The sequence below is a fragment of the Pan troglodytes genome, chromosome 19 (genome assembly GCF_028858775.2).
Source record: "Pan troglodytes isolate AG18354 chromosome 19, NHGRI_mPanTro3-v2.0_pri, whole genome shotgun sequence".
Classification (NCBI taxonomy): Eukaryota; Metazoa; Chordata; class Mammalia; order Primates; family Hominidae; genus Pan; species Pan troglodytes.
Window position 1 is genome coordinate 18,910,449 of NC_072417.2, and position 72,089 is coordinate 18,982,537.

At 44.6% G+C, this 72,089-nt stretch overlaps 1 protein-coding gene across 2 annotated transcripts; it reads right to left on the reverse strand.

Moving 5' to 3' along the window:
- Positions 1–2,986: 2,986 nt before the first annotated feature.
- B4GALNT2 (beta-1,4-N-acetyl-galactosaminyltransferase 2) lies at positions 2,987–38,789 on the reverse strand. 2 transcript variants are annotated; one of them, XM_054670290.1, is made up of 11 exons: positions 38,776–38,789; positions 30,137–30,337; positions 29,412–29,549; positions 19,858–19,964; positions 16,149–16,186; positions 13,536–13,716; positions 12,107–12,193; positions 8,451–8,638; positions 6,471–6,611; positions 3,815–4,034; positions 2,987–3,192 (listed from the first exon to the last, which is right to left on the reverse strand). In XM_054670290.1, exons 1-11 carry the CDS (start codon positions 38,787–38,789, stop codon positions 2,987–2,989), a joined length of 1,521 nt encoding a protein of 506 aa, XP_054526265.1. The 2 variants fall into 2 exon arrangements, with proteins under 2 accessions (XP_054526265.1, XP_054526266.1); XM_054670291.1 differs by lacking the exon at positions 38,776–38,789 and adding an exon at positions 38,363–38,712.
- Positions 38,790–72,089: the final 33,300 nt, after the last annotated feature.

A 72,089-nucleotide genomic window follows, 5' to 3' on the forward strand; every position in this document is an offset into this window, starting at 1 on the left:
AACCCACTCAATTTAACATAGTTGGAGTTGGTAAAGCCCCTGAAGTATATCAAAGTAATTATATTTTGCATTGTGAAGGGCCCGATGGACAACCTGGGACTATTCAACCAATTATAACTTCTGTACCTATACATTTATGGGAAAGAGATAGGGGAGAAGCAGGGACTACGGGACACCCCATATGCAATTGATTCTAGCATTATTGACTTTAAATTTTTTGAGCCTGCTTAAAGGCCAGCAGCTGAACAGCATCTACAGAAACCAGCTGCAAAGACAGAAGCAGAACAACTGGTTTGGTGGAGAGATCCAATAACAAAAAGTTGGGATATAGGTAAAATAATAACTTGGGGTAGAGGTTATGCTTGTGTTTCTCCAGGACCGAATCAATAGCCAATTTGGGTGCCATCAAGATACCTGAAACCTTACCACGAGCCAGATGCTGAGGAAGAGATTCCAGGAGGATCCCGAAGATCCCCCGATTGCAGCCATGTCAAGACTGATGCTGAGGAGGACCCCAACTATCATGATCAACAGCTGTCGAACACAGCCACCTACCTGGGGACAGATCAAGAAGCTGTCACAGATGGTGGAAGAAAACCTGAGGAAAGTGGGACAACCAGTCACAATGAGTAATTTAATGATAGATATGATAGTGGTGATCACCATTGCCATGAGTATTCCTTCAACAAGGAACAACACAGAGAACAGTTATACTTATTGGGCATATTTATCAATCTTGGCTGGCAATAATGCCTGGATGTAATCACTGTGTGACACAGTTACACATGCTTTCTGCTCTTAATGTTTACCATAATAAATCTGCTCCTATAATTGAGGCAAAGCAAAGGCAGCTCAAAACCTATCTGTAAATAGAATTGGACCTGGCCAGAAATAATGAATGTACTTGTTTGGGAAGATTGCATTGCAGAACAGGTAGAGGTGCTGTGCAACGATTCCTATGGAATCATTATTGATTGGTCCCCTAAGGGGATGTTTAGCTTAAATTACACCTCTCAGTCTGTGTGCCACAGCCACACTATGTTCAGCTGGTCTAAACAAAACAGTCAGATGGTAGAAATGGTAAGAAATACAGCAAGAGTTCCCATTATCTGGAAACATGGCGGTATAGTGGCACCTCAACCTCAAATGATATGGTCCACTGTAGAAGCTAAACATAAGGATTTGTGGAAACTATTAATGTCTGTTAATAAGATCAAAATTTGGGAAAGAATAAAAAAGCATCTAGAAGGACACTCTACAAACTTGTCTTTGTATATTGCAAAATTAAAAGAACAAATATTTAAAGCATCCCAGGCACACTTGACCTTAATGCCAGGAACTGGAGTGCTTGAAGGAGCTGCAGACAGATTAGCAGATATTAACCCATTAAAGTGGATAAAGACACTTGGAAGCTCTGTGATTTCAATGATGATTGTGCTTTTAATCTGTGTTGTTTGTCTTTGTATAGTCTGCAGGTGCGGATCCTGACTCCTGTGAGAATTAGCTCACCGTGACAAAGCTGCCTTTGCTTTTATCACTTTGGAAAACAAAAAGGGGAACGTGTTGGGAACAGGCCCCCAAATCTGGCCATAAACTGGCACCAAAACTGGCCATAAACAAAATCTCTGCAGTACTGTGACATGTTCATGATGGCCATGATGCCCACACTGAAGGTTGTGGGTTTACCAGAATAAGGGCAAGGAACACCTGGCCCACCCAGGGTGGAAAACCGCTTAAAGCATTCCTAAGCCACAAATAATAGTATGAGCTATCTGTGCTTTAAGGACATGTTCCTGCTGCAGATAACTAGCCAGAGCCCATCCCTTTGTTTCGGCCCATCCCTTTGTTTCCTGTAAGGAATACTTTTAGTTTATCTATAATCTATAGAAACAATGCTTATCACTGGCTTGCTGTCAATAAATATGTGGGTCAAACTCCATTCAGGGCTCTCAGCTCTGAAGCCTGTGAGTCCCCTGATTTCCCACTCCACACTCTATATTTCTATGTGTGTGTCTTTAATTCCTCTAGCACCACTGGGTTAGGGTCTCCACGACCAAGCTGGTCTTGGCAATCTGCCAACCCCTAGGCAACAGAAAGAGGCTTATCCAACAACAGAGTGATGGAACCACTCTGTAAATGACATGAGTTTTGAGTGACCAGCAACTGGCCTCAGGTCCCTGGAGTTTAGTGGCTTGTCACCACACTCACACTGTCTGTTCACCATCATGCCTTGGCATGGGCTCTGAGTTCAATCCCTGGCATTCTGGAAAAGGTCTGGAGTGAGTCTGATGCCAGGGCAGCCTTTGTTCTGGTGGACAGTGGGATGGCCCCAGGGCCCTCCTACCCTCTCTGATGCCTGAATGTCTGCTTTCAGGCTCCTAACAAGTTCACTCCACGGAGTCTTCCTCCACCACCTGGGACCTGGTGACCCCTTCCCTTCTCTGATCCTCTGACCCCGGCTGCCTAATTCTGTGATTGGACTGAACTGAACCAGGCTGCAAACCTCCTCAAGGCAAGGACCCTGGAATGTTCACATTTTTTGAGTCTACAAGATAGAACCTAATAAAAATGTAGGGATGACAGTGATGCTGGATCCGATGCTTCTGACTGTGACAGAATTTCCACCAAACAACTATCAAGGACCAGGCAGCTGTTCTTTTGACTGAGGACACCAACCAATGTCGTCTTTGTGTGATATCAGATGAGATGATGTGAGATACTGCCCATGCAAATGCTTCAAAAAAGGCAGGGCATTGTACAAATCATCATTGCTATTAATACAGTCTCCATTGCCCTGGTCAGTGACTGGTTCATTTCCAATGACCCTTCACCTTTGATTGGTACTTCCAGTAACTGAGCCATTTCCCTTTTCCCTACCCACCAGCTGGTTTGGTACAATGTTCACCTATCAGGAGTCCAGTTTTTGGTGGCCTGCTATAGATACCATAACCAGCCAGCCTAGTGTTTCTCCTATGCCCTCACACCTTTATGCGGCACATTGGAGATGGTTCTTGAAGTAGTGGAGGGCCAGCTTGAACTGGACCTGGGTGAGGGTGTTGGACCGGTATGTATTGTAGGTCTTCTCTAGGGCAGCCAGCTCTGAGTCCACCACTGGAGACCGGGACTGGTGACCTATAATCACTTCTGTGCATGACCCCACGAGTAGGGTCCCTAGCCCATCAATGAAGAATTCTGCAAAGAGAGGGAGAGCAGAAGGAAGTGGGAGCTGCGGTCAGAAAAGTGGGCACTATTCTTGGTCTGGTGGGGGAGAGTCCCAGGGAGAGGACACAGTTCATACACTGGGGAGGTTCAGCCCCATGTGAAGCCACACCCTTAACTCTAGGAGCCTGTCCCTGCTGATGAGTTGGAAGGAAATAAATAAGCGCATTTCTCAGGCAGAGATATGGGCACAGAGGCAGAGTGGCACAGATTGGCTTTCAAACTGGACAGAACTGCGGACTCCAGGGCTGATGGAGTAAGAGGGAAAGAGAGAGCAGTTAATAGGAAAGGATTTCTGGAAAAATAGAATATGAAGCAGCATGGGAAAGGAGGAAGAAGACAGAGCTGTAGGGAAAGGAAGAGGAAGGAAAAGAAGGGCAGCCTACAGGAGACACAGAAGTCAAAGAGACGTGAGGAGGGAGGTAAGAGAGATCAAGAGCTCCCTAGTCTGGGGAGAAAGGGGAAAGGGAAAAGGGATGTACTGCTACTGGGCAAGCGACTATGATCAGCCAGCCGGGTACAGCCCTTGGAAAGAACAAACTTCTGCAGCTAATTCCCAGCCCAGCTCCCTCCCTCACTCTTTCAGCCTTCCCACCTGAGTGAGCCACTCGTTGCAGGCGGGGATCAAAGCCAACTCTTTGGAGTCGCTCCGTGTGGGCCAGGAAGAAGTTGACCACGCCACTGGTCACCACGCAGCTGGGGAAGCCATCCAGGGGTTGGAAAAATCCCATCCTCTTGTGAAGGCAGGCCCCATTCTCACTCTGTTCCAGCAACAACTTAAACTGGAACACATTTCCCAGCACACTGCCGCCTACCTAGCCAGCAGGCAGAGAAATCCATGTTAGAGTGCAGATCAATATTCATCCTGCCTCTTCCAGGAAGACTTGCTGGACTGCACCTCTGTTATAACAAGAATGGTTATTTCTCTATCTATCCTTCAAATTATCCCTCAGTTACTCCCTTGTTGCTGTTGTGGCCATGGCTTTCACTACACCACTGTTGGGTCCCTGGGCTCTTTTATTTCCTGTCTACCCCAGAAAATCTCCTTGGCATGAGTAACCCTTACCCAAGACCAAAGAAGGTTATCTTTCCAGAAGAAGATAACTCACTCCCTTCCACTGGGAGAGGAGTACTGCAGTACAGGTAAGAGGCAGCCTGTGTGCACTGGTCCATTTGTGGAGTTTCCACTTGCTAGATTTCTTGCAGGGAGCTGTTTGTCTCGAGCTGTCTTCCTAGTATTTTCTGCTCCTGGCTTACCTCTTGGAGCTGCCTATCCATGCACTCATGGAAGAGATGTGCATTTTCATGTTTGAGCCTGAGCACAACAGATGAGCAAGTACATCTATTTCTGAAAGAATCATAATCCTCTAAGGGTGATGTGGTAAAGTCTGCTCATTGTCCCCCATCACCCGTTCTTTCCTTCTTCCTTTTAATAAATGACCCTTCTGAGTTTCACGACATAGTCAACTAGTCAGCTAAAGACTGCATTTCTGGGAGCTAAACAATGGGTACATGCAGGCATACGGTGTGGAATAATAGACACTGGAGAATACAAAAGGTAGGAGGTTAAGAGTGGTCGAGGGTTAGGCTGGGCGTGGTGGCTCACACCAGTAATCCCAGCACTTTGGGAGGCTGAGGTGGGTGGATCACCTGAGGTCAGGAGTTCGAGAGCAGCCTGCCCAATATGGTGAGACCCTGTCTCTACTAAAAATACAAAAATCAGCCGGGCATGGTGGCATGTGCCTATGGTCCCAGTTACTCAGGAGGCTGAGGCAAGAGAATCCCTTGAACCTGGGAGACGGAGGCTGCAGTGAGCCGGGATTGCGCCACTGCACTCCAGCCTAAGTGACAGAGCGAGACTCTGTCTCAAAAAAAAAAAAAAAAAAAAAAAAAAAAGAGTAGGTGAGGGTTGAAAAATTACCTGTGGGGTACAATGTTCGTTATGCGGGTAATGGGTACACTAAAAGCCCAGACTTCACCACTACGTAATACATGTGTATAAGCTATCTGCACTTGGGCCCCCTCAATCTATAAAAATAAAAAACAAAAGCCCATTTATTATTTAAAGAAAAAAAAGATTGCATTTCCCCACCTCCCTTGCAGCAAGGTTTCACTGTGTGACAAAGTTTTGGCTGAAGGGGTATGATTTAGAACCGATGCGAGAAACGTTTACATCACATCCTTAAAAGAAACCTGCTCTCCCTTCACTTCCTCTTCCCCTCTTCCTCCTGGCCATGCAGCCAGGGACCAAAGGATTGAGGAGCAACAAGAAAAAGAAGCTGATCCAGGATAATCCTGGAGCCAACTCAGCTGCCAGTGTGGTTGTTACATGAGCTGGAACATCTTCTCTCTTAAGTTATTGTGATCTGGTCTCTGTAAGAGTTGCCAAGAGATGTCTTTGCTGATCTAGGTGTTTTGGGGATTGTCCACTTGCAGTAGAGTTAACTGTGATCACGACACCACTTACCTTCTCATCCATGCCCCTTTTTCTTTTCTACAGTGAATTTACTTTTGATGTTTTTATTCTTTTCTTTTTTTGAGACAGGTGTCACTCTGTCGTCCAGGCTGGAGTGCAGTGACATAATCTCAGCTCACTGCATCCTTGACCTCCTGGGCTCAGGTGATCCTCCCACCTCAGCCTCCTGAGTAGCTTGGACTACAGATGCACACCACCATCCCTGGCTAATTTTTTGTATTTCTTTATACAGATGAGGTTTTGCCATGTTGCCCAGGCTGGTCTTGAACTCCTGGGCTCAAGCGATCCTCCTGCTTCAGCCTCCCAAAGTGCTGGGACTACAGGTGTAAGCCATCACACCTAGGCTGTTTTTATTATTCTCTTCTTATTCTTTTTTAGAATGTCATTAGTGCCGTGTGTGCTTTTAAAGCTTTGTACCATTTATACTGTTTTTAATGTTGTGTGATAGAACCAGAATGCTCCTGTCTTTAATCTCATACTAGTCAACGGAAGGAGTTAGAAATGCTGCATAAACACACAATTTTAAAAGAAAACAATTGCAAATGAGGGAGGAGGTGTAATTTACTCAAAGAAAAGTCAGTATGGAGGCGTGAGCTGGTGCAGCACTCTCCACCTGGGTTGCACTGGCCTATTCACCTCCTGCACCAGCCCCTCTCCCTCCCCTCCCTCCCCTCCCTCCCCCTCCTCTTCTCTTATATATTTCTTCCTGCTCTCTTCTCCCCTTTTCTCCATCTCTACAGATTGTGGCTGGGTGAAACTGGCAACTGTCCCTTACCACGTCCAGTTCTGTTTTCTCCAGGACATCCACCAGCACCTCAATCTTGGTCTTCTCGTTGAAGAGAAAATCATCGTCCACCCAGAGAACGTATTTGGTGGTGACCTGAGATATGGCCAGGTTCCTACCAGCAAACCAACCCTGTAGATGAAATGAGGTTAAAGGAGTGGTTGCCCATATTACATATTAGAATCACCTGGGGAGCTTTCTAAATTCCCAACAGCCAGGCTGCATGCACTCCAGACAAATTCCGTCAGAATTGGTGCGAGCGAATCCAGTGTGCAGCCAAGGCTGTGAACCACAGGGTTGAAGGAAGTCTATGTCTCAGAGAAAGTGTGGAAGGGACAGTGACTATGTGGATCAAAGACTGAGACAAAGAAAGGCTAGAAAGTCATTCCTTGGCTCTGTGGCCTATATAAATGGGCTGAAGTCCCTTTTCACCTGACCGTTTCTATGGCTCTCCTTTTGTCTCCTGTAAGATGTCAAGTTTGAAGGACATCTGGTATGTATAATATTCGTTTCCTCCTTTGTCCTTGGAGGAAGGAAGGGGGAGAGAGAGGGAGGAAGAAAATGAGAGAGGGAAAGAGTAGCAAGGAGAGAGAGAGGTGGGGGGAAAGAGAGAGGAAGGGTGGGAAGAAGAGAGGGAGAGAGAAAGAGAGAGTGGGGAGGAAAAGAGAAAGGTGAGGGGAGAGAAGGAGGGTGGGAAGAAGAGAGGGAGAGAGAGAGAGTAGGGAGGGAGAGAGACAGTGGGGGGAAAGAGGGAGGGTGGGAAGAAGAGAGGGAGAGAAAGAGAGAGTGGGGAGGGAGAGAGAGAGGTGGGAGGAGAGAGAGAGGTGGGGGGAGAGAGGGAGGGTGGGAAGAAGAGAGAAAGAGAGAGTGGGGAGGAAGAAAGGTAGGGGAGAGAGGGAAGGTGGGAAGAAGAGAGGGAGAAGGAGAGAGAAAGAGAGAGTGGGGAGGGAGAGAGAGTCAAGGAGAAAGAGGGAGAGAGAGAAAGAGGAGAGAGAGACCAAGACCCTAGCTCTGGTAGAATCATGGAGATGACAGATTTCTCTACATGTCAGGAATCTTTGAGATGTCAGAGACCTCAAGTCGCTTATAAGGACCCCAATCGATTTCCACATCTGAAATGAGGAAAGATGGGAGCGGTGTACAGTGGCTCACGCCTGTAATCCCAGCACTTTGGGAAGCCTAGGTGAAAGGATCTCTTGAGCCCAGGAGTTCGAGACCAACCTGGCCAACACAGTGAGACCCCATCTCTACAAAAAATTTTTAAAAATTAGCCTGGCATTATGGTGCATGCCTATAGTCCCAGCTACTAGGGAGGCAGAGTTGAGAGAATCACTTGAGCCTTTAAGGTTGAGGCTGCCATGATCACTGTCATTGCACCACTGCACTCCAGCCTAGGTGACAGAGCAAGACTCCATCTCAAAAAAGATGAAAAATAAAAAAAATAGAAATGAGAGGCTGGGTGTGATGGTTCACATCTGTAAACTTTGGGAGGCCAAGACAGGCGGATCACCTAAGGACAAGAGTTTGAGACCAAACTGCCCAACACGGTGAACCCTGCCTCTACTAAAAATACAAAAAATAGCCGGGTGTGGTGGTGCATGCTGGTAATCCCACCTACTCGGGAGGCTAAGGCAGGAGAATCACTTGAACCCAGGAGGTGGAGGTTGCAGTGAGCTGAGATCATGCCACTGCACTCCAGCCTGAGCGACAGAGCAAGACTCCATCTCAAAAAAAAAAAAAAAAAAATGAGGAAAGGTGGAATAACCACCTCATGAATGCAGAGAAGTGAGGGTGACCAATTTCTCTGTGAATCAGCAATGGGACTCAGAGGACAGCCCTCACCCACTCCCACTCCTGGACTCTGCTTTCTTGGGAAGACCCTTGAGGAAGCGGCCCCATCCAGGGTAGAACCTGACCCTGGGGCCCTCTTGTCCTGGAATGCAGGTGCCACCCAATCTGAGAGGGACATACCTTCCCAAAGGGCATAGTGTAATACTCCACATGGTTGTCTTTAATTTCCAGGGGCTTCTTGCTGTCATCAGCCACTATCACGGTCAAGTCTGGGTAATACTCTCGAATACTCCGGAGCATGATCATGAGCTTGTGGGGGCGGAGGAAAGTCTTGGTAGCAATGGTAACCAGGTTTCTGAGCTTCCTCTCTGGGCAGAAAACAGTGGGTGTCAGAGCTCTGTCCTGTAGGAAGCTTCACTGTCTTTTCCTGCTTTGATCTGATGGCTTCTTTCTGCCATAACCTGTCAGTGTCTGTGGGTCTCATGCCTCTTGTACCCAGGAGGTGCTTAATAAGAGTTTGTTAGTTGCATTAGAAAATAAAGACATTTACAACATACCCAATTTGTTGCATTTCCTGGTTCTGTTGGCTCCACTATGTCATTTCCCAACTGTCTGTCTGAATGCTTCATTTTACACCTCCTGCCTGTTAGCACTTTGCTTATTATGTCCTGCTTTCTTCCTTTTTTTTTTTTTTTTTTTTTTTTTTGAGACGGAGTTTTGCCTCTGTTGCCCAGGCTGGAGTGCAATGGTGCAATCTCAGTTCACTGCAACCTCCGCCTCCCAGGTTCAAGTGATGCTCCTGCCTCAGCCTCCCAAGTAGCTGGGATTATAGGCATGCACCATCACACCCAGCTAATCTTTGTATTTTTAGTAGAGATGGGGTTTCACTATGTTGGCCAAGCTGGTCTCAAACTCCTGACCTCAGGTGATCCACCTGCCTCGGCCTCCTAAAGTGCTGGGATTATGGGCATGAGCCACTGCTTCTGGCCTTCATCTTAATATTAGGAGTTGAAATGCACAGAGCTTTGCCCATCTAAGGGTTCAATATGGAGGGTCATGAAGCCCAGGAAGACGAGAAAATATCTACAAATCTTGAGACTTGCTTCTACCATCATCTGCAACTCCTAGAGAAAAGCTTACCTGATCTCTATCCTCAGGAAGACACGGTTAGAAATGTCTCCAAATACTTGGAGATCACAAGGCCTGGACAGAATTGTCCATCTTAAGGCATGTGACGTATAAGAGACTGGAGAGGGGACAGCTTTCTTATGGAAAAGACCCCGTGATGCCACAACTGGAGCTGCAGATGTGTTTGGGATTCAGCCACTAAACGGAGAACTGGCATCTGACTGTGCAGTTGCCATGTCTGCATGGCATGGGGCCAGCTGGAGTTAATGCATGCTGGAAGCCACAACCCTACCTGTTTGTGGGTGAGTGCACAGAGCCACTTTCCCAGAATGACAAAAATCAGAAGTCGTTTGGATAGAAGTTGTTCCAGAACCCTCCCCCTGTGCCACCCTCTTGCCCTTTTTTTTTTTTTTTTTTTTTTTTTTGAGACAGTTTCTGGCTCTGTCACCCAGACTGGAGTGCAATGGCATGATCTCAGCTCACTGCAACCTCCACCTCCCAGGTTCAAGCGATTCTCCTGCCTCAGCCTCCCAAGTAGCAGGGACTACAGACATGCACCACCATGCCTGATTTTGGATTTTTTGGATTTTTTGGATTTTTAGTAGAGATGGGTTTTCACCATGTTGGCCAGGCTGATCTTGAACTCCTGACCTCAAGTGATCTGCTCACCTCGGCCTCCCAAAGTGCTGGGATTACAGGTGTGAGCCACTGCGCCCAGCCCATTCTGTTTTTTGTCATTGCAAACAGCACTGCAATCGAACAAATGTCATTTCACACAGATATAAATATCTGTAGGATAATTTCTAGAAGTGGAATTGCTGGCCTGAAGGATATACACATTTAAAATGTTGATAGGAACTGCCAAATTGCCTCCCGAGAGGTGCCAATTTACATTCCTAACCACAGTTGATATGCTGTTTTTCCAGCCCTGTCCAAAACCTTTTGATGTGAAAGTAGTTTTCATATGCACTTTTCTCAGTGTGAGAGTGGGCATATATTTTAATGGCTAAAAGTGTTACTGAATTTAATTTTTTCTGAACTGTGCATTTTTCCATTATTGGGTGTTCTTTTCTTATTGAGTCATAGATGCTCTTAAGTAAAATTAGACCTTTGTCTTTAATGTGAATCGAAGATTTTTTTCCCAATTTGTCCTTTGTTATTTGACTTTACTTATTAAAATTTGCTAATTTTATTAGCCAGGCATGGTGGCGGGTGCCTGTAGTCCCAGCTACTTGGGAGGCTGACGCAGGAGAATGGTGTGAGCCCGGGAGGTGGAGCTTGCAGTGAGCAGAGATCGTGCCACTGCACTCCAGCCTGGGCAACAGAGCAAGACTCCGTCTCAAAAAGAAAAAAATTTGCTAATTTTAATATATAAAATTTTATATATTTTATATTTTTAATTTTTTCTTTATGGTCTCTGAGTTTTGTGTCATGCCTTATACCCTAAGAATGTTTTTTGAAACTACAAGTTTTTTTGTTTTTTTGTTTTTGAGACGGAGTCTTGCCCTGTTGCTCAGGCTGGAGTGCAGTGGCAGGATCTCGGCTCACTGCAACCTCTGCCTTCAGGGTTCAAATGATACTCCTGCCTCAGCCTCCCCAGTAGCTGGGATTACAGGTGCATGCCACCATACCCAGCTAATTAAAAATTAACTACAGGTTTTTTTTTCTAGTACTTTAAAATGTATTTAGATATCTGATCAATTTGAATTTATCTTGGTATGAACTGTGGCATAGATTCAAGTTTTACTTCTAATTTAAAAGTTATTTTTCATTGTTAATTTTTTTTGAGACAGGGTCTTGCTCTGTTGCACAGGCTGGAGTATAGTGGTGATCATGGCTCACTGCAGCTTTGACCTCCCGGGCTCAAGCGATCCTCCCATCTCCGCCTCCTGAGTAGCTGAGATTAGAGGTGTGAGCTGGATTACAGGTGCAGGCCATCACACTTGGATCCAACTTTTTGTCTTTCATATAGCTACACCATTATCTCACGTGATTTTTTGAAAAGCCAATTTTTAATTTGTTCATTTGTCCTCCTTTAATTTGACAAGCTGTCTCTCTCTTTTTTTTTTTTTTTCAAGACAGAGTCTTGCTCTGTTGCCCAGGCTGGAGTGCAGTGGCGCAATCTCGGCTCACTGAAACCTCCACCTCCTGGGTTCAAGTGATTCTCCTGCCTCAGCCTCCAGAGTAGCAGGGATTACAGGTGCCTGCCACCACGCCCAGCTAATTTGTGTATTTTTAGTAGAGATGGGGTTTCACCATATTGGCTAGGCTAGTCTTGAACTCCTAACCTCAGGTGATCCGCCCACCTAGGCCTCCCAAAGTGTTGAGATTACAGGCATGAGTCACTGCGCCCGGCCAGACAAGATGTCTTTATCACACAGTGAAATTCCAACATGTATTGGGTTTATATCAGGATTTCCAATTTGATTCAATACCATTCTTTTTATTATTATTACTTACTAAAATGTTATAATTTTTTAGCTTTTTTCCCCAAAATTAGCACACAACCACATAATAAGTTAAATATAATTAAGCAATTTTAGGGGGTTGTGTCTTAGAGTTTTTTTCCTCCACACGAAGCTTGTCAGGGAGCATATCAGAGCTGTCATTTTGATCAATTCTCCTCCGTCTCAGAGGTGATTCCTTCTGAATTTCACCAATAGCTTCACAGGGTTGCCACCACGGAGCCCCAAGGACAAGGGCCTTACCTGGTCCAGGGTCGTATAGCTTGGGTATGACAGGATGGCGGATGGTCACTGGAAACTTGGCCACTGAGGACCTGGACTCCAGACTCACTGGAGGGAGAAATAAGATAATGGCACAGGGAGTGTCATGTCTGGATTAAACTCCATGCCACCCCGGGAAGCCACCATGACAGGCGAGTACAGGTTTGGTGGAGAGAGTCCTGGCTGGGATGAGATCAAGGACCCCATAGAGTCTCTGGCATTCAGGCTTCCGCCTTGCTGTGTCCCTGGGGCAACGTGCTGAATGACTCCTAAGTTCACATTTCTTCCCCTGTGAGAATGTGTTAGGGTGGAGTGGGCTTGAAACCAGAGGGTCTGGGCTAAGTTTGACTTTACCATTTACTATCTGATTTTTTTATCTGTCTGCAAAACCAGGATAAAAATACCCACCCTATTTTACCTCACAGGGTAATCTTATGAAGAGGAATGTTTGAAAATCTGAAGGTAGGGAGAACTATCTCTTTAGCTAGTGGCCATGAATAGCATCTGTAACCGTGTTACATTTTTTTCTGTTGATGTCCTGGGAATGCATCCTGTGTATCTGGTCAAAAGAGAAAAGGGTGCTTTTAACTCATCCAGAAGGAAACTCAGGCTGCCCTGAGAGTGGCAGGGATTGTTCTCCCTAGAATTTCTTGGTGGGAGGGAAGGAGGGGAGAGACAAAGCCCTTGGAAAGGGGAGTTCTCCCAGTTCTTTCCTATTAGTGCCCAAGACAAGATGCTGAGGCACAGGCTGGCTCCCTCCTCTACTGCAGTGGAAATCTTCAGCTTTGAGAGCTGCAGAGGACTGGGAAAAGAACTGAATGGTTCTCACCAGGTGCAAAGCGCACAGCATGATTTGTTCTCTCCTCGAGTGGCTCTATGGGGTCAATGGCAATGTGGGGATAGTACTGGGTACAGTAATTATGAAATTATGTGTCTGGGATTAGAAAGAGGAAAGAGGGAAGGAATCCTAAAAGCAGGCAGGCAGGCCAGACGCTGTAGCTCACGCCTGTAATCCCAGCACTTTGGGAGGCTGAGGCAGGTGGATCACGAGGTCAGGAGTTCAAGACCAGCCTGGCCAAGATGGTGAAACCCTGTCTCTATTCAAAATACAAAAATTAGCCGGGCATGGTGGCAGGTGCCTGTAATCCCAGCTACTTGGGAGGTTGAGGCAGGAGAATAACTTGAACCTGGGAGGCGGAGGTTGCAGTGAGCAGAGATCACAGAACTGCACTCCAGCCTGGGTGACAGAGTGAGACTCCGTCTCAAAAAACAAAACAAAACAAAACAAAACAAACAAACACACACAAAACACAAAAAACAGGAAGGCTTCCTGAAGGAGGAAGACTTTGAAAGGGCCCAGAGGTATCTTCTGGATCCCTAAGCTTTTTGCACTCCAAGGACAGGCTCTCACCTATGTCTACCTTCTGGTGCTGGTACCCCGTGCTGGTGTATGTCACGTGCTGAAGAATGAACTTCAACAGCTTCCGGTCACTGGTAGAAATGATCAGCTGCTTCTGGCCTCTGCCCTGCACCACACAGTCTGGGACATCAGCAAGGGTGTTCAGTGTCCCCAGAGAAGCTGTCAGGGTGACCTAGGGTGGGTGAGGTAGAATGATGCTCAATGCAGGGACTGGAAAATATCTCCCTGGAAAGGTACATACATACCCAGGCCAGGAGCCAGGGCAGAGCACATAAGGGTGAGGGGAGAAGCACCAGGGTGCCCTTGACAGTGTAGGGCTGGCTCTGCAGGGAGTCACTGTGCTAGCGCCCCCGCCCCCAACCCCCCAAGTCCTGGGGCCCCAAGGATGAAAGGACCCATTTCTGGAAACATTCCCATCTCTCAGCTCGCAGGGTTCCGTTCTTCTTGGCTTCTTATTCCACCCACAGCCTTTTTTGACCTCTCTTTGACAACTCCTCCTCTTCCTCTCTCTCTATATCTCCAAATGGAGTTTTTCAGACCTTGATCTGGATTCCTTTTTTTTTTTTTTTTGAGATGGAGTCTTGCTCTGTCACCCAGGCTGGAGTGCAGTGCATGATCTCAGCTCACTGCAACCTCCACCTCCCAGGTTAAAGCAATTATCCTGCCTCAGCCTCCTGAGTAGCTGGGATTACAGGCATGAGCCACCACACCTGGCTAATTTGTTTTTGTATGTTTAGTAGAGATGGGCTTTCACCGTGTTTGCCAGGCTGGTCTCAAACTCCAATCCTAGACTCTTTTCCCTTCTTACTCCACACCTTCCTGCTAGATTTCATCTGTTTCCATGGCTTAAAACCCGTTCTTTTGCAGATGGGGTCACATTGTAGTAAGTCTCAGCTTACCTTTCTGAGATCCAACTGCTGGGACCTTTCACAAGCAACTCAAACTTGTTGTCTTCAAAATGGAACTACTGATTTTCCTCTAAAAACCTGTTTCCTCCCACCCTCACCTCCATTCCCTCTGCCTTGTGGATGGCACCTCCATCCACTCAGTTGTTCCAGGCCCCAAGGGAAGTCCTCCTTGCTCTACCCTTTTCTGCACACAGACAGCCCATCTGGCGGCAAGTCCTCTCAGCTCTGCCTCCAAAATGCAGCTAGAACTGGCTTACTCCTCTCCACCCCATTGCTACCCCCACAGCCACTCTCTTCTCTTGCCTTCTGTGAGTCATCGCAGTTATCTATTAAAGGAAATTGAATAGTGTCACTCCCGACACTGTTGATACTAGTCAGTCAACAGACACTTTCTAAAAACCGAGTTACAGGCACTGGGAAAACAGCAGTAAATGCCTTCATGAAGCTTGTATTCCAGTGTGGAAGAGAGATGATAAGCATGGAACTACGCGCAGCAGGGAATTCAGGTCCAGAGCAGGACTACGAAGAAGACAATATAGCCAGGCACCATGGCTCACGCCTGTAATCCCACTGCTTTGGGAGACCGAGGTGGGAGGATCATTTGAGCGCAGGAGTTCAAAACCAGCCTGGGCAACATGGCGAGACCACAACTCTACTAAAAATAAAAAATAAGTGACCAGGGGCCAGACACGGTGGCTCATGCCTGTAATCTCAGCACTTTGGGAGGTCAAGATGGATCACTTAAGGTCAGGAGTTCGAGACCAGCCTGGCCAACATGGTGAAACCCTGTCTCTACTAAAAATACAAAAAATTAGCTGGGTGTAGTGGTGCATGCCTGTAGTCCCAGCTACTTGGGAGGCTGAGGCAGGAGACTCGATTGAACTCGGGAGGTGGAGGTTGCAGTGAGCAGAGATCGCACCACTGCACTCCAGGCTAGGTGACAGAGTGAGACTCCATCTCAAAAAAAAAAAAATTAACCAGGTTTGTTGGTGCGTGCCTGCAGTCCCAGCTACTCACAGGCTGATGCGGGAGGATTGCTTGAGCCCAGGAGGTCAAGCCTGCAGTGAGCCATGATTGCGCCACTGCACTCCAGACTGGGTGACAGAGTGAGACCCTGTCTCAAAAAAAGAAGACAACATAGAGAAACAAGAACTCCATGGTGACAGGTGGTGGAGGCCTTGCCGATCTGCTCACTCATCACCCATTCCAACCTCTGACCAACATGTAAAGGTGGGAAAACTAAAACCACACTTCCCAGATTCCTCTTGGTTAGGGTTCTGGGCACAATTTGCATCCCACTGATCAGATATAGCACCATAAGATCTTGATGTGGAGCTGCGTAAAGTGGGGAAAGGAAGGCAGGGCACAAGCACCGTCTGTCCTACCAGCCCTAACCCTGACAGAGGCCACGCAGTGCCAGAGCCCATGGCTGTAGTGGCCGCTTCCTCTTGCACCAGAAGCAGCAGCAGCCAGTGGGTCCCATTCCTCAGTGTGGTCTGGGAAGTCCTCTCTGGAACTCCAGCCACTCCCAAGGCTAGAAGTTACGTTTTCTACACACCCTTCCATCCCCTCCCTCCTTGGGCTCATGTCTGACCTTGAACCTGGACAGGGACTCCGTCAAAGGCTGAGAGCAGCCACAGTTGAGGGAATGAGGACAGGACACCAAGTGCAAAGAGGGGCTGGGAGAAGGACTCACCTCATAGACGGGAGCATCGGGTCCTTCAAACTGGAGGCCTGGAGGACACAGGGAAAAGGAAAGAAAACTGCTCATGAGAGACACTGCAGCTCCCCGCTGCTCTCGCCAACCTCGTGGACTCCTGCACATCCTTGAGAGCTCCTTCAAGTGTCACCTCCCACCCAGAGTGTTTGCTGACACGTGCGCCTCTCCCCAGGGCTCTGTTAAGTGGTGTTTCGTGGTCTTTCTCAAACCCCAACGGTTCTAAAACCTCTGATGCCCGTCCTCAGTTTTGGAGGCTGTGAATTAATTCAGTTCCTTCAGGGAATCTCTGTTACTGAAGGGGAGGAAGCAATGGATGAATAATGAATCATCTTGTATAAGGCACCTGGAGTAGCCAAACCCATAGAGACAGAAAGCAGAACGGTGGTTGCCAGGGGCCAGGGAGAGGGACAGTGGGGAATTCAGTTGGATGGGTACAGAGTTTCCGTTGGGAATGAAGGAAAAGTTCTGGTGGTGACTGATGGTTGCACAACAACATGAATATACTTCATGTCACTGAAGTATACACTTTAAAATGGTTCAAATTGTTAATTTTGGCCGGGCGCGGTGGCTCAAGCCTGTAATCTCAATGCTTTGGGAGGCCGAGGCGGGCGGATCACGAGGTCAGGAGATCGAGATCATCCTGGCTAACACGGTGAAACCTCGTCTCTACTAAAAATACAAAAAAATATTGGCCGGGCATGGTGGCGGGCGCCTGTAGTCCCGGCTACTCAGGAGGCTGAGCAGGAGAATGGCGTGAACCCGGGAGGCGGAGCTTGCAGTGAGCCGAGATCTCTACACTGCACTCCAGCCTGGGCGACAGAGCAAGACTCCGTCGCAAAACAAAAAACAAAAACAAAAACAAAAAAAGTTGTTGATTTTATGTTTATATATTATAAATAATAATATATATGTTTTTATATAATATTAATATAATATATATGTTTCTATATTTTATATATATACTTTTTTTTTTTGAGATGGAGTCTCACTCTGTCGCTCAGGCTGGAGTGCAGTGGCGCAATCTCAACTCTCTGTAACCTCTACCTCCCAAGTTCAAGTGATTCTCCTGCCTCAGCCTCCCCAGTAGCTGGGACTACAGGTGTGAGCCACCACATTCGACAAATTTTCGATTTTTAGTGGAGATGGGGTTTCACCATGTTGGTCAGGCTGGTTTCAAACTCCTGACCTCAAATGATCCATCAGCCTCAGCCTCCCAAAGTGCTGGGATTACAGGTGTGAGCCACTGCACCAGTCCTTTTTTTTTTTTTTTTTTGAGACTGAGTCTCACTCTGTCATCCAGGCTGGAGTGCAGTGGTGTGATCTCAGCTCACTGCAAACTCCGCCTCCCAGGATCAAGCAATTCTCCTCCCGAGTACTGGGACCACAGGCATGTACCACCATGCCTGGCTAATTTTTGTATTTTTAGTAGAGGCAAGGTTTCACCATGTTGGCCAGGCTGGTTTCAAACTCCTGACCTCAAGTGATCCATCCACCTCAGCCTCCAAAGTGGTGGGATTACAGGCATGAGCCACTGCACCCAGCCCATTATATATATTTTATCACAATAAGAAATGAATCATCCAAAATGAAAAACAGTTTTTAAGATGGCTATTCAAGAACACTAGTGCTTGACCCCAAATGCATTTACTTTAGAATCTATCTCTGTTCTCATAGTAGGACTAATTCAAATTCGAATTCAAGTACATCCTCTCTATGTGGCCTTTGATAACTTACTAAACTCTCATCTCTGCTTCCCTGTCCCCTTTGTCCCCTGTCTGGGACCTTGCCCTTCCTTCTGTGTGCGACATGCCATCTGTTGATGTCCTGCATCCCCCTCTGTCTCAGGCAGTCATTCTCATCTCACCTGTTTGAGGTGTGGTTTGTGAAATTCAGGTATCTGTCATGTTCCTCAGTGCTGGACCTGGAGAGAGCTCGGCTGGGTCCATGAGATATGTCAGATCCCCAGGTGTCACCACACCGAGACCTTACTTGGAGGTCTTTTCTGGGGCTTGCAGGTTTCGGGGGGCTGTTTGCCTCCAGATGCCAAGAGCCCACAAGCAGAAGAAGACTTCACTGGACAGACCCACAGAATCCAACATCTCTGCACTGGGAGGGGACATCTGTGCCTGCAGGCTCATCCTTCTGGTCCCTCTGATAATATTCCACTTTATTCTGATGAGGAATGTGATGCTGAACTAGAGGGGTGTGTAAAAATCCATCGTGGAGGGCAGTTTTAACCAACATAAATATTCTTTTCACAATGCACTGCCGGCCAGGCTCAGTGGTTCATGCCTGTAATCTTAGCACTTTGGGAGGCCAACGCAGGTGGATCACCTGAGGTCAGGAGTTCGAGACCAGTTTGGCCAACATGGTGAAACCCCATCTCTACTAAAAATACAAAAATTAGCCAGGTGTGGTGGTAGGCACTTGTAATCCCAACTACTTGGGAGGCTGAGGCAGGAGAATGGCTTGAACCCAGGAGAAGGAGGTTGCAGTGAGCCAAGATCATGCCATTGCACCCTAACCTGGGTGACAGAGCAAGACTCCGTCCCAAAAAAAAAAAAAAAAAAAAAAAAGCACTCTTTACAGAGTGGCTTATGTTTTGCCTGTTCCCATGATGCTGGAGGACATTGAAAAGCCAATTATGTCCTAAGATTCTTTGAGGCACACAGATTTCTGTCCTCTCCTGTGTTATCTTGGAGCCCCAGGAGGTCACGGCTACTAAAGGAGATTCCCAGTTGTGGATACAATAAGGCTAACGTGAAATGAAATCACATCAAGCCAGGCGCGGTGGCTCATGCCTGTAATCCCAGCACTTTGGGAGGCCGAGGTGAGGAGATCACTTGAGGTCAGGAATTCGAGACTAGCCTGGCCAACATGGTGAAAACCCGTCTCTACTAAAAATACAAAAAATTAGCCAGGCATGGTGGCAGACGCCTGTGATCTCAGCTACTTGGGAGGCTGAGGCAGGAGGATCATTTGAACCCGGGAGGTGGAGGTTGCAGTGACCCGAGATCATGCTACTGCACTCTAGCCTGAGAGATGGAGCAAGACTCCGTCTCAGTAAAAAAAAAAAAAAAAAAATCACATCAAGCTTCTTGCCTTGTGCTGAGTACACAGCAGGTACCAATGAATGCCTGCTCCATACTTTTATTTATTTATTTTTTATTTATTTTTGAGACAGGATCTCACTTTGTCACCCAGGCTGAAGTGCAGCGGCACAATCTCTGCTCACTGCAGCCTCGGCCTCCCAGGTTCAAGCAACCCTTCTGCTTCAACCCCACAAGTAGTTGGGACTACAGGTGCCCACTGCCACATCCAGCTAATTTTTCTATTTTTTGTAGAGACAGGGTCTTGCCATATTGCCCAGGCTGGTCTCAAACTCCTGAGCTCAAGCAGTCCACCCACCTCAGCCTCCCAAAGTGCTGGGATTTTAGGCAGGCGTGAGCACAGCACCCGGCCCCTTTTATGTTGTTGTTTTTTTAAGAGACAGCGGGGTCTCACTCTGTCACCCAGGCTGGAGTGTATTGGCAAGATGATAGCTCACTGCAGTCTTGAACTCCTGCTTTGGACTCCCAAAGTGCTGGAATTACAGGCATGAGCCACTGCACCCCACCTCTCCCTCCTTTTGCCTTAGAAGAGTGAGAATGTTGTCTGGGGTCTCTCGGTATGTGGATGTACTTACCTGGGATTGGAACCGTGTGCAGGGGCATCACCTCCACTCCGTGGACTGGGTACCCAAAGGGGAGGTTGGGCTGGACCAGCAGGGGCAGTGGGCGGGGCAGCCCTTCTCTGCAGGAAGGAGAACAGAAACGTCAGCAGCTGCTCTGATGCTGGTCCCTGGTTCGTTCTCAAAGTGGTGCCTGTGCACAGAGCCTTGCCCTGACAATGTGGAGAAATCAAAATTGGGTTGTCCCTGTCTCCCTCCATTCTCGTCACCCAGGCTGGAGTGCAATAGTGCGATCTCGGCTCACTGCAAGCTCCGCCTCCCGGGCTCAAGCGATTCTCCTGCCTCAGCCTACCTAGTAGCTGGGATTATAGGAGTGCGCCACCACGCCCGGCTAATTTTGTTGTATTTTTAGTAGAGACAGGGTTTCACCATGTTAGCTAGGCTGGTCTTGAACTCCTGACCTCAAGTGATCCACCTGCCTTGGCCTCCCAAAGTGCTGGGATTACAGGCGTGAGCCACCGCACCTGGCCGCATTTTTGTTTTTGAGACAGGGTTTCACTTTGTCACCCAGGCTGGAGTACAGTGGCACAATCACGGCTCGCAGCAGTCTTGACCTCCCTGGCTCAGGCAGTCCTCCCATCTCAGCCTTTTCATAGCTGGGACTACAGGTACATGCCACCAAGCCCAGCTAATTTTTAAAATTTTTTTGTAGAGATAGGGTCTCACTATGTTGCCCAGGCTGGTCTCCAACCGCTGGGCTCAAGCAATCCTCCTGCCTCAGCTGTCAGAGAAGCCAGGACTATAGGAGAGAGCCACCATGCCTGGCTAACAAAGCATATTTTTTTTAAAAAAACCATGACCAGCATAGAAGAAGAAAATTATCAGACGGTAGGGGCCCACCCAGCTGCAGCAGCTAAACACCAAAGTCACATCTGAACTTCGTGGGAACCAGGATAAAAGCGATTGACAATCATCACATGGTCCTTAATATCCAAAGGAAGAAGTACACCAGTTCCTGAAGGGAGGTGGAACTTCTCCTACCGCTGAAATAATAAATAAACTAAATCACAAGAAAGTGTATACGGGAGTAATTGTTGTCACAACATTTTTAGAGGAAACAGAATAACTATTTTTATGGTTTTTTTGGTTGTTGATAACGATTTTTTTTGTGTGTGTGTGTGTGTGACAGAGTCTCGCTAGGTTGCCAGGCTGGAGTTCAGTGGTGCGATCTCAGCTCGCTGCAACCTCTGCCTCCTGGGTTCAAGTGATTCTCCTGCCTCAGCCTCCTTAGTAGCTGGGACTACAAGCACACACCACCACGCCCGGCTAATTTTTGTATTTTTAGTAGAGACGGGGTTTCACCATGTTGGCCAGGATGGTCTTGATCTCTTGATCTCATGATCCGCATGCCTTGGCCTCCCAAAGTGCTGGGATTACAAACGTCAGCCACCACACCCGGCCGATAACGATCTTTAGTCAAAAGCAAGCACATAGCACCATCCAGCAAGATTAGTTTTTTGAGGAACTACGGTACAATGGTTGAAATGTTAGCCTTCGGGGCCCAGTTTAACCAGGAGATCATTTAATTACCTTGAAAAAAAGATTAGACCATCATAGTGAATACTTACAGGAATATGAAAAAGGCGAAATTTTTAAATGGTAAAGAACATAAACAGGTAATTAACAGAAGAGGAAATACAAATGGCAATGAACACATGGAACATACTCAGCTTCAATCAGGGAAATGTGAATTTAAAAAAACATGGAATACCTTTTTCATTAAAGTTTGAAAATTTGATGATAGCAAACGTTAGTTAGGTGTATGTAAGGTGCGACACTTACCCACTCTTCATGAAAGTGTGAGTTCACACAAGCCCTCTTGAGGGAAATTTGGCAATATCTATCAAAAATAAAAAAGGCATACCCTGGGATCTAACAAGTAAGATGCTAGGTGAAAGGAGAAATGCTTGCATGTGTAAGCAATAAGACAAGCATAAGAATGTTCATTTCAGCATTGTTTGAAATGAACATCCTTATACGTGTATTTTTCTTTTTTCTGAGACGAAGTCTCACTCACCCTGTCACCCAGGCAAGATGCAGTGGTGCGATCTCGGCTCACTGCAAACTCCACCTCCCGGGTTCAAGCGATTTTCCTGCCTCAGCCTCCTGACTAGCTGGGATTACAGGCATACACCACCATGTCCAGCTAATTTTTGTATTTTTTTGTAGAGATGGGGTTTCACCATGTTGGCCAGGCTGGTATCGAACTCCTGGCCTCAAGTGATCCGCCCACCTCAGCCTCCCAAAATGTTGGGATTACAGGTGTGAGCCACCGCGCCTGGCCCTTATACATGTCTTAATGAAAAAGGAAATAATGTAAATATAATGTAATATTATTGTAAATAATGTAAATGTAAAAATGAAAGTTTTTCAACAATCTAAATACCTTTCAATAGGGAAGTGGCTTAGTAAAATGCAGCATATTCATATTCATAGCTATATTGCAATTAAGAGGGATGAACTAGATATACACATAGCTCTTAAAAACATTTCATACTCCTTTCCAGTTCTGGCCCCGGACCCTGCAGCCACCGAGATGTCGATGCCTAAGAAGAACGGGAATGCATTTATCAACTCCTTTTTTTTTTTTTTTTTTTTTTTTTTTTTGAGACAAGGTCTCGCTCTGTCGCCAGACTGGAATTCAGTGGCACGATCTCGGCTTATTGCAACCTCCACCGCCCAGGTTCAGGTGATTCTCCTGCCTCAGCCTCCCAAGTAGCTGGGACTACAGGCACGTGCCACCACGCCCAGCTAATTTTTGTATTTTTAATAGAGACGGGGTTTCTCCATGTTGGCCAGGATGGTCTTGATCTCTTGACCTCATGATCCGCCTGCCTCGGCCTCCCAAAGTGCCGGGATTACAGGTGTGAGCTACCGCACCCGGCCCTATGAACTCCTTTTAAAGGAGGGAGTCACGGTGGCCAAGAAGGATGTCCACATGCCTAAGCACCTGGAGCTGGCAGACAAGAAGGTGCCCGACCTTCATGTCATGAAGGTTATGCAGTCTCTCAAGTCCGGAGGCTTTGTGCAGGAACGGTTTGCCTGGAGACATTTCTACGCGTACCTTACCAACAAGGGTATCCAGTATCTCCATGATGACCTCCATCTGCCCCCAGAGATTGTGCTTGCCACCTTATGCCACAGCTGTCCAGAGACTGGCAGGTCTCTGCCTGAAGGTCTGCAGGGTGAGCCACCTGCAAGACCCACAAGTGGGGAAGCCCACAGCCTGCTGCCAACAAGAAAGCCGAGGCTGAGGCTGCGTCAACAACCAAATTCCAGTAAGAGGCAGATTTGGTCGTGGATGTGGTCAGCCACCTCAGTAAAATTGGAGAGGACTTTGTTTTGTTTTTATTTTTTTTTTTGAGACAGGATCTCACTCTGTCGCCCAGGCTGGAGTGCAGCGGCACGATCTTAGCTCACTGCCACTGCCACCTCCCAGGTTCAAGTGATTGTCCTGCCTCAGCCTCCTGGGTAGCTGGGATTACAGGCGCCCACCATCACGCTCGACTAATTTTTGTATTTTTAGTAGAGACAGGGTTTCACCATGTTGGCCAGGCTGGGCTTCTGACCTCAGGTGATCCACCTGCCTCAGCCTCCCAAAGTGCTAGGATTACTGGCATGAGCCACCACACCCAGCCAGAGGAGTATTTTGCATTGAATAAACTTATAATCTGAAATATATATATATATAATTGAATAAAAAAACAAATTTCAGAGTGATTTGTTTTTATGGTACCAAGTACACTAAAATACACAAAAAACCAACAGTGTATGTTTATATGGATATATATACACACACACACATATATATATAACATACATGTATATAACAGTATTTAAAAATAGTGTGGAATAATACATACCAAATTCATAATGGCAGACTCCTTAGCTAGGTTTACAAGGGAACCTATCATTTAAGAAAGGGACGAGAATAGCAGTGGTAGTGGTCAGGGGAGTGGGTTAAAATGGACTTTTTCTGGCCAGGCATGGTGGCTCATGCCTGTATTCCCAGCACTTTGGGAGGCTGAGACAGCTGGATTGCTTGAGCTCAGGAGTTTGAGACAAGCCTGGGAAACATGGCAAAACCCCATATCTACAAAAAAACACAAAAATTAGCCAGGCATGGTAGCATGCACCTGTAGTCCCAGCTATTTGGGAGGCTGAGGTGGGAGGATCCCTTGAGCCCAGAAGGTGGAGGTTGCAGTGGGTTGAGATTGCACCACTGCACTCCAGCCTGGGCAGCACAGCCAGACCTTGTCTCAAAAAAAAAAAAAAAAAAAAAAGAAAGAAAAGAAAAGAATAAAGAAAAAGAAAACAAGAAAAGAAGAGGAAAAAAATGAACTTTTTCTTAGAGGAGCATTACACATGCTGCTTTTTAATGGAAGTATAATGTAGCACTAACACACAGGATCAGATTGACCAATCAGCCTCAACTGAGTCAGAGATCTCATCCAGTATCAAGCTCTACTTGTAATTTCAAGGATACAGACAAGAGGCACAAACATCCTCTTAATTAGTCATCCTATATGGATTCCCGGGTCATTCCTTCCACATCAGTCATGCATTCTCCGGAGGATAACAGATGTGGTCTCTAAATGCAATTTTGCCAGATTACCTCATCCAACATGTAACGAAGAATGTAAATTATGAAACATCTCCTGTATATACTTCAGAGATTTATATAGCTTATGTGACATTGGCCAGGAAGCAAATGATTCTGGGTTATTTATCATATGTAATTTCATTAGCTGAAGACATCCTGCAAGAGCAGTGCCAACCTTCAGGGAATCCCTAATCTAAGGAAGGAGAGAGAGCCCAGCCTTAGAAGTACCAGTCTAAGGGAGGAGACATAGCCCTTGTAAGCATGAACCTTCCAGTCTGATGGAGGACTGTTTAGCTCTCATAGAGGCCTTGGACTGATGGGAAAACTACAGTCTCACCTTAAGGAGCCCTCAATCAGACAGGAATGTTTAGACACATGGCTTAGCTAGAATTTGAGGATCCCTATGGAGCAGTCAGCAATGGAAATTAAGAAAAGACAGTGTTGGGCCAGGCATGGTGGCTCACGCCTGTAATCCCAGCACTTTGGGAGGCCAAGGTGGGTGGATCACTTGAGGCTAGGGGTTCAAAACCAGCCTCGGCAACACGGGGAAACCCCGTCTCCATAAAAAATACAAAAATTAACAGGGAGTGGTGGCATGCACCTTTAATCCCAACTACTCGGGTGGCTAAGCCAGAAGAATTGCTTGAGCCTGGGAGGTGGAGGTTGCAGTTAGCTGAGATCGTGCCATTGCGCTCCAGCCTGGGCAACAAGAACAAAACTCCATCTTGAAAAAAAAGAAGAAGAAGAAGTGCGGCAATGGATTCATGCTCATGGAATTCACTGGTCTTACCATGTTCCCCATCATCCTGAAGCAGCTGGATTGATAGAACGGTGGAATGGCCTTTTGAAGTCACAATTATAATGCCAACTAGGTGACAATACTTTGCAGGGCTGAGGCAAAGTTCTCCAGAAGGCCATGTATGCTCTGAATCAGTGTCCAATATATGGTACTGATTCTCCCATGGCCAGGATTCATGGGTCCAGGAATCAAAGAGGGGAAGTAGCACTACTCACCATCACCCCTAGTGATCCACTAGCAAAATTTTTGCTTCCTGTTCCCACAACATTATGTTCTGCTGGCCTAGAGGTCTTAGTTCCAGAGGGAGGAACGCTGCCACCAGTATACACAACAACGATTCCATTAAAGTGGAAGTTAATATTGCCACCTGGACACTTTGGACTCCTCCTACCTTTATGTCAACAGGCTAAGAAGGAAGTTACTGTGTTAGCTGGGGTGATTGACCCGGGCTATCAAGATAAAATCAGTCTACTACTCCACAATGGAGGTAAGGAAGAGTGCACATGGAATACAGGAGATCCATTAGGGTGTCTCTTAGTATTACCATGCCCTGTGATTAAGGTCAATGGGAAACTACAATAGCCCAATCCAGGCAGGACTACAAATGACCCAGACCCTTCAGGAATGAAGGTTTGGGTCACTCCACCAGGAAAAAAAACATTACCTGCTGAGGTGCTTGCTGAAGGCAAGGGGAATACAGAATGGGTAGTAAAAGAAGATAATCAATACCAGCTACGACCATGTGACCAGCTGCAGAAATGAGGACTGTAATTGTCATGAGTATTTCCTCTTTCTTTTGTTAAAAACATGTTTGTGCATATACACACTTGTACTAAGAAAATATCTTCATTTTATTTCCTTTTCCTTTATCATGTGACGTAAGATTTATTGACTTCATATCAGCATCTAAGTATTGTTAACTTTATGTAATAGTATTTGGGTTGGGGATTGGTGTGTTTCTGGTCGTACAAAAGATAGTTGTATTATGTTAGGCATAATTATAACCTTATTATTGTCTTTATTTGAAGATTATGTATGATCTCAGGAGATGTGTATGGGTTCAAGTTGACAAGGGGTGGACTTGTGCTGGTTAATACTAAATGTCAATTCGATTGGATTGAAGGATGCAATATTGATCCAGGGTGTGTCTGTGAGGGTGTTGCCAAAGGAGACTGATATTTGAGTCAGTGGGCTGGGGAAGGCAGACCCACCCTTAATTGGGTGGGCACCATCTAATCAGACGCCATCGAATATAAAGCAGACAGAAAAACGTGAAGCGGTGAGACGAGCCTAGCCTCTCAGCCTACATCTTTCTCTCGTGCTGGGTGCTTCCTGCCCTCGAACATTGGACTCCAACTTCTTCAGTTTTGGAACTTGGACTGGCTCTCTTTGCTCCTCAGCTTGCAGACAGCCTGTTGTGGGACCTTGTGATCATGTAAGTTAATACTTAATAAATTCTCTCTCTCACTTTCTCTCTCTCTCCCCCCTGTTAGTTCTGTCCCTCTAAGAAAACCCTGACTAATACATGGGGTTTCACCATGTTGGCTAGGCTGGTCTCAAACTCCTGACCTCAGGTGATCTGCCTGTCTTGGCCTCCCAAAGTGCTGGTATTACAGGCGTGAGCCACCATGCCCAACTGGAGCTAGGTGTTATTAGCATCCCCATTTTACAGAGATTAAGCAGCTTGCCCAAGATCACCTAGCTGGCAGATAGAGGATGCAGGACCTGAATGCAGCCAGTCATCTTCCCGCGGCAGCACTGTTAACTACCAAGACCAGTTGCTCCTCACATAGCTAGGTGCACCAGGGTTGAAATCCATGCCAGCATCACCTGTGTATTCCACTGGCTGTCCAGCTTTCAACACCTCCTGATGGAGACGGTGCCTCCATCTGTCTTCTGGGGAGCCTTCCACTTGCATGTAATTTGGAGGGTAGTGGCTACTATGGTTTGAATGTGTTCCCCAAATTTCATGTGTTAGAAACTTAATTCCCAAATTCATATGTTGTTTGGAGGTAGGGGCCTTTAGGAAGTAATTAGGATAAGGTCATCAGGTAGGGACCCCATGATGGGACTGGTGGTTTTTGTTGTTGTTGTTGTTGTTTTGAGATGGAGTCTCACTCTGTCACCCAGACTGGAGTGAGTGCAGCGGTCCGATCTCAGCTCACTGCAACCTCCACCTCCCAGGTTCAAGTGAGTCTCCTGCCTCAGCCTCCTGAGTAGCTGGGACTACAGGCACTCACCACCACAGCCTGGCTAATTTTTATATTTTTAGTAGAGATGGAGTTTCGCCATGTTGCCCAGGCTGGTCTCAAACTCCTGACCTCAGGTGGTTCACCTGTCTTGGCCTCCCAAAGTGCTGAAATTACAGGCGTGAGCCACCATGCCCAACCAAGGGACTGGTAGTTTTATAAGAAGAAGAGGAAGAGAGACCTCAGCTGATGCATGTGCTCTTGCCCTGTCAATATGTGGTACCCTCCACCATGTTATGATGTAGCAAGAAGCCTTCACCAGATGCCAGCACCATGCTGTTAGACTTCTCAGCCTCCAGAATCGTAAGCTAAATAAACTTACCTTTTCTTTATAAATTACCCAGTCTGCAGTATTCTGCTATAGTAACAGAAAATGGACTAAGACAGTGGCTAGCTTCAAAAGTCAAATCTGGAGGGGTCTGATGCACCCTTTCCCTTCCTTTTGATTCATGAGTTAGGCTCAGTTAATTGAGCACTAAGGCAGTAACCTGGGGACAGTTCATTGCAGAAGCAACAACAATATGGGGACCAGATGGCCCTGGAGCCTGACCAGTTTTTCAGTGCTCCGTTAGTTCTTACCTGATTTCCTAGCCTGGACATCCTACCACCTATGGATTTGGTAAGGCCCCAGCATCCTTCTAACAAATTCCCTTTTGATACAAGCCAGGCAGAATCAAGTTCAGCCCTTTTCTTGTTTTTTTTTTGTTGTTGTTTTTTGTTTTTTTGTTTTTTTGTTTTTGTTGTTGTTGTTGTTTGTTTGTTTGTTTTTTCTCTTTTCTTTTTTTTGAGATGGAGTCTTGCTCTGTTGCTCAGGCTGGAGGGCAGTGGCACAATCTCAGCTCACTACAACCTCCACCTCCTGGGTTTAAGTGATTCTCCTGCCTCAGCCTCCCAAGTAGCTGGGATTACAAGCGTGCGCCACCATGCCTAGCTAATTTTTGTATTTTTAGTAGAGATTGGGTTTCACCATGTTGGCCAGGCTGGTCTCGAACTCCTGACCTCAAGTGATCCGCCCACCTCAGTCTCCCAAAGTGTTGGGATTACAGGCGTGAGCCACCGCGCCCAGCCAAATTCTGCCTTTTTCAACCAACAATCCTGGTTGATACACCTGAGTGTTGACACCCCTTGTAATTTAAAACAAAGGGATACACTCCTTGCATATAGCACAGGGTAGTATGCTCTCAACATATAAATGAATAAAATAGGGCACCTTGGTGATGACTACAAAATCACCTGCTATGATGGCCTGGGTGCATGGAGGATGTACCACCAGATGTTTCAAACTATCTCCATTCCTTTTGTTTTTTTTGTTTTTGTTTTTGTTTTTGCTTTTGTTGGAGACACAGTTTCAATCTGTTGCCCAAGCTGGAGTGTAGTGGTGTGATCCTGGCTCATTGCAGCTTCAACTTCCTGGGCTCAAGTGATCCTCTCGCTTCAGCCTCCTGAGTAGCTGGGACTACAGGCATGTACCATCATGCCTGGCTAATTTTAAAAATTTTTTGTAGAGATGGGGGTCTCACTATATTGCCCAAGCTGGTCTCAAACTCCTGGGCTCAAGCTATCCTCCCATCTTGACCTCCCAAAGTGCTAGAACGACAGACATGTGTCACCAATCCCAGCTTTTTGTTGTTGTTGTTGTTGTTATGAAATGTTTTGTACATACAAAGTTTTGTAAATCTTCATTTAAGGATGATTTCCTCGATTCCTTCTTTTTGTTTCATTCCTAATAGTTCCTCCCAGGGACCCTTGCAAGCGAGAGAATTCCTTCCTGCTTTTTCTCTTAAGATTCACACCCTCAGGACATAGGGAGAGCTTTTGTTGCATCTCAGAACCCAAGGGCCTTCATGACCTGCATTACCTCCTCTGAAAGTGTTCAAATTCAGCCTGTCTCCTCGCTTTCACCGCTGGGAGGTCGCTCTGGCCATAGGCATCCTGAAAGTTGTAACCTCCCTGCTCTTTGTTGGCTTCACATTTGCACTGATTTTTCGGGAACAGCCTGAAACAAGCAAGAGGACTGTAAACATGGATTGGGTGGGTAGGCTGGTGGGTGAGAGGAAACCGGAGTCCTAATCCAGTGTGTAGTTTACCCTGAAAATCTTCTTTCCTACACCCAACTGTTCTGAGATGATGAGACCCTGGAGTCCCCTGCACTGGCCCCTCACAGAGACAAGGGGACAAAGGGAGGGAAGCAGGGACAGAGGAAGGCTGAAGACTTTTCCTCTCTTGAATTGTCCCCAGCACCTAACTTCTTTAAATCTGAGAGCCACATGACTGTCAGTTGTATCTCACCCCACCATAAAAGGAGGGCAGAGAGACAGAGAAGCAGCATCTTTTCTGCAGTTTTGATTAAAAAAAACTACATGCTCTCCAAAGTTTTAAGGGATTTTGCTGGATGCTATAGAGAACATAGACTGGATCGTACAGACCAAGCCCTATCCTGGCTTGCAGTCACTTGTGCATTCAGCGCAGGCTTAGGAAAGCAAGGGAACCATCTGTACAATGGGCACAGTAGGGCATGGTACTTGAGGAGGAGCAAGGAAGATGTGTGCATTAAGGTGAAAGAAAGAACACGCAGTCTCTCACCAGATTCCATCGTAGGAAAAGAGGTTCCTGAGACGTTCCTCAGGCAGAAGCTTCAGCTTCTGGACACCTGGGGCAGGACTTGGGAGTTCTGGCTTGGGGCTGCTGAACACTGCTTGAAGGAACATGCTTCCGAACATAAATCCAACAATGCCAAGTACCAGGATTATGACCAATATCTTGAGGAGCCACAGAAATCTCGAGCTGTTGGGACACAAAAGAACAGATTACGTTAAAATCTTTTTTCTTGATTTTGTAATGTATATGAGACTGATAATTTCAGGAAAAATGTAAGCTAAGCACATAGCTTATATTGGTCACTAAAATCGATTTCTGATAAACAGAGGAGGAAAGAATCAATTTGCAACAAAGGGACTTAGAAAAATTACAAATAAAAGGATGGCAAAAAAATCCAGAAAAAAAAAAAGGTTAGAGGCTGGGCACGGTGGCTCACACCTGTAATCCCAGCATTTTGGGAGGCCGAGGCAGGCGGATCACGAGGTCAAGAAATCAAGACCATCCTGGCCAACATGATGAAACCCAGCCTCTACTAAAAATACAAAAATTAGCTGGGCATGGTGGCGTGTGCCTGTAGTGCCAGCTACTTGGGAGGTGAGACAGGAGAATCGCTTGAACCCGGGAGGCAGAGGTTGCAGTGAGCCAAGATCACGCCACTGCACTCCAGCCTGGCGACAGAGCGAGACTCCTCAAAAAAAAAAAAAAAAAAAAGGTTAGTAATGTTAATGTCAGCATAGCTAAATTCAAGGCAATAAAAAAGAGTATTAAATAGGACAGAAAGACCACTTATAGTGATCAAATGCATGATACCAAAACAGATAGCCGTGAACTTTTATCCACTAATAATAGCATTAAAATATACAAAGTAAAAAATGGCAGGATATGAAAGAAGGATTAGAAATACAAAGATAGTTAGAGATGCTGACATGTCTCACTTGATCAAGTCTCAAAAATATTTTAAAGCAGCAGAACAACAAAATGATATAATTTGTATTCTGTTAAAGAGCTCTTAAAACATAAAAATTGGCCACATATGCCAGGTGTGGTGGCTCATGCCTGTAATCCCAGCACTTCGGGAGGCCAAGGCGGGTGGATCACGAGGTCAGGAGATCGAGACCATCCTGGCTAACATGGTGAAACCCCATCTCTACTAAAAATACAAAAAATTAGTCGGGTGTTGTGGCGGACGCCTGTAGTCCCAGCTACTCAGGAGGCTGAGGCAGGAGAATGGTGTGAACCTGGGAGGCGGAGGTCGCAGTGAGCTGAGATCACGCCACTGCACTCCAGTCTGGGCAACAGAGAGAGATTCTGTCTCAAAAAAAAAAAAAAGAAACAAAATCCTGTTTTGCTTTTATTCACGCGGTTATTATATTGAATTTATAAATTAATATAGGGCAAAGTTACATCTCTACAAAATTGAGCTATTCTATTCAAGAATAAAAAGAAGGTATCTCAATCTATTCATATATATTTCCCTAATACAGTGGTAATTTGAGACTCTGTCTCAAAAAAAAAAAGTTGGCCACATATTAGGACACAAAGAAAACTGTAATAAAGTAGAAATCGTTCAGATCATACATTCTGACAATGCAATTCAAATGTAACCTGGCCGGGCATAGTGGCTCATGCCCATAATCTGAGCACTTTGGGAGACCTAGGCAGGAGGATCACTTGAAGCCAGGAGTTCAGGACCGTCCTGGGCAACAAAACAAGACCCTGTATCTACAAAAAATTGAAAAATAGCCAAGCACCATGGCATGTGCCTATAGTCCTAACTACTCAGGAGGCTAAGGCAGGAGAATCCCTTGAGCCCAGGAGTTCAAGGCTGTAGTGAGCTATGATCGCACTACTGCATTACAGCCTGGGCAACTGAGACCCCATCTCTAAAAACATAATAGGCTGGGCATGGTGTCTCACGCCTGTAATCCCAGCACTTTGGGGGGCCGAGGCAGGCGGATCGCTTGAGCTCAGGAGTTTGAGACCAGCAACATGGTGAATGTCTCTACTGAAAAAAAAAATAGCTGGGCGTGATGGCCCAGGCCTGTGGTCCCAGCTACTTGGGAGGCTGAGGTGGGACGATCACTTGAGCCCGGAAGGCGAAGGATATAGTGAGTCAAAACTGCACCACTGCACTCCAGCCTCGGTGTCAGAGGGAGACTCTGTCTCCAAAAAAAAAAAAAAACAAAAACGCCCACTGCTATTATCTAACATTGTCATGGAAGTGCTAATCAATGCAGTAAGATTAGCTTATGGAATAAAAACATAAATAACGAAAAGGGAAATAAAAAGTATTATTTACAGATGAAATGATTACATATTCAGAAAACTAAAATGTATGAGGTGAGAAGCTATTAGTAAGATTTTAATAGGGTACCTGGTGACAAAATATAGTAAAAAAATTAATAATAATAATTGTCTAATGACCACTTAGTATGTTCTAGACCCCCTGCCAAGAGCTTTGTGTGCATTATCTCACTTAATCCTCACAACAGCATAACAAGAGAAGTTTTATTTTTTGTTTTTCTTTTGTTATTGTTTGTTTTGTTTTGTTTGAGACAGAGTCTCGCTTTGTCACCCAGGCTGGAGTGCAGTGGCACAATCTCAGCTCACTGCAACCTCCACCTCCTGGGTTCAAATGATTCTCCTGCCTCAGCCTCCTGAATAGCTGGGATTACAGGCGCCCACCACCACACCCGGCTATTTTTTGTATTTTTAGTGGAGACGGGGTTTCACCATGTTGGCCAGGCTGGTCTCAAACTCCTGACCTCAGGTGATCTGCCTGCCTCGGCCTCCCAAACTGATGGGATTACACGCATGAGCCACCAAGGCTGGCCGAGAGAAGTTTGATTACTCCACGCAATGATCAGATGAGATAGCTGAAGCTAAATAGGAAAAGTAACCTGCTTTCTCGGTTATGACAGATGCAGAATTCAAAAGCAGACCACACTTTTAACCACTACCCTACAAAGGTTTCTATAAGCCAACAAGTCAGAAAACATAATGAAAGCAGAAATCTGCTTCAAATTAACAACATAACACAAAATGACCCAGGCAGGCAGATACTTAAGAAGAAACATGTGGGACTTATGTGGCAGACTCTTAGGTGGCCCATATGATCTTGATCTCTTGGGCGCTTAGCAAAAGATTCTTGGTTTTTAGCATTTAAGATGTGCCTATGGTTGGTACCAACTGACATTTCCTGAAATCATGCAGTCTTGAGTTATAAATCTTTAAGTCTATTGCCATGCTAGAATCTTATTAATGTATAGGAAATTTAGAGAGATTAAGTGCCTAAATGGCCTGCCCAATACTTGTATATTTTTAGTATCACACAGAACTAAAATCCCCGGAACTAGGAACACTCTAGACCTTACATGGTTTATTCCTCCTGTCATTTCAAACATTGAAAATGGGGCCTATCTGATTATTTGCCTGCTCACTTTATGTTTATATCTACTGCATTTGTACCAATATACATCAGGTTTGTGCAACCACTGATTTTTGTTGGATTTTAATCAGGTCTCACAGTGATCATTTAACATCTTCCTCTAAGTCTCATCTTGTGCTGTTATGGATTTTCATTTTGAAAATCTACACTGTATGGAAGCACATGTCTTTAATATCTCCAGACATTACATTTCATCGAATGCTTAAATTTTAGTGGGTAACTTAACAGGGGCCTCCCTGTTAAGTTCTGAAAAAGAATGGGAGGGAACAATTAAATATTTTTGGTAAAATGTGTTTTTTGTCTTGTGCAGAATATGTAGAACATACATTTTAATTTAGTAAATACATTTTAAAAGGAAACGATGCTCTGTTATCACACTGCCTTGGTCTGTTTTGTATGGTTTTGTGCTGCTATAACAGAATACCTGAGACTGGGTAATTTACAGGGAACAGAAGTTTATGTTCTGGAGGCTGGCAAATCCAAGATCCAGGGGCCACATCTGGGGACCTTCTTGCTGCATCATCCCATGGTGGAAGGTGGAAAAACAAGTGAGTGCATGTGAGAGACACAGCAAGAGGGGGCTGAATTTGTCCTTTTATGAGGAATCCACTCCTACTATAACGAACCCACTCCCATGACAATGGCATTAATCCACTCATGAGCGCAGAGCCCTTCCGGCCTCATCACCTCTTATAAGGCCCCATTTCTTAACATTGTCTAATTGGGGATGAAGTTTCCAACGCATGAACTCTGAGGGGCACATTCAAACCATATTATATAACTAAAGCAATTTTTAATCATAAAATTTCTGAACAGCTTGTAATTTTTAAAATACCTATTGGAAGTTGTTTACAGTTATTTTGTTTAAGTGTGAATTTTTTCCTTTTCTTGTCAATCTCTCTTTGGGGAAAAAAAAAGTGGGTTTCTGGTAATGAACTGAGCAGACATCTGATATATTACATGCCTTTTAAGCTGTGTAACTTAATATTTGTATACTCGATAATTTGTTTTACTATGTAATTGATAAAATTGTGATGTGTATTGATATTAGTTTAATGTGTAAGAATGTATGCTTGTAGTTCTCTGGGAGAAACAATTTGCCAAGTGTTCACCAGCTTATAAAACTCTAATGTGAGGCTGGGCCCGGTGGTTCACGCCTGTAATCCCAGCACTTTGGGAGGCCGAGGCAGGCAGATCACCTGAGGTCAGAAGTTCGAGACCAGCCTGGCCAACATGGTGAAACCCCGTCTCCACTAAAAATACAAAAATTAGCTGAGTGTAGTGGCAGGCACCTGTAATCCCAGCTACTTGGAAGGCTGAGGTATAAGAATCACTTGAACCCAGGAGGTGGAGGTTGCAGTGGGCTGAGATCGCACCACTGTGCTCCAGCCTGGGTGACAAGAGGGAAACTCCATCTCAAAAATAAATAAATAAATAAATAAATAAATAAATAAACTCTAATGTGAGAGCTTAAACATCTAAGTAAATAAAGCCACCTTTTAAAAAATCAAATTACTGAATATACATAAAATATAAAATCTGCACCCTTAAAAAATTAAAACTTTATTGGATTGTATGCCTGAAATGACACACATCAAGTTCTTAATTGTGATCTGCACTATTAAATGAACGTGTTTCTATAGTCTCTCTTTTTTCTTTCTTTTTTAGTAATGATCAAGAATTAATTTTGTCACTGAACAAATAAAGAATTAAGCAAATTACCACTGTATTAGGGAAATATATATATGAATAGATTGAGATACCTTCTTTTTATTCTTGACAGAATAGCTCAATTTTGTAGAGATGTAACTTTGCTCTATAGTAATTTATAAATTTAATATAATAACCACATGAATAAAAGCAAAACAGGATTTTCTTTTCTTTTCTTTTTTTTTTTTTTGATCCAGAGTCTCGCTCTGTCGCCCAGGCTGGAGTGCAGTGGCGTGATCTCAGCTCACTGCGAGCTCCACCTCCCAGGTTCACGCCATTCTCCTGCCTCAGCCTCCCAAGTAGCTGGGACTACAGGCACGCACCTCCATACCTGGCTAATTTTTATTTTATTTTATTTTATTTTATTTTTGTATTTTTAGTAGAGACGGAGTTTCGCCATGTTAGCCAGGATGGTCTAGATCTCCTGACCTCGTGATCCGCCCGCCTCGGCCTCCCAAAATGCTGGGATTACAGGCGTGAGCCACCATGCCCGGCCAGGATTTTCCTTTTTTAGAGCCAGGCTCTCACTATGTTGCCCTGGCTGGTCCCAAACTCCTGGGCTCAAGTAATCCTCCTGCCTCAGCTTTCTGAGTAGCTGGGACTATAGGCACACACCACAGAGGCTAACAGAACAGATTTTTTATCGGTCAAAATGACTCTAAAATTTATTAGAAGTAACACATGAGAATAGCAAGGAAGATATTAAAAATAAGAAGGATGGGCCGGGCGCGGTGGCTCATGCCTGTAATCCCAGCACTTTGGGAGGCCGAGGCGGGCAGATCATGAGATCAGGAGATCAAGACCATCCTAGCTAACGTGGTGAAACTCCATCTTAGGCGGGCATGGTGGCACGCACCTGCAGAGGCAGGAGAATCGCTTGAACCTGGGAGGCGGAGGTTGCAAAGTGAAACTCCGTCAAAAAAAAAAAAAAAAAGAAGGATAGCTATATTACTACTAAAGAGCAAAGTTACGATAAGGCCACAGTTATTAAAAGCATGTTACCAATTCAGGAATAAGCAAATAAGTGAATGGAACAAACCGAAGCTCAGAAATACTCTGTGTGTGTGTGTGTGTAATTTGAGTTTGCACTATCTTTGTCACATATTTCTGTAACATCTTAACTTCTAAATTTTCTAAAATGGTACCCAGAAAAATAAATACATTTAAACTATTCGAGTTATAGAAACTGTCTTAATCCATTTTGCGCTGCCATTACAAAATACCACAGGTATACCACGGAGTAATTTATACAGAAAAATTTATTTGGCTCACGGTCCTGAACACTAGGAAGTCCAAGGGCATGGTTACACAGTTTCAGCTAGATAGCAGAAATGCCTTTCAGTGTTTTGTAACATTGTAGGATGAACATAGTTACAATAATATATAGTATCAGGCTGGGCACTGTGGCTCATGTCTGTACTCCCAGCACTTTGGGAGGCCGAGGCGGGTGGATCATTTGAGGTCAGGAGTTCAGGACTAGCTTGGCCAACATGATGAGACCCTGTCTCTACTAAAAATACAAAAGAAATTAGCAGGGCGTGGTGGCGTGCGCCTGTAATTTCGGCTACTCTGGAGGCTGAGGCAGGGGAATTGCTTGAACCATGGAGGTGGAGGTTGCAGTGAGCCGAGATTGCGCCACTGCACTCCAGCCTGGGCCACAGAGCTAGACTTTGTCTAAAAAAATAAAATAAAATAACAAAAATTAGTTGGGCATGGTGGCGCGCGTGCGCACGCCTGTAATCCCAGCTACTCGGGAGGCTGAGGTGGAAGAATCACTTGAGCTCGGGAGGGAAAGATTGCAGTGAGCCGAGATCGCATCACTGCACTCCAGCCTGGGTGTTGGAGCAAGACTGCATCTCAAAATAATGATAATAATATAGTTTCAAATAGCTAGGAGGAAGATATTGAATGTTTGCTCCCAACACGAAGAAATGATAAACGTTTGAGAAGACGTATATGCTAATTATCCTGATCTTATCACTATGCTATGTGTTTATCACTACATGTATCAAAATATCACTATGTACCTCATGAATATGTACGATTATTATTTGTCAATTAAAAAGAAACTGCAGACCTTTTATGCATGATTCCACAGGTGGAGGAAAAGTCAAATTTGCCGAGGATTTGCCAGCTTTAAATTTATCCGCATCAGTATCAGGCCTCCCAGCTTCCTCCTTTTCAGTCACCCATGAAGGAATGTGGAGTCGGGGAAGTTGGGGAAGGGGAACGCTGCAATGAAAGCCTTAGCCAAGGACGTGGATGGATGCAAAGCTGCCTTCCTTTCCCCCATTCCGCCAATCCTCTATTCAACGTGTGTTGCTGCTTTTTGTTTGTTTGTTTTGTTTGTTTGTTTGTTTTTGAGACAGAGTCTCCCTCTGTCGCCCAGGCTGGAGTGCAATGGAGCAATCTGGGCTCACTGCAACCTCTGCTTCCAGGTTCAAGTCATTCTCCTGCTTCGGCCTCCCAAGTAGCTGGGATTACAGGCACTTGCCACCACACCTGGCTAATTTTTGTATTTTTAGTAGAGACGGGGTTTCACCATGTTGGCCAGGCTGGTCTTGAACTCCTGACCTCAAGTGATCCGCCCACCTCGGCCTCCCAAAGTGCTGGGATTACAGGTGAGAGCCACTGCGCCCGGCCAAACGTGTTCTTTTTCATGCTTACAAGATGTCATGTCACAAACATGTTATTGCATTTTTGTGAGATGACTTCTTTGTCAAGTTTAGCGATTGTTTTAGAGTTTTGGAAAATACAAACAAAATAAACTTTGCGGATAAAAGAATACCAAATGTATGTCTGATCCTTCTTCGTAGCTTATAAAAATTAATTTAGCCTTTCAAATGTACTTTACCCCGTTAATTATTATATCACTCCGTAGAGGCTCTTTAGCACGCGGGGCCACACAACCGCAGCTCACTCTGCCCTGCGGTGGGCGCCTGGATTTGAAAACCGACTTTTCCCTGACTCCGCGCGGACTGTGGAGGAGACCAAGCCGCCAGGCTCCCCGACTGTCCACAGCCCGCAGTCCCCGCGCCCGGGCACCCACATACCCCTGACGGCGGCTCCTCCCGTGGGCAGCAAACGGGCCCCAGGCTGGATCAGCGCCTCTGAGTTCCAAGCAGAGAGCCCCGAAGCCCGCACTCCCGAGCCGATTCCCACACTCGGGCGTCCCCGAGACACATTCCCGGCCGCGAGAGGCCACCTCCACGTGGAATTTTCCCACGGAAAAGCCAGCGCTCCCCATTCCTGGGGGTGCAGAGTTCGTTCCGCACGCGCCGTCACCTCGCCTCTGCAGCCACCTATGCGGGGAACTGGTTGGACTTAAGACTCCAACCGCCCGCTCCCTGGCTCCGGCGTCTGCGTCCCCAGCACCTGCCGGCTCTGCAGACGCCAGAAAGGACCCGCGGCGCTCCCGGCTCCCGAAGTTTCACCTCTCGCTCTGCTCTGCCCCGGGGACACTCACCCGCCCGAAGTCATCCCGAATCCCGCCGCCCTCAGACTGCCGGATGTCGCGGAGCCTAGCAGCCAGGCCGCCGACTGCCCCGCCCTGGCACCGACCCGGGCAAATTCTCGGCGAGTAGGGCAGGTGCAGGACGCTTGGGACGGCCCCCGCCCTTCCCTCCTGACCGCCCCCACACCAGCGCCCCCACCTCTACCCTGGACCTTTCTCCTCCGCTGCAGGTGATCGGGCTTCTCTCTCCCGCTTAAAGAAAAACACAATCCCCGCGTCCACCCCTAGTCTATCACCGCGGTCCCTACCGTTCCTTCCTCGCTATGCTGTGTCCCCGTGCCCTCCAACCTCGCGGCCTTGACCCACCTGCAGCTCATGCTGGGGGTCCCTAAATTCGGCCTTGGTCCCACCTCCACCCTCCAATTCACCACGCACTCCACACCTACTGTCCTGGCAAAAGATCCCAGGAACTGGAAAGCTGGGGTGTGGCTGAATCCTTCTAATGGGCAGGGACCCGTGCGACCACATAACGCCTGTGTGCCTGGAAGAAAGAGTCTGTTGAACTTCAGATGAAATTAGATTTGCAGGACCTTTTTCATAAGCCAGGCTCAGTGTTTCCCATGGCTCCTCTCACGCATGATTATATTGTATTCTAATGACCCAGCTGTCACAAATACAAGAATTTATTTTTTGAAACTGTCACCCAGCCTGGAGTGCAATAGTGTAATCATAGCTCATAGCCTCGACCTCCAGCGCTCAAATGATTCTCCCACCTCAGCCACCCGAGTAGCTAGGACTATAGGCACCCACCACCGCACCTGGCTAATTAAAAAATAATAATAATAATTTGTAGAGAGGAGGTCTCACTCTGTTGCCCAGGCTGGCCTTGAACTCCTAAGCTCAAGCAATCGTCCTGTCTCGGCCTCCCAAAGTGCTAGGATTACAGGTATGAGCCACCACGACTGGCAAGAATCTTTAAATACGGCGTGCAAAATGCATGCAAAATGGGGCCGGGTGCGGTGTCTCACGTGTGTAATCCCAGCACTTTGGGAAACTGAGGCAAGTGGATCACTTGAGGCCAGGAGTTTGAGACCAGCCTGGGCAACATAGTGAAACCCCATCTCTACTAAAAATACAAAAATTAGCCTGGGGTGATTGCACACACCTGTAATCCCAGCTACTTGGGAGGCTAAGGCACGAGAACATGAGAATCTCTTGAACCCAGGTGGCAGAGGTTGCAGTGAGCCGGGATCATGGCACTGCACTCCAGTCTGGGTGACAGAGAGTGACTCCATCTCAAAAAAAGAAAAAAAAAGAAAAATGGCCAGTGCTTTTTTTTTTTTTTTTTTTTTTTCGGAGTCTGGGAAAGTGAGTCTTGGAAAAGAGTAGAAGGAAATGCCAGTGTGATCTACAACTTTGATGCAGGTGAGTCCCAAGTTCAGGTCTGAGCTCCTTGGCAGCCAGCAGAGAAAGGGAGTCTCTCAGAAGGGAGTTTTAATGTAACAAATGCAGATAACTATTTTCTAGCTCCAGACTGGAAAAGAGATCCTCTTTGACAAGACCAATCAGAAAAGTGTTGTACTGACTACGTGCATGTAGGGGGGTAAAAAAAGACATTTGTATAACACCTCCTTGCTTACAAAGAGCTTCCATATTCATTCCCATCCTTCATTCAGCTCTTGTAATAACACTGTCAGGCACTTCTCAGATGTGAAGACTGAGCCTATGAGATCTTTCATGACTCATTCAAGCTTATGTGGCCAGTAATGGGGCTAGGATTTTCACCTAGGAGTTGTGTCTCTAAAGCCAGTGCTGGCTCCCTCAAACCCCCTGTATCACCAGCTGTTCTGTGAAAGGGCTGTATACACAAAGAGACCCCCAAATGCTGAAGAAGATGAGAAACCAAAGGAGGAGGCAGACAAATCCAGTTTGTTGGTATTGGGTGATTTATTAACGGAACTTAGAAGTGTGGTCCTGGACACCACAAGGCAGGTAGATCTCTATACTACAACCCCTCAACCCAGAGCATATATCTTGGGCAAAAAGCATATGTACCCTAGAAGGAATACATAGGGGCTACAGGCAGAAACTATGGTTTCTGCAACAATAAGAAGGAAACTTACAATGAATAAGTGTTCATACATAAAGAGTAATACATCAACTAGACATTTTTTTCTTTGAACATGGAGTCTCACTCTATTGCCCAAGCTGGAGTGCAGTGGTGTGATCTTGGCTCACTGCAACCTCTGCCTCCCGGGTTCAAGCAATTCTCCTGCCCCTGCCTCCTGAGTAGCTGGGATTATAGGCATGCACCACCACACCTGGCTAATTTTGTATTTTTAGTAGAGAAGAGGGTTTCACCATGTTGGTCAGGCTGGTCTTGAACTCCTGACCTCAGGTGATCCACCCACCTCAGCCTCCCAAAGTGCTGGGATTACAGGCATTAGCCACTGGGCCTGGCCCAACTAGACATTTTAGAGGCACTCCTGGGACTTGGGGTTAACCAGGAAGATTCGCATTCGAAATAAAGTGGCTCTTTTCCCCACACCAGCTCTATTTAAGTAGGAAAGCTCTTTTCCATCAGATCTGTGGTTTGGAAGCAGGGAAGAGGATAGTTCAGGCATAACTCTTGCTTCATATTAGTGTTGTGATTGGTGATTGTGGTTCCAAGGTGAACCCTCTATGGTTGTAGATCCTCTCTCCCTGCTCTAGGGATGACTGCAGGAAGGCAGAGTGGATTAAAGGAGAATATTTACTCTTTTTCAGCTTGATCAGGGTTTCTGCCTGGCAGAGCTAGCTGTGGTCCCTGACTGTCTAGACCACAGCCAAGCAGCTGCCCTGCTGCTACCCTGAGTGACAGACAGGAGCATCACCATCTTGGACAAGCACCACCATTTTAAAGTTCACCTTGATCAAAAACCACCTAAATCCGAAGGGCATCAGCCTAATGGCTAAGGTTAGCATGACCATAAACCACAAATGACATCTCCGACCAGAAACATTCCAACCATAAGATAAATCCCTCCCCAACCAGAGACATGCCAGCCCTGAGATAACCTCTCCTCTGACCAGAGACATTCCAACCCTGCAATAAACTTCCCCCCACACACAGAAATATTCCAAGCTTGTGATAAGCTGTCTCACCCTAAAACCAATAAATACTCCTAGTCTGTAAGACAGAATGCTTCTGACCAAAAATTGGCCAGAAGCCCCTCTCAGGTTTATTCTCCAAAATAAACCTTTGACTGTTGAGCCACTTTTTGTGTTTCTTTCCTCTTTCTTTAACTCTTACATTTGGTGCTGAAAGCCAGGATGGGTGTTGGGGATAGAGGCTCTCTTGCAACCAAGGAAGCAGTGGACAGCAGCTGCTCATCCCACTGGATCCTGAGAGTCTCTGGCCACCCATCCCATCTTGTCTCTCACTTTACTTTTTGAGCAATTTGCGTGAGGAGGACAACTAACCTGAAAGGGCCTGCAAGGCTCGGGCTGGGGCTACTCTCCAGTGAGCCCTCAAAACCCTCAGGTCTCAGGAATCCACCTCTGACTGCCTGCAATGGGTATCAGGTATCTCGCTTTCTCCCCTCCTCCTCCCTCATCCTCCTCTCTATCTCTCTCTCTCTCTGTTTCTCTCTTTCTCTCTCCACCACCCCACTTCTTGTGGCTCCAGTCCAAGAGGCCCTTTGCCAATTCCAGCTGGAACATCCAACATCAGACACTAATCCAGCTAACTGGTAAGATCTACCTTCCCCTTTCTTTCTCATGATACTCGGGACAGTCAGGTCTGACATCCCGGTCTTCAGAGAACCAGTGGGACTAAGCTAGAAGAAATCTTGGGGATGCCCAGTTTCTTCTCAACTTGACCATCCTCTTTATAAAGAGGATTCTGGGTCTCTGCCTTTTGACTGGGGATGCCTAGAACTAAAACAGACACCCTCAGCTTCCTCTTACCAGTCCACATGGGTACCAAACAGTCCTGCATTCCCACATCCTCTCCACTGGGCTGTCTCCTTCACAACCTCACCAACTTGGCTTACAGGAAATATAAAGCCAAAGTGTTCGGATTTTTATTGCAACACGGGCTGGCCCCGGTACAAATTAAATAATGGCAAATTAAAATTTTGAGCCAAAGGCCCAAATATGGCACCTTTTACTTTCAAATTCTCAGGGACCTTGACAACTTTATAACCAGGAATGGCAAACGCCAAGAGGTTCTCTCTATTCAGGCCAGGCTTTCTTCTACTTTAGATCCCGACCCTCTCTGTCTCAAGCTTGCACCCTTCATGAAATCCTTCTTAATGAAAACCTTCCCCAGGTCTCTCCTTCCCCTGAAACTCCTTCCTTCAAAACTCCTTCCTCCAAAACTCCTTTTGACCCTGCAGATGAACCCCCTCTGCATTCTCATCCCTCTGCATCTACTCCTCACCCATCTGAACCCTCTGCCCTGGCGGCCCCTCCTGCCCGCAAGCCTTCAGCCCCAAACCCCGCTTCCCCTCCTTCTCCACCTGTGACCCGTTCAAAAACTGCTCCATCCAGTCAAATCATCTCTGCCATTCTCCCTCTCTGGAAAGTGGCTGGGGTTGAAGGCATTGCTTGTGTTTATGCCCTTTCTCCATGTCTGATTTGTTGCAAATCAAACATACCTAGGATCTTTCTATGAAAATCCCTCTCATTACCGCAGGGAATTCCCGCACATAACCCAATCCTTTAACCTGGCCTGACATTTATATAATTCTAACCTTCACCCTCACCCCTGATAAAAAAAGAGTGCTCAGCTTAATTAAAATGGATATCCAAGCTATGAGTATATTCAAAAGGCCTTTATGTTTTGTCTCTTCATAAATCTTACTTTCCTAGGAAAGGTTTTCTCCCAATCAACTGAATTACTTTTCTCCACTCTGTCTTGCCATTCTTGGTGCATATATGAAAGACCCTAAAATGACTTCTGGTGGCCTGGGACTCCTTGGGAAAACAAAAAGGCACCACGAATCCCGTTTTGGGAAAAATCTGTTTTCCTTATGGAACCCCTAGAATTAGAGGTGAATAAGTGCTTCTCAAAATCTGTCTTTGTCTTCCAGCTATGCTTGTTTATTAGGCCCTGGAAACTGTTTTCCTAGTCCTGTTTTTAAAGGGCCTCACCAGAAGGCCATTAATCCAACAGGGAAATTTTTTTTTAAAATCTTATAATTACTGGATCTTCTTCTGGTTGTCTGTGTGGCTATATATGTGTTATGTGTGCAATATCTATTTTAAAAGCTCTAAATAATTGGCCTAAGAAAAATAAGCACTTAAACATTTTTAAGGACAAAGTAAAAGTTGTGGGACCTTCAGTTCACATGACTTTAATCTTTAAAACTTACTGGTATAGTAAGATTAGAAATGTCTTAAGAGTTGCCAGGATACATGTTTGTTTGCATTTATTAATCAAGCAATTTCATACTTATCTCTGCCAAATGCTATAAGGTGTCAAAATTTGGCATAGAGGCTATAAAACTGTAACTCAGCCCAAACAGAATAATCTTAGCTTGTGTAATTTTTTGATAAATGAACATTAATATTGGTTTAATAAAGATAGCTACACCTTGAACTGTTTAGTGAAATACCTAACTTCTAATCTTGAAATTAAAGAAAAGGTAATTTATATAAAAAAGAATCTTATATGGTAAATTCTTGTCCTGAAGTAAATTAACTGGTTGTTTAAAGAAAGGAATGTTTACAACAAGTCAGCAAGTTGAGGCACATCAGAAATTGTCTGTGTAAGTCATAAAAAATTTTATAAAAGGGAATTTACGTAAGAAAGGTACAATTTAGGCCGGACACAGTGGCTCATGCCTGTAATCCCAGCACTTTGGGAGGCCAAGGCGGGTGGTTCACCTGAGGTCAGGAGCTCGAGACCAGCCTGACTAATATGTGAAACCCTGTCTCTACTGAAAACACAAAAGTTAATTTAGCTGGGCGTAGTGGCATGTACCTATAGTCCCAGCTATTCAGGAGGTTGAGTAGCTTGAGAATTGCTTGAACCCAGGAGGTGGAGACTGCAGTGAGAATTGCTTGAACCCAGGAGGTGGAGACTGCAATGAGCCGAGATTGCACCAATATAACCAACGTACTCCAGCCTGGGGTGACAGAGCAAAACTGCATCTCAAAAAAAAAAAAAAAAAAGAAAGAAAGAAAAAAAAAGAAATGTACGATTTAAAAGTGATTAGGCCTCCTGAATGCTTTATACAATGCCACTATAACTCTTAGCTGTACAACTGGCCTTCACTGAAGCTAGGTAAGTCCTAGGACACACAGAGTTTTTTTTTTTTTTTTTTTTTTTTTTTTTGTTGATCATTCTTGGGTGTTTCTCACAGAGGGGGATTTGGCAGGGTCATAGGACAATAGTGGAGGGAAGGTCAGCAGATAAACAAGTGAACAAAGGTCTCTGGTTTTCCTAGGCAGAGCACCCTGCAGCCTTCCGCAGTGTTTGTGTCCCTGGGTACTTGAGATTAGGGAGTGGTGGTGACTCTTAACGAGCATGCTGCCGTCAAGCATCTGTTTAACAAAGCACATCTTGCACCGCCCTTAATCCATTTAACCCTGAGTGGACACAGCACATGTTTCAGAGAGCACAGGGTTGGGGGTAAGGTCATAGATCAACAGGATCCCAAGGCCGAAGAATTTTTCTTAGTACAGAACAAAATGAAAAGTTTCCCATGTCTACTTCTTTCTACACAGACACGGCAACCATCCGATTTCTCAATCTTTTCCCCACCCTTCCCCCCTTTCCATTCCACAAAACCGCCATTGTCATCATGGCCCACTCTCAATGAGCTGCTGGGCACACCGCCCAGACGGGGTGGCGGCCGGGCAGAGGGGCTCCTCACCTCCCAGTAGGGGCGGTCGGGCAGAGGCGCCCCTCACCTCCCGGACGGGGCGGCTGGCCCGGTGGGGGGCCGACCCCCCCACCTCCCTCCCGGACGGGGCGGCTGGCCGGGTGGGGGGCTGACCCCCCCACCTCCCTCCCGGACAGGGCGGCTGGCTGGGCAGAGGGGCTCCTCAATTCCCAGTAGGGGCGGCTGGGCAGAGGCGCCCCTCACCTCCCGGACGGGGCGGCTGGCCGGGCGGGGGGCCGACCCCCCCACCTCCCTCCCAGATGGGGAGGCCGGCCGGGCGGGGGGCCGACCCCCCCACCTCCCTCCGGGAGGGGGCGGCCGGCCGGGCAGAGGGGCTCCTCACTTCCCAGTAGGGGCGGCTGGGCAGAGGCACCCCTCGCCTCCCGGATGGGGCGGCCACCGGGCAGAGACGCTCCTCACCTCCCAGACGGGGCGGCTGCCGGGCAGAGGGTCCCCCCACCCCCGAGACGGGGCGGCCGGGCAGAGACGCCCCTCACCTCCCAGACGGGGCCACGGCCGGGCAGAGGCGCTCCCCACATCCCAGATGGGGCGGCGGGGCAGAGGCACTCCCCACATCCCAAACGACGGGCGGCCGGGCAGAGATGCTCCTCACCTCCCAGACGGGATGGCGGCGACACACGGAGTTAAATGCTGGGATAAGTCAGACCTTATCTGCACTTCTGTCTAGGTCCTAGGCTCTACACCTAGTGCATAATTAAAATCCCAAGCTTGGCCAGGAACAGTGGCTCATGTCTGTAATCCCAGCACTTTGGGAGGCCAAGTCAGGAGGATCACCTGAGGTCAGGAGTTCGAGATCAGCCTGGCCAACATGGTGAAACCCCGTCTCTATTAAAAATACAAAAATTAGCCAGGAATGGTGGCACTCGCCTGTAATCCCAGCTACTCGGGAGGCTGAGGCAGGAGAATCGCTTGAACCCAGGAAGTGGAGGTTGCAGTGAGTCAAGATTGCACTATTGCACTCCAGCCAAGGTGACAAGAGTGAAACTCCATCTCAAAAATAAATAAATAAAAATAAAATAAAATCCCAAACTCACCAACAAAAGTAAAGGTTGCTAAAAGTTAAGTGTAACATGTATTTAAGACTATTAAAAAAAGTTTACATATAGTTTTGGTAAAAAGATTATAAGGAGGCATGAAAATGTAATGTGGATTTTTACCTAGATTAAAAGGTTAAAGAATTGTTTTTAGTTGAATAAAATAAAAATGAAGGTTTAAGCAATTTTTGGAAGGTTAATTGTAAAGGAAATTCTGTGTGTAAACATATTGGCTAAAGTTGAAGGGGTATCATCCAGTTTTTCTGTAAATTGAGCATTAAAATAAAAGCACAACAGGTTTCTCTTAAAGCACTAACCTGCTCTTAGCAAAAATTATAATGGGTCTATAGACTATTTTTAAAGATTTTAAAGATTTTTATAAAAATCTTTACTTTATGGTCAAACATTAAAATTCGGTAAATTTGTCTACAAGGTTTTATTAAAAATTGAGCTTAACATTAATAGCACACTAATATAATGGTAAAATTTGGTATAAAATCATACAGGAAGCATTGTCAAATAGAAAATGGTGTTTGGCTTTCTTTGGGCTATATTTGTATAAATATGTTATTGGTATGTGTTCCAAAGTTATGGGAGACTCCTATAATTCTGATATATCTTAGTGTATGTTATCAGTAGTAATTATAATTGTTATGTTAAAACTATTGTGTGCCACAAAGGTAACAGATATCCTTGTCAATTGTGACTTTAACTATGGCTACCCTAAAACTTTTTGTCATCCATAAACAATTGTTGTCTTGTTTTGGTCCTCTTTAGAAGGTAGTCTTATAATCAGCTATAAAGCTCTAACAGGTGCTCTTGAATGCAGCTTTTTGATAACTTTGGAGATTGTGACATCAGAATAGAGGAAAAACGTTCAGGACTCTCGAAGAGCTAAAATGTTCATTAATATCAAGCAGGACAGAAATTAACTGCATTAACTGAACTAATAGGAGACTGAAGTGATCTTTTTGACGTTTTGCTGAAAATATTGCTAATCCTTTGTTTTGCTTTTCAAAGTCAAAGAAACTTTTCTTTTGAGCTATTGACAGCTTTTAACAATTTAGTATACTCCCATGAACAAAATTTGGAGGATACTTGTTTCTCTCTGCCTGATTTTCTCCAGAATTTGGAAACTGTGAGTATTATGAAGTTGTGGCAATATAGTTATTTGCATAAGTGCAATAAGAATCTGTTTTCTTTTGTAACAGGACACAATTGGAAAAACTGGTTATTTTACCAAGGCTTTGACTGGAATGGTGTGCTTTCCTTTAAGGAATCAAACCTGACTTATGAAGCCAAGAAAGCTCTTGGGAAATTGGCCTCATGTTTTGTGTACACAGTCCCTGTACAGGGTTTCTGATCTGTGGTAAGTAAAGAATGTCACTTTCTGATAGGCCAGGAACCCCAAGTTATTTTGGAATCTCAAGGGGAAACTCATAGGTATTTAATGGTACAATTCCATGGCTGGGCTCAGCTTTAAAAAGTCTTATCTGAGATTCCTTCTATGGAACAAAGTTCCATCAATGCCAATTTAAAAGGCCTATGTAACAAATAATTATTCTTGCTGCACTGTATGCAAATAATTAAGCTAAGTATAATAAAACAAGCCATTCCTACCATGATTTGTCTTTTAATAAAAATGGGAAATTGGAGAAAGGAAATTATGTTTCAAAAACTATAGCACACCTGTTATTAAATTCTGGTGTTGCCAAATGTTTTTCAATTTTTATTATTTTCTACAGTTTAAATTAAATTCTAACTTTTCTGGCTACAAGTTTCCAAATAAGCTGTGCTTTCTTAAAGCCCTATGAACTGAAAACTAGCTGTTTGAGCAGGTGCTGCCTGTAAGCCTCCGACCATGACAGGAGGAAATCTTTTCACTGCTGGCGCTGACAACTAATAACTGAGGGTGCCCAGAATCCTTCGCCCCCACGTCTAGTGAGTCCAGGGAATCCAGGGCAATTGAGACAGTATCTGTTACAGGAATCAACTCCTGGATACATCACACTCAAGTCAAAGCCTGGAAAGCTGAGGAAGCAACCCTTGACAGCCCAAAGGAACATCCTAAATATCAATGTAAAGAAATAGGAAACCTTAAGCTGAAAATCATAAAAAATAAGTAACTAAGTGAGAACTAGTCATCTTACTCAGTCTCACCCCTACTTCACCAAATACTTTTTGTCGTTCCTACCTCTCCTTCTCAGCCAAATATTAAAACCTTTTAATGGAAATTTTCGACTATGCCACCCTGTGGGAACTGCTTTACTCACTCTACTATTTGCAGTAGGACTATATGCTGTAGCAGCCTCGGGGTGGAATATCAGACAGAGAATCTCAGTTACTGTAGCATTTTGCTTAATTATTGTCCTCATAGCAGGAAAAATGGTTACTAACAAAAAGTAACACACGGGCCTTTCCAAACATGTGCCTCTGCCTCTCATTAGGTAAGGAATGTTGTTTCTATCTCAACCAATTGGGCCTAGTAAGAGACACTGCTGAAAAATTTAAAGAAAGGGCTGAAAAGGTAAGGGAATACCAAAACAACCAAATAGATTATTGGTTTGGGAACAAAATCATAGCATGGGTCATCCCATTTCTGGGCCTTCTCTTCTAATAATATGCCTAGGACTAATGTTCTTACCCTGCCTAATTAACCTTTTTCAAATATTTTTAACTGACAGGATCATGGCCATTTCACAGACAACTACCCAAAAACATCTACAGACGACATTACTCCTACAGTCAATCTGAGACCAGAAAACTCTCTGTCCTCCCATCAGCAGGAAGTAGCTAGAAAGAACATGCCACCTCTCTTCCTTTTTATAACTATAGGGTCTGGATTGACAGAGCAGGAGCATCACCATCTTGGACAAGCACCACCATTTTTAAGTTCACCTTGATCAAAAGCTGCCTAAATCCAAAGGGCATCAGCCTAATGGCTAAGGTCAGCATGACCATAAACCACAAATGACATCTCCGACCAGAAACATTCCAACCATAAGATAAATCCCTCCCCGACCAGAGACATGCCAGCCCTGAGATAACCTCTCCTCCGACCAGAGACACTCCAACCCGCAATAAATTTCTCCCCCACACACAGAAACATTCCAAGCCTGTGATAAGCTTTCTCACCCTAAAACCAATACTCTTAGTCTGTAAGAGAGAGCACTCCTGACAGAAATTGGCCAGAAGCCCCTCTCAGATTTATTCTCCAAAATAAACCTGACTTTAACTATTGAGCCATTTTTCGTGTTTCTTTCCTCTTTCTTTAATTCTTACACTGAGGACTAAAGAAGAGATGGCTGTCCAAGTCCACCTGGAGCCCTGATAGCTGTCCAGCCTGTGTGCATCACACTGCAGGCCCTGTCTGGGGTCAGTCTGAGGATAGCTTCCCCCAGTGGTGACCCCAGGCTTTTTCACTGTGGTGGGTCCATTTTACTACTGTTACAGGACTTCCTCTTCTCCCTGGCTGTGGACCCATTTCCAGCTATCACCTTTGACAAATTGGCAAATTCTTAAGTAACCTGAATCTCCCCTGTATTTGGTCATTCCAGCTACTCCCAGTGCCCAGTATACCCACCTCTGGCACTGGTCTTGCGGGGCCAAAGGACAAACTCTTTTTACCTTTCACCATCAAGCCCCTGTCTACTCGTCCCTTATGGGAGAAGCTTCAAGTGGTCCACATGGGACCAGATTCAGCCAACAGATTCTAGTGCCATAACTGAGTTTTCTGAAAGTTGTTCCTGAAAGACTGATTAAGCTACCTTTGCATCTTGGCCCAGTTAAAACAGCAATTCCTACCAAGAGGAGTGCTCAGGTAAGAAGAAAGTAGAACAATTTGAGCCACCCCAACAAGGTGGTGATGCCAGCTAGCAACTGCTTGACTCTAGAGAAATGAGGCCATGTCTTATTCCTTGCTCTGCTCCCAGAGCCTTGCGCAGGCCTGGCTCAGAGTAGGCACCATTCATTGACTGAATGAACTATTCCCATGAGTGCTGGGAGTGTTTTCCCACCCAAATGATCAGTAACCCTTCCTCTTCTTCAAATTCAGCCTTTGCTGTTGCTCAATAAATGTATGTTGAAAGGAAAAAGATGAGGGGTCAGCTCTTCAGAGGACTGAAGAAGTGAGAACAAAACATCCAGGCTTGTCATAATCTCAAGGAAAAAGCAAGTGGTGTCACTTGCTCAAGGATGAGGATTAAGCAATAGGTGTGTGGAGTTGGGTCCTCAATCGTGGGGAAGGTTCTAAACAGATTGCCCTAGGATCTCAGTGAGGCGTGAAGCTTATTCAAGTTCTCACCTGCTATTTTCCCTGTCTTCAAAACACTCCTCTAGGCTGGGCACAGTGGCTCACACCTGTATTCCCAGCACTTTGGGAAGCTGAGGTGGATGGATCACTTGAGGCCAGGAATTTGAGACCAGCCTGGCCGACATGGAGAAACCCTGTCTCTACTAAAAATACAAAAAAAATTAGCCAGGCATGATGGTGCATGCCTGTAGTCCCAGCTACTCAGGAGGCTGAGGCAGGAGAATCTCTTGAACTCAGGAGGCAGAGATTGCAGTGAGCCAAGATCGCACCTCTGCACTCCAGCCTGGGCAATAGGGCAAGACTGTTTCACACATACACACACACACACACACACACACACACACACACACACACACAAAAGACTCCTCCACTCACCTGTGCTTCTTTTCTCTTTTACCCTTCTGCCTCTGGTTAAATGTTAGTTCCTCAAGGAGACCTTTCCTAGCCACCAGACTAGGTCAGAGTCCTCTTTTCGTGCCCTGACAGCCAGCATCCAGTACCTTCCAGTCACAACGCTGATCAGAGTTTGTAATTGCATATTACTCTGTGTATGTTTGTTTGCTGTCTGTTTCCCCTGTTCCCTGAAAGGCAGTGCCACTCCTGTTTTGCTCTCCATTGTATCCCCAGCATAGGGGCTGGCTCATAGTTGATATTCAAAAACCATCTGATGGAGAAAGGAATGAATGAATTGTATTCTATCATTTAATGCTCAGAACAATCTTGGGTCTTCAGTGTTGTATTTGTCTCCCTTTCACATGAGGAAAGTGAAAATTAGAACTCTAGGGGGACACAGAGGGGACTGGAATCAGTTCTACTGGATCAACAGCCCACATCTGCCCTGCTGCCTGGGTGAAGCGGAGGGTCCAGGTTAGTGAGAATGGGAGAGATGCAGGGGAGACAGGAAGACAGTCAGGAAGGGCCAGGGCCAAGTCCGGAACAGTGAGGAAGGGAAAGAAGTCCAGGATGCTGCCCAGCTGACTTCAGCCTGACCCTGGGAGTCAAGAAGGATGGGTGAATGGGTGTATGTCATTGACGTGGAGCAGGGCAAAGGGGGTGCAGACTCGAGGGGCTGTGGATTTCTTCTCAATTATCTTCTGAATTATCTTGATGTCTTCAAGAGGCAGTGCAATCCTAGTTAAAAGATGAATTCCAGAGGCTGGCTCTGCTTCTGCTCCCAACCTGCTGTGTGACCTTAAACAAGTGATTAAACATCTCTGTGCCTCAGCATCTTCAGTTGTAAAATGTGGATGATAACAGCACCTACCTCATGAGGTTGTTTTAAGAATTAAATGAGTTAATAAATGTAAAGTCCTTAAAACAGTGCTTGGGAAGTAACATTTGCCATAGTATTAGCAATTATTATTTGAAGGGCATCTTTTGTGCATTGAAAAGTCTCCTGTGGTTATTATGGTTTAAATTAATATTAAATGTAGGCAGGCCATGGTGGCTCATGCCTGTAATCTCAGCACTTTTGGAGGCCAAAGTAGGTGGATCATTTGAGGTCAGGAGGTTGAGACCAGCTTGGCCAACATGATGAGACCCTGTCTCTACTAAAAATACAAAAATTAGCTGGGCATGGTGGCACACACATGTAATCCCAGCTACTTGGGAGGCTGAGGTAGGAGAATCGCTTGAACCCAGGAGGCAGAGGTTGCAGTGAGCTGAGATCATGCCACTACACTCCAGCCTGGGTGACAGAGCGAGATTCTGTTTCAAAATAAATAAATAAATAAATGTAGTGAAGTCACAAGTACAAGCTCCATATTCAATAAACAGACCTTTTAATTTGTGATGGGATGAATTATTAGTTCTAATTCCTTGCTTCCTTATGAAAGAGTTGAATATCACACATTGCCATAGCCTCAGAATGGACAATGCCCCTCAACCTTGGGCTTGACCAAAATATTTACTATAGCCAAAGGGATGTTAGCAGATGAGGACTCAAGCAGAGGCTGAAATACATTTGTATGGATCAGCTTTCTCTCCTGAGTTCCAGTGATCCACTATTAGAAGAACATGCCCCAGGGACCTATTGCCTGTTCAGCCTTGGCCCCAGGAGAAAACCCAGGAATCAGATCCAAACTGAACCCATGGCCAGGGGGAGCCAAGCGCAGCTGGCCAGCAGTCTGTAGCAGAGTCACCCAGCTAAGCCCAGCCTAGATCAACTGAACTATAGTTGATATTCATACCCATAAGCATGAGAATAAAATTTATTGTAAGAATGGTTGGGGTGGTTTGTTATATAGCATCATTATTGCAAAAGTCACCTAAGACATATTTCTATCAATAAATCTAATAAATTTTAAAAATAATTCAGCCTTGGCAACATGGCAAAATCCTATCTCTACAAAAAATACAAAAATTAGCTGGGCATGGTGGCACACACCTCTGGTCCCAGCTACTTGAGAGGCTGAAGTGGGAGGATCACTTGAACTGGGAGGTCAAGCCTGCAGTGAGCCGTGATCATACCACTGCACTTCAGCCTAGAGAACAGTGCAAGACCCTGTCTCAAAATAATAATAAGAAGAAGTTTCAAGGGACCTTTGATGAATATTTAAACTTCCTTAAATAATCATATGCATCAGTCAATGTCAGTTTCATGAGAGAAAACCTGGCACACTCAAAAGGGGGTAACTGCAGGGAGTTTGAACAAGGGCCTTTTTACAGAGATGTGCATAGGGTTAAGGAAACCAACAAGGGTTGGGGAAGCACTCAGGGACTAGCAAGAGCAGGAAGCTGTTATTGACTTAGGCTTGAGTGAACAAGGGGTGGCAATAGTGATAGCTGAACCCAGAAACAGCTGCAGCCTTAGGTGAAGGAACCACAGCTGTTGCTTGCTCAACTTCAGCCTGGCCAGGTGGGAGCTGAAGGAATAAATACTCTGCCCTCTTTCTTTTCCTACTTTCTCATCTCTTGCTGGTTCTTCCCATTGACTGAACCCAGCTGGAAACAAGAGGAGAAGGGAGCATGGGTCACACAGACAATGGATGTCCTCCTGGATCACAGAACAGGGTGGAGTAGGGAGGAGGACAGAGCTGGAGGAACAGAGACTAAATAGCACACAGTCCCCTCTCACAGCTGAAACAGTCGGCACAGGATAATAGCTACTAAGAAATCTTAGTGGCCTAACATACAATAAAAGTTTATTTCTTGCTCATGTAAAGACCATTGTTCGTGGTTCCTGGATGCTCCTGTTTGGGTCACTCTGTTGGGTGGCTTTCCAACAAAGAGTGATTCAGGGGCTGGGCACGGTGGCTCACGTCTGTAATCCCAGCACTTTGGGAGGCCAAGGCAGGCAGATCACCCGAGGTCAGGAGTTCAAAACCAGCCTGGCCAACATGGTGAAACCCCTGTCTCTACTAAAAATACAAAAATTAGCCAGGAGTGGTGGCGGGCACCTGTAATCCCAGCTACTCTGGAGGCTGAGGCAAGAGAATGGCTTGAACCCAGGAGGTGGAGGTTGCAGTGAGCTGAGATTGCACCACTGCACTGCAGCCTGGGCAACAGAGAGAGACTCTGTCTCAGATAAAAGAAAAAGTGATTCAGGGACTCAGGCTCTTTCCATCTGGTAAAGTCTTCATCCTTGATGTGTGGCCTCTGAAGTCAACACACAATGGAAAGAAGGTCATGGGAAAAGCAAGCCACATACCCAAACCTGATGGCCCAGAGGGGATACACTTAACTTCTACTCCCTCCCACTGACTATAGCTGGTCACCTGGTCCACTTAACCACAAGAGGTTGAGAATGGAGTCCCACGTCAGGCAGCCAGTTCCTATCAACAACAAACTACAGTGGACTTCTGTGGAAAGGGAGCCCAGCTTATTTGGTGGTCAGATAGCCTTCTTTTCCATGACAATCTTAGTTAATTAAATTCCCTAAACATTTTAACTTGCATTGTTAAAGATAACATAGTCATTTTTCTTTTTTAAGCATTTCACTTGTTTCATCAGCTAAGTACAACTTCTCTAAGCATCTAATCAGAAAACCCTAATAAACTGATAACATATAGTAAATCTCAAGTTATCTTTGAACATTCCATCACTGTTTATAAACTTCATATATTCTCACATATTTCTCTTAAAAATCATGTGTTTAGAATCAATTACTTAACTGCTTATTAATACATGTTATTCCTGAAGATAACAGAAAAGTACTAATACAATGGATTTATTTTATCATCTCTATATATGAACTCTGAACTGTCCATAAACTTAGTTACTAAGAGGACAATTTCACTCTACCCAGCAATAACTAGGATTACCATCTCAGTAGGCTGAGTTGTTTATTACGTGGAAAGTTTTGACTGGGATGCAAAACTTGATTCTCCCTGACAGATGTGCTGAGCCCTTTTTAAACAAAAGCTCAGCCAGCTGGAATTGCAAATCTATATCCAGTAACAGAGGAGTTCTCACGGGACCTATCCATTTGAGTCCATGCTACGCCATCATCAATTCTTTCACTAAATTTGAGTATACTGAAGCTGATAACTTCACATTATGTTAAGCAGGCTTCCAAACTAATTAATGACTAATTAATCTGTATGATGTAATCTGTAGCAAATGATTGTAACTTCTGTATTGTCCCCTCCAATGAAAAGAGGACAACTCAGGTATAAGGAGTTACCTCCTCCCTTCTTTTAAATTTTTCTATAAAAATCTACCTGTGACAAATTCCAGAGCACCTCCAACTTTGTTGATATGTTTTCCATGCCACTAGAGCCTACCCTTTCTGAACTTCCTTGCTCTGAACTCTCAATTCTCCTCTTTCTCCTCCCTTGCTTTTGGATCCTCCTGAGAAGCTCCCTGTCCATTCCAGACAAAATCTACTAACTGAGGCACACCTGCTCTTGTTTATACTCCCTGGGATAAAACAGAACATAAAACTTGGGTCATAGTCAGGTGCAGTGGTTCACGCCTGTAATTCCAATATTTTGGGAGGCCAAGGCAGGTGGATTGCTTGAGCCCATCTCTTCAAAAAATACAAAAATTTGACAGGCATATTGGCACGTGCCTGTGGTCCCAGCTACTAGGGGGACTGTTGATTTCAGAAGAGAGGGACACCAAATGGATTAAAAATGCTAATTGCCAAAATCCTCTGGAAAACTTTAATAGAGCAAATGAAGGTATACAACAGAATAGAAGCTAGCGCTTTAGCCAGAGAGCTTTTAGATGCCATCCCAAAAGTCTTTCCAAAACATATAGATTGGGTAAAATTTGGCAATGCTGCCAAGGTCCTAACATAACAGATTTAGATAATTTTGAATGATTCAAAAAGACATTTAAACAATACTTTGGTGTGTCTGATAACAGTGTTAATAATAGAAAAAAATGAATCTATGTTAAGCTCAGCTTTTCTTAACGGCCTTGACTAAGAGTTTGTTACCCTCATTAAGTGACATCAGATAAATTGAGCAACCACTCAGATATGTGATCTAGTTAATATTGTGGCCTTCTCCACAAAAAAGAAAAGTCTAAATCTGCTAGGATTATAAGCTTTCAAGTAGCAACAGTTGGCCAATCCACAACAGGGATTTCAAAAACAGCAGTTTCAGCCCTCACCAGATCAGAGAAATGTACGTTTTTATTGTAAGAATCCTGGTCACATCAAAAAGGATTCCAGAAAGCTCAAGTGGCAACTGGAAGAAAAGGCCATGACAGAACCATCAGAGTAAGACTGCTTCGAGGAAATTCCAGGGTCCTTTCCTTTCCTTCTAATGCCCTTGGTGAAATGAATTTAACTACTAATGGTGAAAAGACCAAGGCTTTAATTGATACTGGAGCAACTTTATCTGTTTTAAATTCCACCTCCTTAAAGGGCCCCTTCCTTGGAGTGCAGAAACTTTAAACATGGTAGAAATCTCTAACCGACCCATGACTGTGCACAAAACCTTACTGTTGCCTTTCCAATTAGATACCTTAGTCCATTATCATGAATTTTTACTTGTACCTTCAGCCCTGACTCACCTTCTTGGGAGAGATTTCCTAGAATTACACAATGCACATATTTCTTTTTTTCCAAAGGGGATAATGTATTTGAACCTGTCAGTAGAACCAACTGAAGCAGAACCAACTGACATGTCACTTAAATTTTTCTTCCCCTGCTTGTTCTATTTAAATTTGTTCAGCAACCTCTGGCCCCTCAGAAAAGTCTTCTGAGTCTATCAAACAATTTGCTTGATACCTTGCTAGCCCACTGTGGTCCCAGTCTTTCACTGAAATTGGGGAAATTCTTTCAGCTACTACCATTAAAATGGAAGTAAACCCTTAAAAATCAAACATCAAGTAGTATCTTTTGTGACCAGAGGCACTCCAAAGAATTAAACCCATAATTAAAGAGTATATCAAGAAGGGATTTATCCTTCTCTGCACCAGTCCGTGCAGCACCCCTATTCTGCCTGTTCAAAAGCCTAATGGTGAAGGATGGGGATTTGTACAGGACTTAACGGCTATCAACAACACTGTAGTGCCACAGCACCCTGTGGTTCCCAATCCACACACTTTGTTAGCTAACATTCCCAAGAATAGCACCATTTTTATAGTAGTACACTTATGTAGTGTCTATTAGAACTATTGTGGATCCTAATAGCCAGTATCTGTTTGCCTTACTCAGAAAAATTGACAGTATACTTGGACTGTTATACCTCAAGGGTATATTGAAAGCCCCATTTATTTTTCACTGATCCTGAAAGTTTATCTAAATGATGTCTCACTTGAAATGTTTCTACTTTACTTTAGTACATAGATGATTTACTTCTTTGTTCACCTAACTTGTTTACTTTTCAGCAGGATAGCCTGCATCTTTCTAAAGATGTTTTATTTTTAATTATTATGGATATATAATAGTTGTACATATTTATGGGGTACATGTGAGGTTTTGATACAAGCATACAATGTGTAATGATCAAATCAGGGTAATTAGAGTTATCTACTACCTCAAACATTTAAAATATACAATAAATTATTGTTAACTATAGTCTCCCAGCTGGGCACGGTGGCTCATGCCTGTAATCCCAGCACTTTGGGAGGCCAAGGCGGGTGGATCACAAGGTCAGGAGTTCAAGACCAGCTGGGCCAACATAGTGAAACCCCGTCTCTACCAAAAAATACAAAAATTAGCTGGGCATGGTGGCACGTGCTTGTAGTCCCAGCTACTAAGGAAGCTGAGGTGGGAGAACTGCTTGAACCCGAGAGGTGGAGGTTGCAGTGAGCCAAGATCATGCCAGTGCACTCCAGCTTGGGCAACAGAGTGAGACTTTGTCTCAAAAAAAAAAAAATAGTAACCCTATTGTGCTACCAAATACTAGATCTTATTTCTTCTATCTAACTGTATTTTTTTACTCATTAACCACCCCCTTTTTATCCCTCTCCCCACTACCCTTCCCAGCTTCTGGTAACAAGTTTATCAAAAGAACATCCACACTCCCATGTTTACTGCAGCACTATTTACAATAGCCAAGATATGGAATCAACCTAGGTGTCCATCCATAGATGAATGGATAAAGAAAATGTGGCACATACATGCAATGGAATATTATTCAGCCATAAAAAATATTGAAATCCTATCATTTGCAACAATGCAGATGGAACTGGAGGACATTATATTAAGTAGCTTATTTAAGCCAGGCACAGAAAGACAAATATCACATATGCTCACTCATATGGGGGTGCCTGCATCTTCTAAGGCAGCTCACAGGCAAATGTCACAAACTCTCTAAAGAAAAACTCCAGTTATGCCAAGAACAAGTTAAATGTTTGGGTCATTCAATATCTAAGGAGGGGTTTTCCATCAACTCTGATAGAGTTAAAGGCATAATTGCCTTTCTAAAACCAAACACTAAGAAATAGCTATGAGGCTTCCTCTGATTGGCAGGATATCGTCAAAACTGTAATCCTGATTTTTCTCCAATGACCCAACCTCTTTGTGAATTACTAAAAATTGACCAGCCAGAGCTATTAATATGGACAGAAAAAAGCCAGAAAGCCATAAATCAAACTAAACAAGCCCTAATGGAACTCCAGCTTTAGGACACCCAAATTACAAAATGCCTTTCTCTTTATTTGTGCATTAAACACATGGGAATGCCTTGAGAATTCTTATACAAAAACATCGGAATCATAACAGACCTACAGGGTATTACAACCAGAGGGTGGACTCAGTGGCTCAAGGCCTGCCCCCATGTCTAAGTGCTATTTCAGCTATTGCCCTGCTATTTAGGTCTATAGAAGAAATAACAATGGGTCCCCCATAACTATATATGCTCCATTCATACCATTGAAGCACTCTTAAATTCATATCACACCCAATGTTAATCAATGAGTCCATTGGCTTCTTATGAGATCCTTTTACTTTCATCTCCTAATGTAACTATTACTCAATGCAATAGTTGAACTCTGCTACTCTTTTGCCCCTTCCATTCAACGCATCTCACCATAACTGTTTGACACTTAACTGCTCAACTCCTTCTCCCAAGAGCTGAGTTACAGGAAAGAACCTTGGACAATCCAGATTTTATTTGGTTCACAGATGGATCCTACTTGAGAAGTAAAGATAGGAAATTTTCTGCAGGTTATACAGTAGTTTCAGGTACGTGATCAAGGATGTTATCGAGGATGGATGATTCCCTAATGTCTCATCAGCCCAGAAGGCAGAATTAGCAACTTCAACTCGTGTTTGTTTCTTAGTTGAAGGAAAAACTGCAAATGTTTATACTGACAGCAGGTATGCCATTGGTGTGGCTCATGATTTTGGTATGCTAAGAAAACAAAGAGTATTCCTTACCTCTGCTGGGCAGAGCACTAAAAATGAAAAACAAGTTTCAGAGCTCTTAGGTGCAGTTCAAAAAACCTAAAGCTTCGGCCATTATCAAAGTCCTAGAGCCAGGTGTGGTGGCTCACGCCTGTAATCACGCGTGTAATCCCAACACTTTGGGAGACAAAGGCAGGCAGATTGCTTGAGCCCAGGAGTTTGAGACCTGCCTGGGCAACATGGTGAAACCCCTCTCTACAAAAAATACAAAAATTTAGCCAGGTGTGGTGGCACACACCTATAGTCCCAGCTATTCAGGAGGCTGGGATAGGAGGATCACTTGAGCCTAGGAGGTCAAGGCTGCAGTGAGCCATGATTGCACCACTGTACTCACTCTACTCTGGGCAACAGAGTGAGACCCTGTCTCAAAAAAAAAAAAAAGGCCTGAGACACTCTAAAGCAAGCTTGTCCAACCCACAACCTGCAGGCCCCATGAGGCCCAGGACGGCTTTGAATGCAGCCCAACACAAATTCATAAATTCATAAACTTTCTTAAAATATTATGAGGTTTTTTTGTGATTTCTTTTTTTAGCTCATCAGCTATTGTTAGCGTTAGCATATTTTATGTGTGGCCCAAGACAATTCTTCTTCCAATGTGGGCCAGGGAAGCCAAAAGACTGAATACCCCGCTCTAAAGGAAATGAGCCTGAAGCTAGAGGCAACTATTTTGCAAATCAGGTAGCTAAAGAAGTTGCCTTAACTAAGAAATTTGGTTCCCCTAACTCTTATTTCATACAAATATTCAAATTAAACCCCTCAGTATTGAGGGAGGCTCAACAGGCTGCCCCAGATACAGAAAATAAGGTTTGGGAAGGAAAATGGAGACAATATTCTTCTCAGACTCGTATATGGTATGGCCCAGATCCAGATAACAAACCCATAATGCCCACTGGATTGCAGTTTCCATTTTTGGAGTGTGTATACAAGTTGGGGACCCACTGGGGTCCCAAAAAGATGACTGAGTGGGGATTGAAAACCATCATTTACTGTAGCAGAGAAGGTGGCATCTAGATATATCAACCAGTGCCCCTGGTTGCAAAGGATGTATCACATGGGCAAGTCTTTCCATAGCACTCCTGGGCACTTTCCCTTATCCCTTGGACCTTCTGAGGTGTAGCAATTGGATTTTATCCAGACGCCGCCCTCCCAAGGCTACAAATATGTCCTGGTTATGATTTGCATGTTTTCTTATTGGGTGGAAGCCTTTCTATGCAGAAGAGCCACCACCTTAACAGTAGGAGGAATGCTATGAGAATGCATTATCCCATATTGGGGAATCCCCTTGGGACTCCACAGTGATGAGGAATCCATTTTACAGGACTGGTCATGAAATCAATTTGTGAAATCTTGCCTATTATACAACACTTCCATTGTGCCTCTCACCCTCAGTCTTCTGGGTTGGTTAAGCGCACTAATGGGACTATAAAAACCCGACTGGCTAAGTTAACAGAAGCTTTTAACCTTACATGGCCTAAGGCTCTTCCACTGGTCTTGCTTAACATGAGATCCACTCCTTTTGGAAAACATAAATTGTCTCCATATGCAATCATTACTGATTAGCCTTCATCATCACAGGACCCTAGTTTTAATTCAACAGGACTAAAAGGTGAAATTCTACGCTATTGTAAAAACTTTGTTAAGTTTCTTAATAACAGCTGGCTGGTAAGGGACTTTCCATAGTGCACTCCCAAGAGGTGAAGACAAAAAATTTCATAACTTAAAACCAGGTGATTTAGTATCCTGGAAAAGACCTTTTTAAGGATTCTCTCCAGCTTCGTTGGAGAGGTCCTTATCAGGTACTCCTCACACCCCTGCACTGCAAAATTAAAAGAAGTCCATTTTTCTCATTTTAAAAAATACTAAATCTTCTGAGTGGATTGTTTAATCAGAGAGTGACCTCCAGGTCAGGCACAGTGGCTCAAGCCTGTAATCCCAGCACTTTGGGAGGCCAAGGCAGGAGGATCACTTGAGCCCAGGAGTTCAAGACCAGCCTGGGCAACACAGTGAGACTCTGTCTCAATTTTTTAGAAAAACTTAATTAGCCAGGCACTCCTCCTGCCTTAGCCTGGGCACCACAGGTGTGTGCCACCATGCCTGGATAATTTTTTATTTTTATTATTTTTTAGTAGAGATGAGGTCTTGCTATGTTGCCCAGGCTGGTCCCAAACTCCTGAGCTCAAGTGATCCACCCGCCTAGGCCTCCCAAATTGCTGGGATTGCAGGCATGAGCCACCATGCCCAGCTAGCACTTCGATTAAACTATCCCAAAGTATTGCCACTGGAGGAAACATAGCTGATTTTTGGATCTGCCATATGATTCCTAGATCTATTCATTACCAATGTATGCCATTAGTAACACCTGTCGCTGACTTTTCAGATGTCCCTGGTGTCACCACTTATTTAGAACAATCCTTTGGGGATTAACTTTCCAGGCCTAACTTCATAACCCCAATACTATCACCCCCTGTTTTAATTTGTCTCTGGTTGTTAAGGTTGGCCTGAGTTTTAACCCAGACTATACTCCAGGACCTCCTTGATCCATGTGTTATTGGATAAACAAATGTGTTAAAGAAGATAAAAATGAACCTCTACTATGCCAACAATATAAATCAATAGGCTACCATGTAAATGGATTCCGGAAGGCATGCAAAGGAGGAAATCCCTGATTTAATTTGGTATTGTTACTCCCCATGAATGAGTCTATTAACAAAAATACCTTGAGGGGAATCACCTGCCTCCCATGGGTTCTGTGTTTGTAAGTGGCATTGGGACTGATTTGCCTACATAAGGATGGGCCCATTGCTTTAATAGCTGGCAGACAGAAGGTGTATACTTGTTAGGACATTTTCTAAATCCTTTGTCATTGCATAAAAATCAACAAAAAGATCCCTTTTTTCTCTGTCTTACAGAGCTAAGAGGACTACATCAAGCTAAGAGGATCTGCATATAATTAGAAACCTATCATCAGCTACCATTGATCAGATAGCTGGAGACACTGCAAAAAGCATTGCAGCTCAACAAAAAATCTTTAAATTCTTTAGCCCAGGTAGTACTAAATAACAGAATTGCCTTGGACTATTTATTGGCTAAACAGGGAGGTGTCTGCACAGTAGCTCGTACTACTTGTTGTACCTATATTAACACCTCTATAGAAGTGGAAACTTGAGAAATGGTAATTTAAAAGGCTAATTGGTTACAGGCATAATAAAAACTGATCCTCTAAATGACTTTTTTCGTTGGTTACCCTCGGGACTAAGTTTTTATTCCATTCTGGTCTTCAAGTTGTTATTACTATAATCATAAGCATAATTGTTATTTTCCTGAATATTAAGTTACTTATGAATTACATTTTTGTTTGCTTTAGGTCAAAGACTAAGGCCAGAATAATGCTCTCCTAGTGCTGGGGATGATTCATTATTCAAGAGAATAGCATGAGAATAGCTTCAAATCACGACTGCCCCACTTTGCTAGCAACCTGGCCCACATGCAATAACAAGGCTCTTTCTCCCCTGCTGAGAAACATGACTTCCTGCCAATGAGACTTCCCAGTGCCAAGGAATGAAGAACTTTCACTCCAACCTAGCCGGTACCACAGGTTTGTGCCACTCCAACCTAAGCAGAGACTGATCACCAATGTTTCCACGGGAAGAGTTTTGGTGTTTGTTTTTTTTGTTTTGTTTTTGTTTTTTTGAGATAGAATCTCGCTCTGTGGCCCACGCTGGAGTGCAGTGGCGCACTCTCGGCTCACTGCAATCTCCACTTCCCGTGGAAAGAGTCTGATCAAAAGGGGGGAACTGATAACCTACAAGTCACATTATGTTAAAAAGGCTTCCAAATCAATCCACTTTGGAGAGGTCTTGTGACTTGGAGACATTCTGCCACTGAGTAAGGAATCTTATTGTAAGTTCCTCAGACTGTTGATGTACCAATCATTGTATGGCCTGTTGACATTGACTAGGAGGCTGATTTAGGATTAGCTGAAGTATGAAGTTCTACTGAGTGTCTTTCATGTAGACATTTTTTTTAGCCTATATGATATAATTTTTATCTAATGATCATAACTGCTATATTGTACCCTCCAATGAAGAGGGGACAACTCTGGTGTGAGGAGCCTCCCTCCCTTCTTTTAAACTTTTCTACAAAAATCTTTCACTATGTGACAGACTCCAGAACACCTCCGACTTTGTTGGTGTGTCTTCCAGGTCAATTCTCACATTTTGCTTTCAATAAACGTTTGTAAAATTATTTCTTGGCACAGCGGCACATACCCATAGTCCCAGCTACTCAGGAGACTGAAGGCAGAGAGTTGCTTGAGCCTAGGAATTAAATTCAGCCTGGGCAACATAGTGAGACCTTGTGTCTAAAAACAAAAATGTGTGTGTGTGTGTGTGTGTATGTATATAAAAATACATTTCTGCCTCGACATCCTCAATTCAGTTGACAAGATCAACCCTCACAAAGATTGCATCTAATTTCTTCATTGCTTGGATGGATTTTGCATTTCTTTCATTTTCTTAAGGAGCAGTAAGTTAGGGTAATAAGGTGGGTAAGAGTATAGACTCTGGAGGCAGACTGTCTGGGTAAATTTCTGTTCTACTTTGTAGCTGTGTGACCATGGGCAAGTCCCTTAACCTCTCTGTGCTTTAGTTGCTTTATCTGTAAAATGATAATGATAATAGTACTTAACTTAAAGGGCTATCAAGTATATTGAGAGTTAATACAAGTAAAGCATTTAGAACAGTGTTTGGCAAAGGAGTAAATACTAAACAGTTATATATACTCAATTGCTAACATTTTTAAGACTCCAAAGGTTTTTTTAATGCTATTTCATTCACTCCTTCACATCCTTATGTAATTCCACCATAATGTCTTCAAATTCTGTATCCTGGGCACATTATTCCTTTCTCTCTAGGCCTAAATGCACCTGAATGAACCTGCCCCTCTCCAAGGCTTTGCTTGGCATTACACAACACATGGAAAGAGCAAGATGAGATAAATGGCTTGAGTCACAGAGTACAAGAGCTGAGTGGCCTTGATCTCACTAACATTGTTGCAGACTTTCCCACTAACACTCATTTCTAGAGTAAACAAGGAGTGAGATCTTCCTCAGAGACAAGGAATGACCCAGGGATAGGAAGGTGGCTTCTGGGATTCCAGCAACATTTCTCCTTTTGAAGCAAACACCACCAGTTCTGAAATTGTTGGAATTCCTAGCCTGGAACTTCCACACTTAGGAAAGGAGTTTGAAACATCAGGATTCCAGCAGGGCTCCTCTTGTTGTGCCAGACTTTTCTACGTGGCTCAGCCAGGGGCTAGGGCTGGGGCTGGGAGGAAGCTTCGGGGAAGCATGCCAGGAACCTCAGGGAAAGATTCCCCCAAGAAAGAGAGCCCCTGACCCACTCACTCCATTTGGGGAGATGCCATCTTCATCTCCACCATGAAGAGAAACACTAGCGAGAATGGCAGAGCAGGAAAAGACCATGAGCTTAGGTCCTCAGTAAGTCACTGAAACCTCCCTGGAGCAGGCTCTCCTGGCTCCAGGCAAAGTGGTGATCAATGGCCTGGCTGCTTTAGCTGTTTTAGCCAGGTGTTAATTATAGCTGGAAAAAAATTCATTAGCATGACACTGGAGTTTGCCCAGCTCTTAAATTCGTATCTACAGATAACATACTAAACGTGGAATAAAGGACAAAGCGGGATTTATGAGGCTCCGCATTTCTCACTGGGCTATCTAATTGTGGCGGAGCCCTAAGCCAAGATGCAAGAGACCCAACCATGATCCCAGCTCCAACTGTGCCCAGCTCTGTGTGTCCTTGAGCTTCACCTCCCTGGGCCTCAACTTCTACTCTCTCCTTTTGGCCCATCCTTTCCCTATAATAATCTCCACCTTCTCACACCAACACTCTTAGAATAAAGATAAGAAGAATAAATATTAATTTGTATATCGATGGCACTTGGTAGATGATTCAAAGATGAGAGGTGTGACTAATATACTAGATGACAGAAACAAAACCAATGTTGGTTCTATCTAGTAGTGAAACGGTCAGAGGGACATTCAGACTTGTGCTGTTGGTCTGTTACTGGAAAATGGACTCCGGGAATAAGCACACCGCTTGTGAAAAGGATGAGGCAATTGATGTCACCTCTAAGTTCATTGTAAGTCGAGTAGGACCTGGTGAGGTCCCTCTCCTAGTCACAGTGCAAGTCCTACTTGTTCCCTGGGTCCCTCCCTGCCCCCTTCTCAGAGCCTCACCCTTTCAATAGCCTCTCAATCTCCTGTATCTTCAACTTCTCCCTCTCTACTGGACCCTTACAGGCAATATTTAAACATGCTCACATTTCTCTTACTAAAAACAAAAAAGTCTGCTCTGTTTTTCTCTTCAGCTGCTGTTCTCCTTCCTTTATTACTCCCTTCCTCCAGATTTTCCTAAAGAGTTGTGTATCTTTGATGCCACCATTCCCCCACCTGCCATGGTTCTTAATCTCCCCACCAGGACTCCACGCCACTGTGTCACCAGCATTGCTTTTGCTAGGGTCACCAATGATCATCATGTTGCTAAGTCTAACGTATGCCTGTACACGTTAGACATGTTTTCGTCTTTCTCAACCTCTCAACCGTGTCATCACAATCCCGGGTCATATACACCTCCTCGTGCTAAACTGCTGGTGAACGTACCACCTAGAGTAGATTTTTTTTTTTTTTTTTGAGTCAGAGTCTCATTCTGTCACCCAAGCTGGAGTGCAGTGATGCCATCTCAGCTCACTGCAACCTCCACCTCCCTGGTTCTAGCAATTCTCCTGCCTCAGCCTCCTGAGTAGCTGGGATTACAGGCACGTGCCACCGTGCCCTGCTAATTCTTGGATTTTTTAGTAGAGATGGGGTTTTGCCATGTTGGCCAGGCTAGTCTCGAACTCCTGATCTCAGGTGATCCCCTGCCTCGGCCTCCCAAAGTTCTGGAATTACAGGCGTGAGCCACAGCACCCGGCCAAGTAGATGATATTATAGTTCCCAGTTGTATCTGTGCCCTCTGTGATGTGACTTGGTATTAGATTAGTAGTCCCTCCCATCAGAGGTTAAGTATACTTTCCCACTCCACTCGTGTTGGGATTGGCCGTGTGACTTGCGTTAGCCAATGGGGTATGGGACGAAGTGACAGTGTGCCAGAACGAGCCCAGGACTTCAGGGGCGTTGCATGTTTCTATTAACTTTGCTTATGCCACTGCCATTGTCATGAGAAGAAAATGTTGTGGCTCCTGAGGAATGAGAGATGCGTGAAGCAGAGCTGCTCTGGCTGACCCACTGACTGACCTGTGAGCATGAGTGTGATAGTTACTGCTTACTGTTGGATCCCACTAACTTTGGGGTGGTTTGTTACACAACACTGTTATGGTAAACAGTAGCTTTATACACCTCCTTAAAATAGCCATCGGCCTCAAAAACTGGTCTAGAAATCAAAGCTGTTCACCAATGGTTTGCTTTTTAAATTTTATTTACTTATTTTGAGACAGGGTCTCACTCTGTCACCCAGGCTGGAGTGCAGTGGCACCATCACAGCTCACTGCAACCTCCACCTCCCAGGCTTAGGCAATCCTCCCACCTCCGCCTCCCAAGAAGCTGGGACTATAGGCACATGCCACACGCTCAGCTAATTTTTGTATTTTTTGTAGAGACAGGGTTTCATCAGGTTGGCCAGGCTGGTCTCTGAACTCCTGGGCTCAAGTGATCCTCCCGCCTTGGCCTCACAAAGTGCTGGGATTACATTGTAAGCCACTGCACCCAGCCAATAGCTTTCTTAAGACTCCATTTTTTCTCTTTCTATATCTGAGTATTGGAAGAAAATGGAAGGTTCCAAGAAGATATGTTGGCTTTTGAAATTTAAGAGAATCCCAAATTTCCACATAAGAATTTGAGATCTAGGATCTGTGGGTTTGGACCACATGGGAGGTGATTTTAAGTATTAACATCACAGCTTTCTTATCCAAAAAGCACCAACCAGGACATAAGGTAGCTGAACTTTCACTTTTCTACAAACGGGTGTCCTTTTTTTTCTTGGTTGGCATTTATGACCATAAATTCCCAGTGTTTGATATTTATAAACATTAACACAGTTTCCTATACTTCTGAAAATAATAAAATGTTCGTTATTAAATTCTGAAGCCACTTCCCACAATTTCTGTTTCCAAGTTATGTACCGTTCTGGCACCAGCCACAGAGTTTCATCGGCAGCAGTGATTTCAGCTGTATTTTATGGCTAAGGCATAAAGCTTTTATTTTAAAATGATTCTATCCTTGCACTGCCAAGCTACTACATTTCTTAGTGATCTTTCTCTAATATTTGTGGCCTATGTATGAAAATTGTGAGGAAGAATTGAGCTGGCTCCGTAAAGAAGTACCCTTCGTGGGGCCATGCACCGTGGCTCACGCCTATAATCCCAGCACTTTGGGAGGCCGAGGCAGGCGGATCACGAGGTCAGTAGACCAACATGGTGAAACCCCGTCTCTACTTAAAAATACAAAAATTAGCTGGGCGTGGTGGCACGTGCCTGTAGTCCCAGCTACTGGGGAGGCTGAGGCAGGAGAATTGCTTGAACCCGGGAGGCAGAGGTTGCAGTGAACTGAGATGGCGCCACTGCACTCCAGCCTGGCAGAGCAAGACTACATCTCAAAAAAAAAAAAAAAGGAAGTACCCTTTGTATATATGTGTATATATATATATACACGCACACACACACGTATGTATTATGTATGTATATATTATATATAAGATATGTATATCTTATATATAAGATAGATATGTATATCTTATATATAAGATAGGTATATCTTATATATAAGATAGGTATATCTTATATATAAGATAGGTATATCATATATAAGATAGGTATATCTTATATATAAGATAGGTATATCTTATATATGATAGATATATCTTATATATGATATATATAAGATGATAGATATATCTTATATATGATAGATATATATAAGATAGATATATCTTATATATGATAGATATATATAAGATAGATATATCTTATATATGATAGATATATATAAGATAGATATATCTTATATATGATAGATATATATAAGATAGATATAAGATAGATATATAAGATATATAAGATAGATATATAAGATAGATATAAAAGATATATATAAGATAGATATAAGATAGATATATAAGATATATATAAGATAGATATATAAGATATATATGAGATAGATATATATGATAGATATATATGATAGATATATATAAGATATATAAGATAGATATATAAGATATATATAAGATAGATATCTATCATATATCTATCTTATACATAAGATATATGTGATATATATAAGATAGATATCTATCTTATATATCTATCTTATATATAAGATGAGATATATCTTATATATATCTCACTTATATATATCATATATCTATCTTATATATCTTATATGATATATAATTAATATATATTATATATAATATATAATAACATAACTTATATATGTATCTTATATATAATACACACACACACACACACACACACACACACATTTTTTTCCATATATTCAGTACCTGGCTCTAAAGGGGATATTTCCATGGCTGGATGAGGATGTTAAATACCACATCAGGCTATAAGCTAGAATCCTCATGTCAAAGACCAAGTGTTAACTGATACCAGTATTTTCCTCTTCAACACACAGCTCAGTATCCTCCAGCCTGTGCTTCAGGAAGCCACAGAATTTTTTTTTTCAGATGAGATCTCACTCTGTCACCCAGGCTGGAGTGCAGTGGCATGATCATGGCTCACTGCAGGCTTCACTTGCTTCTTAGGCTCAAGTGATCCTCCTACCTCAGCCTCCCAAATAGCTGAGACTACAGGCATGCACCATCACACCCAGTAGGTTTTTGTTTGTTTTTTTGTACGTGTGTGTGTGTGTGTGTGTGTGTGTAGAGATGAGGTTTCACCATGTTACCCAGGCTGGTTTTGAACTCCTGGGCTCAAGCAATTCTCCCGCCTCAGCCTCCCAAAGTGCTGGGATTACAGGCATGAGCCACCATGCCCAGCCCACACAAATTTTAAGAGAATTATCCTTGTGCCCTCTTCTGTTTAGCTCTGGTTGTGACTCATTCTGACTAATTTATAATGTCCCAACCAGTGGCCACAGCTCTCTCACATCTCTCATCCTGTGTTACAGAGCCACACAGTCTTTATGCCATCATGCCCATGAATTTCAGGCCCTGGCTGGATTTGGAATACTTAATAAATATCCATTCCATCTGTAAATCCTCAGCTCTCCATGTACCACTGACTCCCCGTTCTACTCAAACACGTTAAGAAAGTTTCTTGGTTTGTCAGAGCTGTGACTCTCTTAAGGGGATCTGTTCTGCCCATGCACAGGCCCAGACAGGAAAGCAGGGACAGAGATGATCTAGGGGCACTGCTTTTCATCACCTGGACCTGGCAAACTTGTTCTCAAGTAAATAAAGAGAACATAGTACTAGTAGGAGAGCCAGCCACAATTACCACCAAAGCTACACAGGAGGCTTTTGTCCATGCTTGGAGTCATTCATCCATTACTCAGTGACACCCCCATCAGCTCCCAACTTCTCTAGGGCCATTTTGCTGAGGAACAAAATGACCTTCCACTCTAAAGGGCATCTAGTGGCATTGTCTGCCTGTTATCTGACTCCCCTGGAAATACCACACAGTTGCATTTATTCCATGGTTAGTTCAGAGGCTCCATTGAGAACCTAGGTAGTCAAGTGATGAGTGTGTAGATTTTGTTTGCAGTTATTTGTAAACATATTTTCTACCTGCACTGTTTACAAAGGTGACTCATCCAATCACAGGTGCCACTTACACAGGTGGCACTGTGTAAGCCTCAGGGTACCTGACATCACAAGGTTTGGTTGGGTGCCTGATGGCAGTGCTGTAAGGTCCCAGGCCTAGGAACCGCAGGATGACTAAAGAGAGGTGGTGAGCTGGAGTGGAATTCTGCATTGCTTCGGATTTAACCATAGGAAAAGTTCCAGGAGCTTCTAACCACATCACTTTATCTGTGATAGATTAGCAAGCCAGGGCTTATCTGTCCCATTATTCAGTCTTGTTTATATCCTGTCTCCGTTTATGCACACACCCTCAGGATTGTAAACTCTTTTTAGCTTTGAGCACTTAAAGACTGCTAGGGGGCTGGCATGGTGGCTCATACCTGTAATCCCAGTGCTTTAGGAAGCCAAGGTAGGAGGATTACTTGAGCCCAGGAGTTTGAAACCAGCCTGGGCAACCTAGTGAGACCCTGCCTCTTAAAAAAAAAAAAAAATTCACACACAAAAAAGAGACTCTCAAAAATGTGGCTTGAATGTGGCAGTTTTATTTGTCTCACATAACTCTGAAAAATGTGGCAGCTTTGTTTATCTCATATAACAAGACATTCAGAGGAAGGTAATTCAGAGCTGATAAGGCAGTTTTACATCACCAGGGACCTAGGGTCCTCAAGCTCCCCACTTTTTTTATTTTTTTGAGAGTGTCTCACCCTGTCACCCAGGCTGGAGTACAGTGGTGCAATCATGGCTCACTGCAACTTCTACCTCCCCAGGCACAGGTGATCCTCCCACCCCAGCTTCCCAACTATCTGGGACTACAGGCACAAGCCATCACACCTAGCTAATTTTTGTATTTTTAATAGAGGCGGGGTTTCGCCATTTTGCCCAAGCTGGTCTCAAACTCCTGGGCTCAAATGATCCACCCTCCTTGGCCTCCCAAAGTACTGGGGTTACAGGCGTGAGCCACTGCGCCCGGCCTGAGCTCCCCACTCTTATTCCTAGGGTGAGCTTTCAACCTCATGTCTACATAATGGCTGCTAAGATGGAAGCAATTCCACACACCTACTGGTGGGGAGGGGGAGGGAAGAAACAGCTAAGTACAAAAGGCTGGGATTGCCCGTTGAGTCTACCTCTTTTTAGCAAGCCAGTGATTTCCTCTGCTATCTCATTGGTCAGAATTGTATCATGACCACCTCCAGCTTCAGGATAAGCTGGGAAATGTATTTTTTTAGTTGGACTTTTTGACACCCTGAATAAAATTGAGATTCTGTTACTAAGAAAGAAGGGGAAAATGGATATTGGCAGGTACAGCAGTCCCTGCCATACTAGGCAAAGGCTTTGCCACTGGACCTGGGGACACATACAACACCTACGGGGAGGAAGCTACTGTAATACCCCTAATGGGTGGTGTTTACTTTTGCCCAAGGCAGGAATGAATTTGAGCCCTTTATTGAT

Bases quoted from the DNA above. Each gene is read 5' to 3' on its own strand.
- B4GALNT2 (XM_054670291.1), bottom strand. From the start codon at position 38,556: ATGGGGAGCGCTGGCTTTTCCGTGGGAAAATTCCACGTGGAGGTGGCC. The intron at 19,965-29,411 runs GTAATGCAGGTC...TCCTTCCTGCAG, and splicing joins TTTGAACACTTTCAGAGGAG to AGAAGGGCTGCCCCGCCCAC. The intron at 4,035-6,470 runs GTAAGGGACAGT...CCTGCTGGCTAG, and splicing joins AGAAAACAGAACTGGACGTG to GTAGGCGGCAGTGTGCTGGG.